Raw genomic sequence first — 72089 nt, 5'->3', positions numbered from 1 at the left:
ATTGTTCTAAACTTCCAGTCAGTGATAAGACAACAGGTCGTAAAATGTTTGTGGAAAAATATTTGTGGTTATTAATTTCCAATTCTCACGTTTTTAAAACGTCATTTTCATCTTTTTAAAATATTTTGGTGATTAGCTTAAAAGAATTATGCTCAAAAGAAGCTTATAGAATTTATATTAGCCCTGTTTCCTATTTTGTTGCGTGACCAATTTTTTTTTTGGTGACCCTTTCAATTTTTCGTCCTCAAAAACGGAATAAACAGGTGAAGCCCTGGAATTAAGTTCCCTCAGAGCTTCTTTCCTCAATAGTCTCTAAGCAATGTGCCAAATTATTTTGGTATTCGATTCATTTAATAGAGCAGTTTTGATTTACTTCGTCAAACACGTTTTTTTCCCATCTGAATAGTTTTGCTGTTTTTTTCGATAGTTTGCGTGATATCTTTTTGATTTCTGACGGATAGTTTCAGTTTGTTTATAATTTGCTCAAAATGTTTTTGTACAACAGTTGCTCAGCAATGCATTCTAAAACATTGTGCGCTAGTATTGACAAAGGAAAACAAAAAAGAAGCGGAATAAAAATATTTCCAGTTTTAGTATTTTGGTGTTTAGCTTATGTTGTAATGAATTTGAATGGAGGTTTATCAATTTTATTTTTAATGATACTAATCCCTGTATCTTTCCTCTTAAAGGCAGGATTGCCCAACTATAAAACTGACTTGAGACTCTGTACAGCTCTATCATTTTTGGAAGAAATAATTTTGTTTCTATTCTAGTCCCAGTCCAAATCGTGATCATAGAGAGCAGTGGCTATTTTTTTCGGGAAATCTGTCATGTACTGTCTAAAACATTTGGCTTTGTGATCTCTGTACTCATTGATACTCTCAATCTGGGTAAGGTTATTGAACCATCTTTATTGCATTAGTTATTTTTATTTTACCAGTTTATGTTTTTAACATTTTGTAGGGTCAATATTTTAAATTTTGGGCGGAAAGCTCTGAAAAATTCGTTTGCTCCCTCGATCCATTCAGTGTTTTTCGTGGTCTGAGGAAACGGAAAAAACCTGTAAACTATTGGTAATTATTTGTTTGAGCCGCTCTAATAGAGCTGTACTAAAGTCTAAGTTTCAGTAGAACTGTTGGAGAACGTTTGAAAAAACTGAATTTCGTGGTTTAAGTGGACTCTCTACTCAATTTTACTCAGTTCCAATTTGTGACAAAACAAACGTGTTGTATAATTTTTTTGCAATGTTTATCAATTTTTCATTTCTTATGATTTTTATCTTTTTAATATGTCATCGTTGCTATTAAATTAGCCCTGTTGCCTTTTTTGTTGCGAGACCAAATTTTTGGCTGACCCTTTTAAATATCGTATTCATTCTACGTCTTTCAGCACTCACAATTAAATCCCCCATCGCTTGAACCCGCCACCCCACACTCCGGTTACCCGCTTTGCTTAACGATAGCATCCCTAGGTCTCAGCTCACTACTGCCGAGGGCAACCACTTGAGACCTTTTGGGAATATTTTGCCCAACTTTAGTCAATTATCTTTCATTAATTCATTTTCTTTTGCGAGCAACTGACTGAGGCATAAATTGTTAAGTTCTTATTCGAGTCAAATATATGAGGTGTTCTGTCTTACTTCGTTTTACATAGTTGTTTTACCTAGTTTTGCCCTGATTTTTCTATATTTTGCGTGAGATCTTTTTGAATTCTGTGGGACATTTGCGATTAATCCATATTCTGCTTAAAATGCTCATATACAGCAGTTGCTCAGCAAATCATTCTAAAAGGTTCGGAATTAAACTATCAACTCCAGTTTTAGTAATCGGGTATTTAATGTATGGTGTAATGAAATTGAATGACGGGGTTTTGCTAATGATACTAATCCATGTATCCTCTCGTTTGAAAACAGGATTGCCGCCGACTACAAAACGAAATCGCGATTCTGCTCAATTTTGTCGTCTTTCGGAAAAGTCAATTTGTTTGCGTTCTTCTCTCAGTCCTAAACGGGATCATATGGAGCCTTGGCAATTTTTTCCGGAAATCTGTTGGTAACTTTTTTCAGTTCAAGAAAGATATTGTTTTGTTGACTGGTGTCTGCGGTGCAAGTAATCTGTATATGGGTACCTCCGCAACATAGAGCCGCGATACGGTACCCATATACACATAACTCTAATTCCCTTTATATATCCACTACTCTATATTCACTTCTTTTATATTTTAAATCTATCATTTCTTGTCTCACTTAGTGCAAGCCACCAGTACAAAGTTAAGCTGGTAATTAACCTTTATCAGACGGATCCGTGAAGCGGTTTCACCGATAGTTCGGGTTCTATCCTCACTGACTCCAGTGAACGTATCCCAGATACTAGAATAAAACTAGTGAGACCGTGTAAAAAGCACGTAAAATCAACTTGCGAAAAAACTTGAGCAAAACTTGAAAGAAATATTAAAATAATAAAATTTCTCATATATCCCCTAATCAATATTTAATCAATTTAAAAATAAAACTTTCTGTCTCACTTGGTGTAGTGGTTAAATCATCGAGTCTAGTTATGTTGCTTTAGCAAACGGAAGGTTTGGGTTTCCTTCCTCACTGACTCCAGTGAACGTCCCCCGACTCTGATGAAATACTATAAAATTAAGTGAGATAAAAAACCAAATTCACAGTTCTTAAAAAGGATGATCCCTGCTGTGAGACTGTATATGGGACACATTGTGATGGGTATACAGTCAAAAACACTGAGATCGGTGGAAACACAGTGATTAGTGTTTTTCAGTATAACTAATCAGTGAAGCAGCTTCGCAGATGATACCGTGTAACAAGCACGTAAAACCAACGTGGGAAAATTGTTGTAACCACTTCGTGGATAACTTGAATAAAAAACCAGCTTAACTCTTTTATAAATTTTAACTTTTGCTATTATTTTATAAAAATTCATTATCTGCGAAGCAGCTTCACTTTTAAAACCTAAATTCACCATTACTATCTCTAATGCCCTTATCATCAAATGGATCTATAGCTATTTTATATTGTTCTTTAGTTTCTAAATGATGTTTATTACTATCAATAGTATAATTAGTTACATATTTAGTTTTACCTTCATATATAGCATTTCTATAATCTTCCAAATTAATCTGTTTTTTAATAGTAGCTTTAGTTATACCTTTTAACTTTTTCTCTTCTTCTCTTTTAATAGTATTGTAACAATATGCTTTAGCTTGAAGGAAACATGCTTCTATAATAGTATCATTAGGTAATTCATCCTTCATCTTACTTAACTCATTATTATGTAAAATATCTTTATCTTATCCATTTCCTTTTCTATAGTACTATCTAATGGAATATTTATGTTTATAAATATACTATCTGTATCTGTGTAATGATAACTACAATCTAACTCTTTCTCAAAGTAATCATATATAGCTTTATACATGAATAGTTTATTTTTTTCTAATATAGCAAATCCAATATAATTAAACTTATCTAATTTAACATTACCTCTCGTTTTATGTACGGCTATCAAACCATCATCAAACTCTACAGAATATTTGAAACCAATATTTTCTACTAATTTAATATATCTATCTACATCAATAACTAACTCTACATCTTGTCTATTATATACCTTCTCTATTGTTTTTCCATAGAAGGCATTATTCATTAACTTAAAGAATACATTCCCAAATTTATCACACTTAGCTTTAGCTTCTTTTCTTTTCTGAATATTAAACTCAATATAAGGCTTTAACCACTCACTCTTACTCTATTCTAACTTTTGCTTAATTGTAATATCTTCTAATTTCAAACCACTAACTAAATACCAATCTAGCATCTCACCATCAATTACATAATCGTTTCTATCCGTTAACTTCAACATTAACTTCTCATTTGGTTTGTATCCTTTCTTTTTATTTTCATTTTGATAGTCTGTAAACTGATTAATGTTAGCTTTTGTCTTTTCAGGAAAGAATGGATATTTCTTTGTTTTCTGTTTCAACTCATCATTATACTTTATATCAATGGTATAGATATATCCAGTATTAGAGCTAGATCTAGTATATACTGTATCTGCTAAGCCAGTTTCTGGATCTTCACATACTTTGATCTCACCAGTAGGTAAAGCTTGAACCATAGCAGAAGCATATAATGAGTTGAAGTCTAAATACTTTAAATAATTCTCTTTACCAGCATGCTCAGGATCTATCTGTTTATTCATACACTTTACATGACAATCACCTAATGCTGAAGCTAACCCACCTCTAATACCATGTTGTATTGTATCATAAATATTAACTGTATTTTCTTTATAATAATTAAGTCTAACATTAGTATATTTCAACCCACACAACCAGGATAGCCCAGGAGTAGAATATGTGTAACATGGATCTATTTCATAATATTCTAAACACATAGCTCTAAATTTCTCAAATACATCAACTGATAACAATACATCTGTTTTAAGATACAACATCATATAATCCTTTTTTGTCTCACATTTAGTATATTTCCAACAATCAATTGCTTGCTTATATTCTTTATCTGTAATACCACTTTGTTTCAACTTAGAATAGAATGCTTCCTTGGGTGGTAAAGTTGTTTCATGCAGTTTATCTATACTATCAAACCATTCATATGAGAATATACCTTTACATCTTTCTAAGCCACAATTATTTAATGTTATACATTCTTCATTACTCAATGTTTTACTCGTTTTATGTACGGCTATCAAACCATCATCAAACTCTACAGAATATTTGAAACCAATATTTTCTACTAATTTAATATATCTATCTACATCATTAACTAACTCTATATCTTGTCTATTATATACATTCTCTATTGTTTTTCCATAGAAGGCATTATTCATTAACTTAAAGAATACATCCCCAAATTTATCACACTTAGCTTTAGCTTCTTTTCTTTTCTGAATATTAAACTCAATATAAGGCTTTAACCACTCACTCTTACTATATTCTAACTTTTGCTTAATTGTAATATCTTCTAAATTCAAACCACTAACTAAATACCAATCTAGCATCTCACCATCAATTACATAATCGTTTCTATCCGTTAACTTCAACATTAACTTCTCATTTGGTTTGTATCCTTTCTTTTTATTTTCATTTTGATAGTCTGTAAACTGATTAATGTTAGCTTTTGTCTTTTCAGAAAAAAATGGATATTTCTTTGTTTTCTGTTTCAACTCATCATTATACTTTATATCAATGGTATAGATATATCCAGTATTAGAGCTAGATCTAGTATATACTGTATCTGCTAAGCCAGTTTCTGGATCTTCACATACTTTGATCTCACCAGTAGGTAAAGCTTGAACCATAGCAGAAGCATATAATGAGTTGAAGTCTAAATACTTTAAATAATTCTCTTTACCAGCATGCTCAGGATCTATCTGTTTATTCATACACTTTACATGACAATCACCTAATACTGAAGCTAACCCACCTCTAATACCATGTTGTATTGTATCATAAATATTAACTGTATTTTCTTTATAATAATTAAGTCTAACATTAGTATATTTCAACCCACACAACCAGGTTAACCCAGGAGTAGAATATGTGTAACATTGATCTATTTCATAATATTCTAAACACATAGCTCTAAATTTCTCAAATACATCAACTGATAACAATACATCTGTTTTAAGATACAACATCATATAATCCTTTATTGTCTCACATTTAGTATTTTTCCAACAATCAATTGCTTGCTTATATTCTTTATCTGTAATACCACTTTGTTTCAACTTAGAATAGAATGCTTCCTTGGGTGGTAAAGTTGTTTCATGCAGTTTATCTATACTATCAAACCATTCATATGAGATTATACCTTTACGTCTTTCTAAGCCACATTTATTTAATGTTATACATTCTTCATTACTCAATGTTTTACTTATAGCATCTAAGCTAAATGGAAGAACCTAAACATATCTAATGCTTTAGCATAACCCATATCAATACTAATATAATTCTCATCAGTTTTAGTTAATACTTTTAGTCTAACTTTCTTTGCTAGTTTAGTTATAAATAGATGATTATCATAATTAGAAGAATTAAATGCATACATTGGTACAAATGTGTTTTTAGCTTGGAGGTTACATTTGTTGTGAGCATAACCTCTGAGTTTACCATTTAGATGATCATGATCTCTAACGATGTCTTCACCCAAGTTCTCATTACAATAATAACATCTACTATATAACGGAGTAATAGTCTCTTCTTTCAATGGAATCTTTATACTAAATATATCTTTAAATAATTTATTATAATAATCTACTCTTTCAACAAACCAATCAACTACTTTATCACCACAGTTACATTCATACTTATCTTCTAACATATCAGGATAGTCTTTTTTTATATATAAACCACAAGCAATAGGTAAGTGTTTACCATCTTTTATTATACATTCAAAATCATAATACATAGCAAATGGTACTCTGTTTTTATAATGGAACTTATCAAATTTTAGGTAATCATCTTTATGGAATGTTCTTCTTCCTACATGTTTCTGTGTATTACATAATTCTAAATGTTTATTTAATGCATCTTCTGTTCTAAATGATACACAACATTTTAGACATGGATACCATATATGTTTAGATGATTTTCTTAATAAGAATGATACATCTTTACATAGGAAGTAATGATTATCCCAGTATAATATATTACATCCTTTAGGATCATTATGATTAATTAATACAGGATTAATAGTTTTAATTTTATTTAGATTAAACACATTGAATAATATTTTATCTTTTTTTAGTTCTTGTATTTTCTTTAAGTGATAATAATCATACGGGGATGTAACTCCTATTGGTAATTTTATCTCATTAATATATTCTGTTTTATTATAATTACTAACTCTACTGGGATTATGTAGCGCAGAATGTAGATAAGCAATTAGACACCATAGCAAACACTTATTATCAGTATTATGTATATTAAGTATATATCTAGATGTGAATGGTAACTCAGTATCACATCCACCACTAAGATAAAACCTATGTATATACATTGTTCTTTTGATAAATCGTTGCATGCTCCATCCAGATTGATTCATTTCCTGTTCCTGCATTCTTGTCTCTAGTTCCCCATTCAATAAATCTAAGTCATGTGCACCATTATACTGCCTAGTCATTAACCTAAAAGTGAATTCGTTTTCTTCTAGTTTATCATCCGTAGGTTTTGTATACTTAACTACATCAAAGGTGTTAAACTTAATATGGGGATGTATGTTATGGAATGACTCCAGTATATTTAAGAATTTAGGATCTTCATAACTACTACTTGTTATAATCAATTGATTATACTTCATGTTATGATCCAAGCCTAATTCATTAACTTTATCTCGCCACTTCCCATCAACAAGTTTTTTCTGATTAACATTTTCCTTATGTTCATCTGATTCATTGTGTTCATTTTTATTGTTATATCTAATATTACATATATTGCGATATCCTTCAGTTATATCAGTGAAGCTGCTTGGTTGATCTTTAGATACATTATCTTTACTCTTACCTGTAACATTATCTAGATGCATCTTTGTTTTTAAATGTTGATCAACACTATATTGACTCAGATTTGTCCTACATATCACACAATCAAACTTACTTCCATTCCTTACTATTTCCCCAGTAACCAATCTTACATTATTCCTATGTTTTAATGTTGTTAAATGTTTATTATAAGCAGTATTATTATCAAGATACATATCACAACTATCACAAAACTTTATTCCTTCTTCTATATTGGTGTAGCCATTTTGTGTAAACTGCTCATCCAATTTTTGTTCTATATACTCATTAGTAACTTTTATTCCATCCTCATTAGCACTCTCAATAATTTTATTTCTATTATACATTCGCTCATTCTTTTTATGTTTAAGTGATTGAATGTGTCTGTTATAATTCTTTCAAGTCATCTCCTCATCACATTCTTCACATCTAATCCTATTTGTTTTAAGCTTTTGAACATAGGCAAAATCATCAAATGAGTCTAAATCTGAGTCCTTATCTTTATCAGAATCTACATCTTTATCAGAATCTACATCTTTATCTTTATCCTTATCCTTATCATAACCACTTCGTGGATCTAAATCTGGATAATATTTTGCTTCTGCCTTTCGCAATGACTCACGCATATCTTCTTCACTTTGTTTTAATTTTGCATTGTGTTTATCATATGTTTCTTTTATTTCTTCATTTATTTGATTAAACCTTCTGATTGATTCTAAAGATTTTTCTTATTCTATCTTTTGTCTTTCCTTATCAGTGAAACTGCTTCGCAGATCAGTGAAACTGCTTCGCAGATCTACTGGTTTATTTTTATTTTTTAACATTTGGACCGCCATACTAGAAGCACTAGATTGGACTTGTCCATGAGATTGGACTTGTCCATGAGATTGGACTTGTCCACTTCCAAATTGAGCTCACTCACTTCCAGATTGGACTTGTCCATGAGATTGAGCTTGTTAACTCGTGGAATGAATGTAACCTGTATAATCTTGTTGATTCATTTTTATATGCAAATTTTGAAATAATATTATATATAGCTTTTCAATACTATAAAAAAGATTAGTACCAAATGCAATAAATGTAAAAATAAAGCTTGGTGTTGGAGTTGTGATGAGTGTCAAAGTAAACCATTCCAATGTTTTGTATGTAATAAGATTATAACATATAGGGACAGACATAATCATTTGCAAGTGCACTTTAAAAATCCCAATCAATATTTTCTATGCAGAATGTGTAAAGTAAATAAACACATCTCTCAGTATAGATTTAAACACTTCTATTGTAGGTTATGCATATATCTCCATAGATATAGGTTTCATCATACAAAAGAAAGATTCTTAGAACATGCAAAGAAATATAATATCTACGAATTGGTTTCACCAATCAGCGAAGCTGGTTTCCAGATCCACAAAGTGGTTTCACCAATCAGCGAAGCTGGTTCCCAGATTGAAGTAAAGCTATAACTAATTATAATATGTTTTTCATCCCAAATAAAATGTTGCTGATGTTTCCGCTTTTTATTATGTTGACACTTATTATTATAATTGTTTATTGGAATTATGATAAATATTCTGATTTAAGGAAGAGATTCAAAGGATATAGGAATATTGTACCCGAACCATTTAAAACTAAAAAACATAACTTTATTATTTATGGTCCATCTAATTCTGGTAAAACAACTTTCATAAAAGATTATTGTGGTTTGTATGAGACTGTTAATGTATTCTGTATTGATGGTAGTGAGTGGAAAGGATATAATGTATATGGCATTGATGATTTAAAATTATTAGATAATTTAGATAGTTTTGCTAATAGTCTTATTATATTTGATGATATGGAAGAAAACATTAGATTACCAGCTATAGACTCATTGTATTCTAAAGGTAGACATCACAATAGTAATATAATATTTGTAGGTCATACTGTAACAGATTTAAATACAAAAGCAAGAGATAATACCCCAGCTATATATATTACTTTAAATAGTTCACAACAATTCTTTGAAAGAGTACAAGAGAAGTTTAAAATTGATTCTAATCTATAAAGATTTAAACATTATAACTATGGTGTAATAAATTATAATACTATTAGCGACTATTATATTGTATTAGATAAAGATAAAAATGTTGTATATGATTCTAGGATAGGTGATCTTGATATTGAGAATTATGTTGATTATACAGAGTCTAAGGAAAAGGAATATAATATACTAAGTAGTTATTTAACAGATAGAATGATAGAACCAACACATATTAAACCAAAAGAGTTAATGTTCTATTTTGAAGAATATTTGGAATTTGAGGGAATACATAAATCAATTAATTTATATAAAATATATACAACTATAAAAAATGTACTTAGTGAGATACATAGTGGATATTATGCTATAGCAGGCATAGTTACTATGGTTGGATTTGGTTATTCTTACTTTCAAAAACATAGTAATAATAATAATGATAATAATTTTAATGGTATAGATATAATGAATATAGATAAAGCAAAATCTAAATTAAAAAATGGTAAGAATATGACAATTGGTTATGGTTTGATTGATAAATTCAATTATGATCTCAATCATCCATTTAAAATAGTATGTGTGTTAGCTAGTTGCCTTGTAGGTATTTATGCAACCCATAATCATATTAATTTTATATATAAAAATGAGAGTAATATGTAGAGAATGTAATAATGAAATTGATACTAGTAGTGGTTATCCAGAACATGAACTAATGGATCATTATAATATTTTTCATAAAAATTTAATTGTAAGATGCACGAAAAGTATGCAAAGAATATATAGTGGTTATCATTTTACGGATAGATGTATAGATAATCGTACAGGCCTTATATCATCAGTACATAGTTATTTTGACTATATCAATATTTATGATAATGATAGTAATGATAATATTGATATCAATAAAGATGATAAAGATGATAAAAATTATGATTTAAATAATGTTTTAAAAGAACTGAAAGATAATATTAAAGAAGATTTAAAAGAATATATTAGGACCAATTTAAAACAAGAGATCATTAATGAATTAAAACTAGAGATTAAAAATGAAATAAAAAAGAAGTTAAAGATGTTATTCTGTGTTATTCTGTGTAATTTTGTAATTAACAAACTAAAAGGTATAATTGAGAGAATTATCTCATAAATATATGGCTTATAATTAATTTTTCATTAAAAATTATGTTTCTATTTATATGTGGTCTCTTCATATGTTTTCTAAGGGAAGACCTATTTTGAAAAAAGTTACACAATTGACATTGAACCTTTTCAGAGGAACACTCTTTACATAAACCTCCAGTCTTATAAAAACAATCTTTATTTTTTTCAATTTTGCAAAAACAACAAGTCCTAGTTGATTTAATTTCTTTAGATGGATTCTTTATATTAACATTAGTCTTTAAATTATTTATAGCACCTTCTTTTATTTCATTTTTAACTTCTTTTTTATTTCATTATTAATCTCTAGTTTTACTTCATTAATGATCTCTTGTTTTAAATTGGTCCGAATATATTCTTTTAAATCTTCTTTAATATTATCTTTCAGTTCATTTAAAACATTATTTAAATCATAATTTTTATCATCTTTATCATCTTTATTGATATCAATGTTATCATTACTATCATTATCAAAAATATTTATATAGTCAATATAACTATGTACTGATGATATAAGGCCTGTACGATTATCTCTACATCTATCCTTAAAATGATAACCAGTATATAATTTTTGCATACATTTCGTGCATCTTACCATTAAATTTTTATGAAAAATATAATGATCCATTACTTCATGTTCTGGATAACCACTACTAGTCTCAATTTCTTTATTACATTCTCTACGTATTACTCTCATTTTTAGATATAGAATTAATATGATTATGAGTTGCATAAATACTTACAAGGCAACTAGCTTACACACATACTATATTAAATGGATGATTCAAATCATAATTGCTTTTATCAATCAAACCATAACCAATTGTCATATTCTTACCATTTTTTAATTTAATTTTTGCTTTATCTATATTCATTATATCTATACCATTAAAATTATTATCATTAATATTACCATGTTTTTGAAAGTAAGAATAACCAAATCCAACCATAGTAACTATGCCTGCTATAGCATAATAGCCACTTTGTATCTCACTAAGTACATTTTTTATAGTTGTATATATTTTATATAAAATAATTGATTTATGTATTCCCTCAAATTCCAAATATTCTTCAAAATAGAACATTACCTCTTTTGGTTTAATATGTGTTGGTTCTATCATTCTATCTGTTAAATAATTACTTAGTATATTATATTCCTTTTCCTTAAACTCTGTATAATCAACATAATTCTCAATATCAAGATCACCTATTCTAGAATCATATACAATATTTTTATCTTTATCTAATACAATATAATAGTCGCTTATAGTATTATAATTTATTACACCATAGTTATAATGTTTAAATCTATATAGATTAGAATCAATTTTAAACTTCTCTTGTACTCTTTCAAAGAATTGTTGTGAACTATTTAAAGTAATATATATAGCTGGGGTATTATCTCTTGCTTTTGTATTTAAGTCTGTTACAGTATGACCTACACATATTATATTACTATTGTGATGTCTACCTTTAGAATACAATGAGTCTATAGCTGGTAATCTAATGTTTTCTCCCATATCATCAAATATAATAAGACTATTAGCAAAACTATATAAATTATCTAATAATTTTAATTCATCAATGCCATATACATTATATCCTTTCCACTCACTACCATCAATACAGAATACATTAACAGTCTCATACAAACCACAATAATCTTTTATAAAAGTTGTTTTACCAGAACTAGATGGACCATAAATAATAAAGTTATGTTTTTTTAGTTTCAAATGGTTCGGGTACAATATTCCTATATCCTTTGAATCTCTTCCTTCAATCAGAATATTTATCATAATTCCAATAAACAATTATAATAATAAGTGTCAACATAATAAAAAGCGGAAACATCAGCAACATTTTATTTGGGGTGAAAAACTTATTATAATTAGTTATAGCTTTATTTCAATCTGGGAACCAGCTTCGCTGATTGGTGAAACCACTTTGTGGATCTGGAAACCAGCTTCGCTGATTGGTGAAACCACTTCGTAGATATTATATTTCTTTGCATGTTCTAAGAATCTTTCTTTTGTATGATGAAACCTATATCTATGGAGATATATGCATAACCTACAATAGAAGTGTTTAAATCTGTACTGAGAGATGTGTTTATTTACTTTACACATTCTGCATACTAAATATTGATTGGGATTTTGAAAGTGCACTTGCAAATGATTATGTCTGTCCCTATATGTTATAATCTTATTACATACAAAACATTGGAATGGTTTACTTTGACACTCATCACAACTCCAACACCAAGCCTTATTTTTACATTTATTGCATTTGGTACTAATCTTTTTTATAGTATTGAAAAGCTATATATAATATTATTTCAAAATTTGCATATAAAAATGAATCAACAAGATTATACCGGTTACATTCATTCAAGTCCAATCTAGTGCTTCTAGTATGGCGGTCCAAATGTTAAAAAATAAAAATAAACCAGTAGATCTGCGAAGCAGTTTCACTGATCTGCGAAGCAGTTTCACTGATAAGGAAAGACAAAAGATAGAATAAGAAAAATCTTTAGAATCAATCAGAAGGTTTAATCAAATAAATGAAGAAATAAAAGAAACATATGATAAACACAATGCAAAATTAAAACAAAGTGAAGAAGATATGCGTGAGTCATTGCGAAAGGCAGAAGCAAAATATTATCCAGATTTAGATCCACGAAGTGGTTATGATAAGGATAAGGATAAAGATAAAGATGTAGATTCTGATAAAGATGTAGATTCTGATAAAGATAAGGACTCAGACTTAGACTCGTTTGATGATTTTGCCTATGTTCAAAAGCTTAAAACAAATAGGATTAGATGTGAAGAATGTGATGAGGAGATGACTCGAAAGAATTATAACAGACACATTCAATCACTTAAACATAAAAAGAATGAGCGAATGTATAATAGAAATAAAATTATTGAGAGTGCTAATGAGGATGGAATAAAAGTTACTAATGAGTATATAGAACAAAAATTGGATGAGCAGTTTACACAAAGTGGTTACACCAATATAGAAGAAGGATTAAAGTTTTGTGATAGTTGTGGTATGTATCTTGATAATAATGCTGCTTATAATAAACAGGTAACAACATTAAAACATAGGAATAATGTAAGATTGGTTACTGGGGAAATAGTAAGGAATGGAAGTAAGTTTGATTGTGTGATATGTAAGACAAGTCTGAGTCAATATATTGCTGATCAACATTTAAAAACAAAGATGCATCTAGATAATGTTACAGGTAAGAGTAAAGATAATATATCTAAAGATCAACCAAGCAGCTTCACTGATATAACTGAAGGATATTGCAATATATGTAATAATAGATATAACAATAAAAATGAAAACAATGAATCAGATGAACATAAGGACAATGTTAATCAGAAAAAACTTGTTGATGGGAAGTGGCGGGATAAAGTTATTGAATTAGGCTTGGATCATAACCTGAAGTATAATCAATTGATTATAACAAGTAGTAGTTATGAAGATCCTAAATTCTTAAATATACTGGAGTCATTACATAACATACATCCCCATATTAAGTTTAACACCTTTGATGTAGTTAAGTATACAAAACCTACGGATGATAAACTAGAAGAAAACGAATTCACCTTTAGGTTAATGACTAGGCAATATAATGGTGCACATGACTTAGATTTATTGAATGGGGAACTAGAGACAAGAACGCAGGAACAGGAAATGAATCAATCTGGATGGAGCATGCAACGATTTATCAAAAGAACAATGTATATACATAGGTTTTATCTTAGTGGTGGATGTGATACTGAGTTACCATTCACATCTAGATATATACTTAATATACATAATACTGATAATAAGTGTTTGCTATGGTGTCTAATTGCTTATCTACATTCTGCGCCACATAATCCCACTAGAGTTAGTAATTATAATAAACCAGAATATATTAATGAGATAAAATTACCAATAGGAGTTACAACCCCATATGATTATTATCACTTAAAGAAAATACAAGAACTAAATAGAGATAAAATATTATTCAATGTGTTTAATCTAAATAAAAATAAAACTATTAATCCTGTATTACTTAATCATAATGATCCTAAAGGATGTAATATATTATACTGGGATAATCATTACTTCCTATGTAAAGATGTATCATTCTTATTAAGAAAATCATCTAAACATATATGTTATCCATGTCTAAAATGTTGTGTATCATTTAAAACAGAAGATGCATTAAATAAACATTTAGAATTATGTAATACACAGAAACATGTAGGAAGAAGAACATTCCACAAAGATGATTACCTAAAGTTTGATAAGTTCCATTATAAAAACAGAGTACCATTTGCTATGTATTATGATTTTGAATGTATAATAAAAGATGGTAAACACTTACCTATTGCTTGTGGTTTATATATAGAAAGTGACTATCCTGATATATTAGAAGATAAGTATGAATGTAACTGTGGTGATAAAGAAGTTGATTGGTTTGTAGAAAGAGTAGATTATTATAATAATTTATTTAAAGATATATTTAGTATAAATATTCCATTGAAAGAAGAGACTATTACTCCGTTATATAGTAGATGTTATTATTGTAATGAGAACTTGGGTGAAGACATCGTTAGAGATCATGGTCATCTAAATGGTAAATTCAGAGGTTATGCTCACAACAAATGTAACCTCCAAGCTAAAAACACATTTGTACCAATGTATGCATTTAATTCTTCTAATTATGATAATCATCTATTTATAACTAAACTAGCAAAGAAAGTTAGACTAGAAGTATTAATTAAAACTGATGAGAATTATATTAGTATTGATATGGGTTATGCTAAAGCATTAGATATGTTTAGGTTCTTCCATCCACTTAGCTTAGATGCTATAAGTAAAACATTGAGTAATGAAGAATGTATGACATTAAATAAATGTGGCTTAGAAAGTCGTAAAGGTATATTCTCATATGAATGGTTTGATAGTATAGATAAACTGCATGAAACAACATTACCACCCAAGGAAGCATTCTATTCTAAGTTGAAACAAAGTGGTATTACAGATAAAGAATATAAGCAAGCAATTGATTGTTGGAAAAATACTAAATGTGAGATAATAAAGGATTATATGATGTTGTATCTTAAAACAGATGTATTGTTATCAGTTGATGTATTTGAGAAATTTAGAGCTATGTGTTTAGAATATTATGAAATAGATCCATGTTACACATATTCTACTCCTGGGCTATCCTGGTTGTGTGGGTTGAAATATACTAATGTTAGACTTAAGTATTATGAAGAAAATACAGTTAATATTTATGATACAATACAACATGGTATTAGAGGTGGGTTAGCTTCAGTATTAGGTGATTGTCATGTAAAGTGTATGAATAAACAGATAGATCCTGAGCATGCTGGTAAAGAGAATTATTTAAAGTATTTAGACTTCAACTCATTATATGCTTCTGCTATGGTTCAAGCTTTACCTACTGGTGAGATCAAAGTATGTGAAGATCCAGAAACTGGCTTAGCAGATACAGTATATACTAGATCTAGCTCTAATACTGGATATATCTATACCATTGATATAAAGTATAATGATGAGTTGAAACAGAAAACAAAGAAATATCCATTCTTTCCTGAAAAGACAAAAGCTAACATTAATCAGTTTACAGACTATCAAAATGAAAATAAAAAGAAAGGACACAAACCAAATGAGAAGTTAATGTTGAAGTTAACGGATAAAAACGATTATGTAACTGATGGTGAGATGTTAGATTGGTATTTAGTTAGTAGTTTGAAATTAGAAGGTATTACAGTTAAGCAAAAGTTAGAATATAGTAAGAGTGAGTGCTTAAAGCCTTATATTGGGTTTAATATTCAGAAAAGAAAAGAAGCTAAAGCTAAGTGTGATAAATTTGGGAATGTATTCTTTAAGTTAATGAATAATGCCTTCTATGGAAAAACAATAGAGGATGTATATAATAGACAAGATGTAGAGTTAGTTATTGATGTAGATAGATATATTAAATTAGTAGAAAATATTGGTTTCAAATTTTCTGTAGAGTTTGATGATGATTTAGTAGCCGTACATAAAACGAGTGGTAATGTTAAATTAGATAAGTTTAATTATATTGGATTTGTTATATTAGAAAAAGCTAAACTATTCATGTATAAAGCTATATATGATTACTTTGAGAAAGAGTTAGATTGTAGTTATCATTACACAGATACAGATAGTATATTTATAAACATAAATATTCCATTAGATAGTACTATAGAAAAGGAAATGGATAAGATAAAAGATATTTTACAAAATAATGAGTTAAGTAAGACGAAGGATGAATTACCTAATGATACTTTTATAGAAGCATGTTTCCTTCAAGCTAAAGCATATTGTTACAATACTATTAAAAGAGAAGAAGAGAAAAAGTTAAAAGGTATAACTAAAGCTACTATTAAAAAACAGATTAATTTGGAAGATTATAGAAATGCTATATATGAAAGTAAAACTAAATATGTAACTAATTATACTATTGATAGTAATAAACATCATTTAGAAACTAAAGAACAATATAAAATAGCTATAGATCCATTTGATGATAAGGGCATTAGAGATAGTAATGGTGAATTTAGGTTTTACCAGTGAAGCTGCTTCGCAGATAATTAATTTTTATAAAATAATAGCAAAAGTTAAAATTCATAAAAGAGTTAAGCTGATTTTTTTTTTCAAGTTATCCACGAAGTGGTTACAACATTTTTCGCACGTTGGTTTTACGTGCTTGTTACACGGTCTCATCTGCGGAGCAACTTCACTGATTAGTTATACTGAAAAACACTAATCACTGTGTTTCCACCGATCTCAGTGTTTTTGACTGTATACCCATCACAATGTGTCCCATATACAGTCTCACAGCAGGGATCATCCTTTTTAAGAACTGTGAATTTGGTTTTTTATCTCACTTAATTTTATAGTATTTCATCAGAGTCGGGGGACGTTCACTGGAGTCAGTGAGGAAGGAAACCCAAACCTTCCGTTTGCTAAAGCAACTTAACTAGACCCGATGATTTAACCACTACACCAAGTGAGACAGAAAGTTTTATTTTTAAATTGATTAAATATTGATTAGGGGATATATGAGAAATTTTATTATTTTAATATTTCTTTCAGTTTTTGCTCAAGTTTTTTCGCAAGTTGATTTTACGTGCTTTTTACACGGTCTCACTAGTTTTATTCTAGTACCTGGGATACGTTCACTGGAGTCAGTGAGGATAGAACCCGAACTATCGGTGAAACCGCTTCACGGATCCGTCTGATAAAGGTTAATTACCAGCTTAACTTTGTACTGGTGGCTTGCACTAAGTGAGACAAGAAATGATAGATTTAAAATATAAAAGAAGTGAATATAGAGTAGTGGATATATAAAGGGAATTAGAGTAATGTGTATATGGGTACCGTATCGCGGCTCTATGTTGCGGAGGTACCCATATACACGTTACTGGTGCAGATGAGGTTTATTTTTCTTAGTTTTTTATGACCTGAGTATTCGTTTTGAGTTCCTTTGGTTTTTAAAAAGCTTGGTTTAATCAGGTGTTGGTTTTAAAATGATAACGTGCTAAAATTCAATTGTACAGTAACGGAGAGCTCGCGAACTCATGTTGATTGCTTTTATGTGGTTTTCATTATCACTTTTTGTTGATTTTTGCTTTAAGAAAATTGAGTTTTGCAGAAAAAACCCGTCAAGTTTTGGAGGGCTGTCCGGCCTCAACATTTTTTTCTTCGCGCACAAATTTCTAGGACAAGCAATAGGTTTTCATCTGCTGGCCTCTATCTTTTTCAGTGCTCTAAAGACTTCTTTTTGAATTGGTTGCCACTGGCAGGCTAAGCTGATACAGCTTTGGCACCATGATCAGCCCTTTTTGCAAACCTGCACATGTGGTCTGAAAATGCATCTTTTTCGTTTTGGCCCCCCAGTACGTTATGCGCCCCACAGTTACAGCACGTGTCTTTTTATGCAGTAAATCTTAATGTAAAAATGGCCCGTGCGTCGGGGTTTGCAAATAATTTGCACCCACTCCGCTGAAGGGGGCACAAAGGGCAAAAGATCCCAGAAAATATATCCAGATTTTGCCTTAGGTTTGGATTGTTTTCATAGACTTCGACCTATGGTGATAATTTTTCCAGTCTTTGGCTTAAATGCAGACTCCTTTTTCAGTAAAATTCTGTGAGAGTGGATCCTGGTGTGGACTGAGAACAGAAAACTAATGATAAGAAGTACATGTAGAACATATATCGTAAAAAGTAACGCGTAGCAAAAGAAACGTTGTATTGCAGGAATTGATCATTTTAGAATTCAAATTTGAAATTCGAAATTTAAAATTAAGAGTTCAAAAAACTGGGTAGAGTTTGTATCTCTTTGAAGTCCACATTTTATCTGTTCATTTCAACCATCGGCAGAATTTTCTGGTCAATTCTGTTTTTGCCTGTGAACTTGATTAGATGGTGAAGAAGACTTGAGGACAGATCGGAAGAGAGGAATATGATCTCAGTGGCTGTCACTAAACTGGCTCCAATGAACAGGCCTCCAAGTCCTCCGAATGCACTGATTGTGTCTATGAAGTTGTACTTCAGTTGCACTAAACACACGGTAAATAAAATACGGTAAATATGCCAGAAAAATATAAAAACTAGATCGAGTTAAGATCAAATTAAGCTAAGATGTACTTTATCTTTGCCCACATTCCCATCTTTACCAGCTAAAGCAAAATTTCACTTCCAATCGATTAGTGTAAATATTCAATCTAATCAATTAAATGTGAAATCAAGAGTTATTAACAAGACATTGGATGGAAAAAATAAAATCTTGCGACAACGAGTGGGCACAAACATTAGACAGACACTAAGTCAAACATTAAAACATAGCAGGACAAGTTCTCGATTACAATCCAAAGAATTGAACTAATTAATGATCTGAACAGCAACGTTTTTCCAGCAACATCAAACTTTGCAAGTCAACAAAGCACATTAACCTAAACGCGCAGAAATCAACAAAAAAATTAATAAGAATTCACAAAAATAGATTCGCAAAAACCAGAATTGTAAAAATCTTCCAAAATAACTACACTTTATATAACAATTAAAACTGCGTATCGTTAGAATGAGTGCACTATACAACAACCTTGTCGAAATCAAGGAGAGACAAAGTAAACAAGTGACAAAAAAACAGAAAACTGACCAAAATCAGAACATTTTGAAAAATGGTGGCCTCAAAGAGAGGAACAAAACGAGTAACTATAAACTACAATCCTTAAACAATATACCAGACAACTTGAAAGTCCAAACCTTAATAAAACCACTGGGTGGAAAAGGGAACAAAAACGCAAAATAAGTCATTAAGATTATAGCTAAAGGCTTCGGGTCATCTCTCGACCAAATTGAAGCTGCACTAAATGGTTTGGTAGAAAAAATTCACTAAAACATTTGAAAACAAATAATGTCTTAGCCATATAAACCACTCCTAAAAAACCCAGTCATTTTTTCAAATTATTAATGCTTCATATTTAAGGAATGAAACGTGTCATTGATGGTATAAATTGATAAGATGTGATAATGACAGTCAAAGCTTAAAAACTGGCAAATCTTATATGACAACAGCTTCAATGTCACAAATGCACTAGCCATGAACTTGAGTTTGAATTAACCCTTAATTTGGTTAATTTATTCGTACTAGCAACTGATGCGACCTAACCTTAATGAGTCTAATTCAAGTGAAAATAAAATGAACAACACATACAGGAGAATCCATCAATTAGCAAACTTTTTTAAAAAGACACCAGGAATAATAAAATCAACAAAACCATGAGTTGTTATCCGCAACAATGATTTTGATTAACTTTTGCTTCATTAGCAACGGATTATATCCTTGTTAATAGCCGCACAGCGATAGCTGGGGCTATTATTCGCCTTCTCTTGTTTTTTTTATTTCGTCGTCGCGATTTTTGTTACGACCAAATGACGTCAGAGCCACTTCAAATCTGCTTTTTATTCATTCGTTTTTGCAATTTCAACTAAAGTGCGTGTGTGTGTCGTCATTTTTTGCTCTTAGAAAAGCGAATTTTTTTGTTCATTCGCTTGATTAACATTTGGTCACACTTGACTTACCTCACTCTCAAAAATGATTTCCTCACTTTGAAATTGAATTTTATTTACTTTAATTCAAAGAGATAAGGTCATAGAGTTGTGTCAATCTAAAGGAAGGTTATTTGAGAGCAGCTAATAGAGGCAGCAATAATATACAGATTCGTAAGGATATTTTTAGATAGACGCTTCAATGAAAAGACTATTTTTTTGGTCTGTCTTTTTTTAACTGTTTTTTAGAGTGCATTTCTACAAAGCTATTGCGGCTATTTTCTGGCAATATGCCAGCTATATTTAATTAGGCTAAGTGATTAGACAATAGACGGATCAACCTCAAAAAATAGCATTTTTGACAACAATTGGTGCCAATATCCTTAAAAAACATTAACTGGCCATTGAGAGCAATAGCAAATGAAAACTATCAGAACGCATGTGTAGAGCACAAAAACTTTTATTATCCGCTTTATGAACAGGGATTAATATTCTATGAACAAAAACGCTTCTATTCAAAAAGACAAGCAACGCTTCTTGTTCCAATAAAACTTATTTATGCTTAAGGAATGAAACGTGTCATTGATGGTATAAAATGATAAGATGCGAGAATGACAGTCAAAGCTTAAAAATTGGCTTATCTTATATGACAACTGCTTCAATGTCACAAATGCACTAGCCATGAACTTGAACCTTTATTTTGGGTCATTTATTTGTACTATCAACTGATGAGACCTAATCTTACTTAGTCTAATTCAAGTGAAAATAAAATGAACAAAACATACAGGAGAATCCATCAATTAGCAAAATTTTTTAAAAAGATGCCAAGAATAATGAAATCAACAAAACCATCAGTTGTTATCCGCAACAATGATTTTGATTAACTTTTGCTTCATTAGCAACGGATCATGTCCTTGTTAATAGCCGCAATGCGATAGCTGGGGCTATTTTTCGCCTTCTCTTGGTTTTTTTTATTTCGTCGTCGCGATCTTTGTTACGACCAAATGACGTCACAGCCACTTCAAATCTTTTTTTTTCATTTGTTCTTGCAATTTTAACTGAAGTGCGTATGTGTCGTCATTTTTTGCTCTTAGTAGAGCGAATTTTTTTGTTCATTCGCTTGATTAAATGTTTGGTCACACTTGACTTACTTCACTCTCAAAAACGATTTCTTCACTTTGAAATTGACTTTTATTTACTTTAATTCAAAGAGATAAGGTCATAGAGTTGTGTCAATCTAAATGAAGGTTATTTGAGAGCAGCTAATAGAGGCAGCAATAAATTATTAATGCTTCATATTTAAGGAATGAAACGTGTCATTGATGGTATAAATTGATAAGATGTGATAATGACAGTCAAAGCTTAAAAATTGGCAAATCTTATATGACAACAGCTTCCATGTCACAAATGCACTAGCCATGAACTTGAACCGTTATTTTGGTTTATTTATTCGTACTAGCAACTGATGAGACCTAACCCCTATTATTCTAATTCAAGTGAAAATAAAATGAAAAACACAAACAGGAGAATCCATCAATTAGCAAACTTTTTTAAAAAGATGCCAAGAATAATAAAATCAACAAAACCATGAGTTGTTATCCGCAACAATGATTTTGATTAACTTTTGCTTCATTAGCAACCGATTATATCCTTGTTAATAGCCTCAGAGCGATAGCTGAGAGTAGTAAGAAACCAGAACACCCTGACTCACTTTTTGACTGATTTTACCCAAACATGTTTGATCATGCGCGCGGATGAAAAGTTCTTGGCAATTATTCCCTGTATTTTGGGATTGTTGCCTGAAAATGTAAAAGACTTACCTTAAATCCATTTTGAACGTGGCAGTGTGGAAGTGTATACGGAGAATTAACACACTGGGGAGAATAATGTTTGTATATCCGAAAAATGCCTAAGGGCTATAAATCCAGTCTATATTTGTCAAGGACACTTTTGAGCAGAAATCTGGGCGTCTAAAGTAAATAAACTATATATTGGTACTGCGAATGCAGGCTTATTTCCTGCTTACGCAATTTTGAAGAGCACAGGTCTATAAGTTTATAATCAATCGTTTACACTGTGGAGAACATTGTTTCTATACAAATGTCTGAGGGCTATAAATCCAGTGAACACTTTTGCGCAGTACCAGAAATCTGGGCGCCTAATGCGAATAAACTATATATTGGTATTGCATATGCAGACTCACGTTGAAGATAATATTTTTTAACTATTTGTGAAACGTTTGGGTTTGAGGCGTTCTACATTCTGATGAAATTATTACCTAAGGGCTATTCTTAGAACACAAACTCAAACTCAAACTCGAACTCGTCTCGTTTAGACTGTTAATAGACTTCCCTTTCATTTATAACACAACAAGCCATATGATTCAGACGTAATACGTTTTGACAAAATTCGTATCCGAAAACAACAAATTTGAACACGATAAAAGGAAGTTAATGATTCTGTAATAGAGTATATGTCAAAAAGGAACAAAAAAACATCCTGGAAGATAATAATCTACTGAAACTTTGACCTCATTAATTGTTATTTTGTCCAGCAAAGAGAGGTGGTTTTTGACAGGGAAGACAATCGTCGATCAGAAAGAACACAAGTTGAGAGTAACTTCTAACCCAGCATTTTAAATTAAGTTAATTCATCATTTGAAAAAAATTCATCGTTTGAAGTGATACTAAGAAGTCAATCAAAGTCCTTGAGGAGTCCGAAAAGTATAAAAACATCTTTTTTTAGTTTTGAAGGATCAGAAAAACGAGTGGTGTCAAGAAGAACAGTTGGGTGGAACAACATCTTGTCACTTTGGTTGCAGAGAGCATAAGGACACAAAAAAAGGCAAAAAAATGTTGTTTGAATTCCGAGCGGTTCAAAAACAAATTGGCATCAGGAAGCAAAAAAAAGGAAAACATCTGGAAACCAGAAGAACAACATTTTCTTTGTCTATCATCAGAGCGCTTCAACAATCCCTAGGCAAATGGAGTGGTCCAATAAAGAAAACTGGTGGAAAAGTAAGTTAAAAATTTCTTTTATCTCCAAGTAGCTCTTCCATCATTTCAACCCATATAACTCATCCTTGGATCAAAACAAGGTAGCCGGAACATAAAAATAGTTAAAAATTGGCAACCCCTAATCATTAGCAAGCATTTTTTCTCTCTTTTTTAAAAGCGAAGAGCTGAGATTTGTCAATTAACAAATAATTAAGACACAAATTTATTTGTTTAGATTGCATCACATAAACTTGTCATATGTGAAATGTGAAATTACTTTAAAAAAACAAACACAAAACTACTTTTTAAAACATCAGTTCTGCTCACATATCATAAATATGAGTCATCAAAGGTCAATTGTACATAATTTTTTTCCTCTTAATGTACAAGCTCTAGAGAAAAGTTTCTTAAGGAAATGTTGTTCCATTAGTGAAAACTAACACAAAACTACTTCAAAAAACATCAATTTTTCTCACATAACATATATATGAGTCATCAAAGGTCAATTAAACATCATTTTCTTTCTTCTTAATGTACAAGTCCTAGACAACAATGTCTTAATGAAAAGTTATTCCATTAGTAAAAACTAAGACAAAACTACTTTAAGAAACATCAATTTTGCTAACAAAACATCTCTATGAGTCATCAAAGGTCAATATTGTACATCTTTTTACCTCTTAATGTACAAGTCCTAGAGAAAAGTTTCTTAAGGGAAAGTTGTTCCATTAGAGAAAACTAACACAAAAGTACTTTAAAAAACATCAATTTTGCTCACATAACATATATATGAGTCATCAAAGGTCAATTGTACATCATTTTTTTCCTCTTAATGTACAAGTCCAAGACAAAAATTTCTTAAGGAAAAGTTGTTCCATTAGTAAAAACTAACATAAAACTACTTGAAAAACATCAATTTTGCCCACACAACATACATATGAATCATCAAAGGCCAATTGTACATCTTTTTTTCCCTCTTAATGTACAAGTCCTAGAGAACAGTTTCTTAAGGAAAAGTTGTTCCATTAGTAAAAACTAACATAAAACTACTTTAAAAAACATCAATTTTGCCCACACAACATACATATGAATCATCAAAGGCCAATTGTACATCTTTTTTTCCTCTTAATGTACAAGTCCTAGAGAACAGTTTCTTAAGGAAAAGTTATTCCATTAGTAAAAACTAACACAAAACTACTTTAAGAAACATCAAATTTTCTATCAAAACATCTATATGAGTCATCAAAGGTCAATATTGTACATCTTTTTACCTCTTAATGTACAAGTCCTAGAGAAAAGTTTCTTAAGGGAAAGTTGTTCCATTAGTGAAAACTAACACAAAAGTACTTTAAAAAACATGAATTTTGCTCACATAACATATATATGAGTCATCAAAGGTCAATTGTACCTCACTTTTTTCCTCTTAATATACAAGTCCAAGACAAAAATTTCTTAAGGAAAAGTTGTTCCATTAGTAAAAACTAACACAAAACTGCTTTAAAAAACATCAATTTCGCTCAGATAACACATGTATGAGTCATCAAAGGTCAATTGTACATCGTTTTTTCCTCTTAATGTACAAGTTCAATAGAAAAAAGTCCGAAGGAAAATTTGTTCCATTAGCAGAACTAACATAAAACTACTTTAAAAAACATCAATTTTGCTCACATAACAAATATGAGTAATCAAAAGTCAATTGTACATCATTTTTCGCCTCTTAATGTACAAGTCCTAGAGAAAAATTTCTTCAGGAAAGTTGTTCCCTTAGTGAAAACTAAGACAAAACTACCTTAAAAAACATTAATCTTGCTCACATAACATATATATGAGTCATCAAAGGTCAACCGTACATCATTTTTCTCCTCTTAATGTACCAGTCCTAGAGAAAAAATTCTTCAGGAAAGTTGTTCCCTTAGTGAAAACTAAGACAAAACTACCTTAAAAAACATTAGTCTTGCTCACATAACATATATATGAGTCATCAAAGGTCAACCGTACATCATTTTTCTCCTCTTAATGTACAAGTCCTAGAGAAAAATTTCCATTCAGGAAAGTTGTTCCATTAGTGAAAACAAACACAAAATTACTTTACAAAACATCAATTTTAATCACATAACCTCTATTTGAGTCATCAAAGGTCAATTGTACATCATTTTTCCCCCTCCTAACGTACATATATATGAGTAATCAAAAGTCAACTGAAAGTTCTAACGGAAATTTCCTTAGGTAAAAAATTAAGCAGTTTCAAATATAACTTTAAAAAATTAAGTCTCCAAAAATTCTCCAAAAGCTTTTTTGTTTCAATTTAAAGTCATATGTCTCAAATATGGACTAACACCAAAACCTTCTTGCATGAGATATACAAAGAAAATATCGAAACAAATCTGAATCATTTAATCAAAGTTCTTCGATCATAGCAAAATTTTCTCGCTTAAACTTAATTTAGAGGCTATATGTAATCCTACTTGATCAAAACAAGGCTTCAAAAAGCACTAAAAACTCACTAATAGTCCTATTTATGCATAATTGAAGGTTTACAAATCTTAATTGCATTAAAAATTTTTGACTAAATTCCGTTAGTGCTTTAAAAATAACTAATATGGTCCAGAAATATTTCAAAAATTGCCCTTGAGTCATCAGAGGTTGAAGGTTCATATAAAAAACATATTGTTAGATGAAAAATATAATAAATAAACTGGGAAATTTATTTAAAAAAATGTCCAAAATTCAGTAAAACCACTATGCGAATTTCTAGAGACTTTCACTTATATTGAAACAAAACGAAATTTCGTCCTGGCGGCTGTTCAATTGTTAAATTCATAGAACAAAAACGTACAAACGAGTTCATCTATATGTCATCTAAAATAAAAAAAATTGAGATAAAAATTTGTGACAATTAGCAAAAGTTTCTTGTCGTTATGAAACTACTTATTAATGTTTGTTGAGATTGTTCTTAAAAATAATCCTAAAATTTGTAATAAACGTTTCCAGCAGTCAGTAGATGCAAATTAGGCCTTAGTAGATGTCATAAACTAAGACATAGTTTCTCTAACTTTGTTTTTGAATGAAAAAATTAAGTTAAAAACGTTCAGACCATTTTGTTTAAAATGCATTTACTTTAGAGTGCTGATTCGTTTGGCAGCACCGAAAAAGAAATTCAACGTCAAAAATTTTTTTCAAAACTACCGTATGAACTATGAACGTTATGTACTACATTTGTATCTGTAGTAACATTAATTTTCAACCAATTTATAGAACCGAAAAAAAACTGTAGTAAGATAAAAGATCAACGGCAAATTTTAGCATCTGTTTTAAATTATTTCGTTCTGAGTGCGGGGATCTGCAACGTTATAGCTTTGTTAAACTGACAAAATAAACTGAAGAAAAACAGATTGTTGATTGATATGACAAAGATCAGCAAGGCAAAATATGCTATGCGTCACCCAAAAAAGCCAGTTTTTTCCCATGCTATGAAAAGCGGCGATTAAAAATCACAAAACTCCAACCCAGAAATCAATTGGGTAGACTCTTTCTCCTTCAGGAAACTATACAGCTCATTTACAATCTACTCGAATTTTATAAAATTACCAGATGAAGCAAAACTGAAAAACATTTGTTTTTTTTTTGGAAAAAAATTAAAACAACCATATGTATTTTGACATTTTTTTAAAAATTTTTTGGTTTTTGTCAACTTCAGCTAAAATTCGTGATCCTGTTTTTTGCAAGGTACGATAATAAATCAGTGTTATGAGATAATGAAAAACTTGATTTGCTCTTCAGTCTTAACTTTTTGATTGACTGTTGAATTAATTGTGTTTGTCAACCACAAAATTGTTCTCAGTTGACTTGTGAGAAAATTCGTTTTGAACACCGAGGTAACAATCATCAATTTTGAAAATTGGGTCAATTTTTTTGTCATATTGCATCCAAAAATTGCTTTTTATCAAATCTTTTTTTGAACTTCAAAAGCATTAAAATTTCTACTGCAACTCAAATTACCAACGATTTCATTCTGTCACTCTTTATTGATAACATATTTGTCTGTAAGTAAAAAATTTGTCTGACGGTTTTTGAAGCAATCCAAAAACCATCAAGGAGCAAAAGTCAGTTGGAAACTTTCCGCAACTGTAGACCGAGTTTCTAATCAGATATAAAATTTGTTAATATTAAAACAAATTGCAAGTCAGTAATAAAAAACATTAGGGCCTTATCTTGATTTTAGCCTGGTCCACTGGGTTCACACAAAGAAAAGTCAATTCAACACACAACAATTCAAACAGATTTTAGAGAGACAAGAGTACTATAAAAACAATCCTTGCTTTAAAAATATTCAATTTGAAACTTTCAACAACTACAGATCAGCCGTTCTTTTTCTTTCCCAATGAATTAGTTTTGATTTATAAAAACTTAATAACAAAATTCTTATGAAAGTTAGTTTAACCTTATATACTTGAATCTAGTTGTTGCATGTGGTTGCAAAATAGTGAGTTCGCAACTTTTTTCTCCTAAACTAAAGCAAACCCACTAATTTCGGAAAACAAAACGGAGGACTACCCATGTTTTTGTGGTTCAATCTTCAATTTTCTCATCAGTTCCAGCCAAGTATTTTGAAAGTATTTTTTTTCGCCATATAAAATTGCATTCCTATTCAGTATTTGCCGGAATTTGGGATCACCTGAAAGAAACGATAAATTTTCCCCTTCATTGAAGAGGTTTAAGCGTAACCAAACAGAAAACAATTTGATAAATGTAAATATTTGATGAAAAAATTAAAAAACAAACGAAAACTATAAAAGCAAGTTATTTAGTTAGACAAATCATTTTAAAGCATTCAACAACTGCAAACCAATCGCTTGGATTGGAGTCAAGCAAATTGTGTTCCAAACTAATTTTTTGCAGGCACAATATTTCAAACAAAATACAAGTGTAAGTTTCTATTTTTCTCATAAAAACCAAAATTTTCAAGAGCAGTTTAGAGATAAAAAAATACAAAGCAAAACGTCTCAATATTTTCGCTTTTCCTTAAATTACTGATTCTTCTCCAAAAAAACACTGGCTATTTTTTTCGGAATTTTTTAAATCAAGTGTGCACTTATTGTTTCCATGATTAATTGTGTCAGCGTGAATTTCAATCAGGTCATTCCTTGTGAGCTCACAATATTTAAAAAACCACAAAAGCTTATACAAGGTCAAAATCAATAAAACACTGATTTCATAGATAGTATCTCTTAGGAATTTTAAGCGAATAGGTTAAGTGATTAAATTCCTTGTATTCCTTGTATGGTTTAAGTTATTATATATGATCTGTGGATGAGTCTTTTTAGAAGTTTTTTTCAAAGTGTTCATCAGTATTCAAATATTAATAAACATTTTTCTTTTTTAGATGAAAGCTTTCAACTGTGGCGAGTGCTCGAAGAAGTACAACAAGAAGTAGAAACTATTCCAACATATGGAGAAAGAGCAAATATGAAAAAAAACAGCAGACTATGAATGCGGACAATGTAATAAGAAGTTCACTCAGAGCAGAAACTTGATTCAGCATTTCAAAAACAGTTCATAGATGTCAGACGTTTGCGAAGTGCAAGCAATGTACACAAATTTATGGCGATACTTCATCGTGTGCTAGAAGTGAGGAAGACGCTCATGGTACTCACACAGAGGTTTCCGAGAAGATTGAATGCAGTTTGGAGCTGCAAGAGAAAAAAGCTATTGGAAAGTTTTTTCAGTCATTCAGGATACAAGCAGACAACCAAATTGATGTGTTCACCTTTGTTACGGAGCATCTCGAAGACCTTAAATTATTCGTGAGACACAAAATAGCAGAGCTTGGACCTTTGAAAAATCAGCTCTCTGTTTTTGTACAGATGTTGAAACCAACAGATGATACCAAAGTCGGCTGTCATGCAAACACAAAGTCGAAAACTTTAACAACAGAACTATCAGATGATGAAAATTTTGAAATGATTGACCAAATGAACAACTCAATCCAGATTTTTGCAACCGGTGGAAATGGATTTGTTGATCAGAAAAGCGATCGTTTGGATATCAACATTAACAAATTTAAACCCATCAGAGGTAGCAGTTATATTGCTACACCAGCTGCCCTAGTCGGAAACAAATTTCTCCTAAAAATTCGAACCAATGATAACAAATGTTTTGCATACTCAGTCCTTGCAGCATTTCATCCTGAGAACAAGAAACGAGAGAGGCAAAACAAATACAAGCCAAAGTTGCACAACCTGAATTTTGATAATAACGAGTTCCCGATGTCCTTAACGAATGTTCCAAAATTTGACGAACTAAACAATATTGGAATAAATGTTTTTGGTTTTGACAAAAACAAATTTCTACCACTTTACTTGTCTGGAGAAAGAATACACATAAAGTTATTCTTTTGTTGTTGCTGACTGATGGATTGCTCAGCCACTAATGCTTGATAACAAATTTTCACGCTTTCATGGCCCGCCAATTCAGTGGTAAGGAACATCACCGATACAAAATTTGCGAGCGTTGCCTTCATGGGTTTTAAAACACCATATTACTAGAAAAACATTTGGAACTTTGCGGGGAAGACAAAGCTGTCAATATTACTATGCCAACGGAAGAATCAAAAATTGAATTTACAAACTGGTATAAAACGTTTTGAGTTCCTTTAGTTATTTACGCCGACACTGAGGCTGTCAGCCTTAAGCATGACACCTGCCGCCAGAATCCTGATACTAGCTACACCTTGAACAAGGACACTCAGAAACCTTGCGCTATAGGTTTCTGTGCTGTTGATAAAAAAGGTGGAAGTTATTATTATGGCTTTGAAGGTGAGAAATGCATCCAAGAGTTTTTTCGGTGGCTCCGAGAGAACGCTAAATCTATTTCTGAGAGAAAACAAAAGCATAGACGTCTCATAATATCTGATGAAGAACGGATGAGATTGATTGATCTGAGTACGAGATGCGTTATTTGTCAGATGTGTTTGAACGACGAAAAAGTGATCCATCATGATCACTTTACTGGTGAAATCTACGGAGTTGCACACAGCAGCTGCAATCTGAAGCTTCGTACGCAGACTGTTACGCCTATTTTCTTCCACAACCTAAGTACATATGACGCACATCATCTACTGAAATACATTGAAATCTAATCGGAAGAAAATATGGCAGTAATTCCTTGCAACAGTGAGACATACATCTCCTTCTCGTTCTTTGTTCCTGTTGGTAGAACAAAAGATGACAAGCTACTTTACAAAAAATTTCGTTTCCTGGACAGTTTTCGTTTTCTATCGGCGAGTCTTGACAGGCTGGCTACAACACTCGAAACGAAGGACTACATTCGATTATCTAAACATTTCCCAAAACATGTCGACATTTTGCAAAAGAAAGGAGTTTTCCCATATTCGTATCTCGAAAGCTTTGAGAAACTCTCTGAAAAGTCGTTGCCTCATTATGGTGATCAGTGGATAAATTCAGTGTCTGGTCAAATTGGTGTTTCTGAGGAGGATATTCAGCATGCCAACAAAGTTTGGAATTTGCTTGAATGCAAGAATCTTGGTGATTATCTCCTGTTATATCTCAAAACTGATGTCATTCTTCTGGCTGACGTGTTTAAAAAATAAAGAAGACTGCTTGATCAGGTATATGGATTAGACCCCTGTCATTACTATAGTGCACCCGATATGTCATGGGATGTAATGCTGAAAACAACTGAAGTGAAACTGGACTTGCTTTCTGATATAGATATGCTGTTATTCTGTGAGAGAGCAATCCGTGGAGGTTTGAATGGAATTGGGGAAAAGCGGTATATAAAAGCTAACAACAAATACTTGGATGACTTTGATGAAGAAAAACCGAGTACTTATGGACTTTTTCTGGACGTCGTTAACATTTACGGTGGAACAATGATGAAAAAACTGCCAACCGGAGGATTTGAATGGTCAGACATCAGTTTGGACAAGATCATGCAAACATCTCACGAAAATGATGTTGGGTACTTTGTAATGGTTGATCTGAAATATCCTAGCAAATTACATGACAATCACAATGATTTTCCTTTGGCTGCTGAGAAGTTAAAAATAGATACTGAGATGCTTTCTCAGTATCAATTAGAATTGGGGAACGCGGCTAGTCATATCCCAAAGCTTCTCGAAACGTTTCAGTCAAAGCCAAATTATGCATGTCATTGTTCAGTTCTAAAGTTTTATTGTCAACAGAGGCTCCAAGTAACCAAACTACACAAAACTCTGAAGTTCAATCAGAGTGACTTTATGAGGTGCTATATTGAACAGAATACAAAGTTGCGACAGCAACCCGGTATTAGCAATTCCGAAAAGAACTTTTTCGAATTGTTGCGCAATTCATGCTTCGGAAAGACTAGGGAAAATTTGAGATCTCGATACAAAATGGTATTTGTTGAAAACGACGAGAAAGCAAAATTCTAGTGCAACAAGTACAACTTTGAGAAATTTACCATTTTTCGAGTGCTCCTAGTCGGGATCACTCTTAGCCAGAAAGAGATCAGGTGGAATAAACCAACTTATCTGGGTGCTGCTATCTTAGATCTGTCAAAACTACATCTCTACAGGTTTTATTATACGGAAATGAGCCCTTTGCTTGACAAAAAAGCTCGTGTAATGTACCGTGACACTGATTCTCTATTTTACGAGATTGAGACGGATGACATATACGAAGATCTTGCACAGCTGAAACATGTACTTTATTTGAGTGATTATCCCAGGGATCATTACTTACACAGTGAATTGAACAAACAAGTGCCACTAAAACTATCAGATGAGCTGAATGGCGACATTGTGATGGAAGCAGTTTTTCTGAAACCCAAAGCTTACTCTGTAAAAACTTTGCAGAAAGTCAAACAAAGTGCCAAGGGTGAGAGCAAACATGTGAAAAAGACACTTCATCATGAGAAGTTCAAACATGTGCTCAATTCAAAATCACCATGGAGAAAACTAGTAACATCTATAACTAATGACAAACACACACTCAACATAACACAGTCTAACAAAATTGATTTGAGTGCATTTGACGATAAACTTTATTATCTGAGTGATGGCATTCGCTCATATGCTTATGGACACTACAAAATTGGTCAAGAACAAAAAAAACATCAAGAAAGAACTCTTATGTCCAATGTTGAGATGAATGAACGTGAAATCATTGGAGATTTAGCTGAACAACTGGATAGCGACATTGAAGAAACATATTCTCCACCTGATCCTGGGTTCTGGAAAACTTCTCAAATTGAGTCCGATGATTAAGAAATAATGGATTTTGACGCAGCTCCCAAGTAAAAGCCAATCTCAAGATGTCCGTATATCGATTTTGAAGCAGAGGAAGAGCCGCTTGCAAAGAAACAACGCTTGTCCAGAAAGCGCTAAAAATTGATGATGCTGCCCAACTCCACCCCTGTTGGGAGTCTCAAGAAGCATTGATGAGGCGATACAAAAACCTGCGACTGCTCCTCGCAGGAGCTTCTTGTGACAATAACAGCTCTAAAAGGGGATAGCTGTCCAACTCCACCACGGTTGGGAGTCTCAAGAAGTATTGACGAGGAGATACAAAAAACCTGCGACTGCTCCGCGCAGGAGAAATTTTCCTCTAGGACTTGTACATTTAGAGGAAAATGATGTACAATTGACCTTTGATGACTCATATATATGTTATGTGAGCAAAATTGATGTTTTTTAAAAGTAGTTTTGTGTTAGTTTTTACTCATGGAACAACTTTTCCTTCAGAAGTTTTTCTCCAGGACTTGTACCTTAAGAGGAAAAAATAATGTACAATTGACCTTTGATTACTCATATATATGTTATAAGAGCAGACCTGATGTTTTAAAAAGTAGTTTTGTGTTCGTTTTTTAAAGTACTTTCACATTTCACATATGACAGGTCATAAATTTTATGTGATGCAATCTAAACAATAAATATGTGTCTTAATTATTTGCTAATTGACTAATCTCAGCTCTTCGCCTTTAAAACATAGAGAAAAAAATGCTTGCTGATGATTAAGGGATGCTAATTTTTAACTATTTTTATGTTCCGGCTGCCTTGTTCTGATCCGTGGATGAGTTATATAGGTTGAAATGATGGAAGAGCTACATGGAGATAAAAGAAATTTTTAACTTACTTTCCAACAGTTTTCTTTTTTGAACCACTCCACAAGCCTAGGGATTCATGATGCGCTCTGACGATAGAGAAACAAAATGCTGTTCCTCTAGTTTCCAGATGTTCTCCTTTTTTTGCTTCCTGATGCCAATTTGTTTTTGAAGCGCTCGGAATTCAAACAAGATGTTTTTTTTCCGATTTTTGTGTCCTTATGCTCTCTGCAACCAAAGTGATAAGATGTTGTTCCACCCAACTGTTGTTCTTGACACCACTCGTTTTTCTGATAGATCATTCAAAACTAAAAAAGATGTTTCTATACTTTTCGGACTCCTCAAGGACTTTGATTTGACCTCTTATTATCACTTCAAACGATGATTTTTTTCAAATGATGAATTAACTTGATTTAAAATGCTGGGTTAGAAGTTACTCTCAACTTGTGTTCTTTCTGATTGACGATTGTCTTCCCTGTCAAAAACCACTGATCTTTGCTGGACAAAATAACAATTAATGAGGTCAAGGTTTCAGTAGATTATTATTTTTCAGGATGTTTTTTTGTTCCTTTTTGACATAAAATCTATTACAGAATCATTACTTCCTTTTATTGTGTTCAAAGTTATTGTTTTCGGATACGAATTTTGTCAAAACGCAATACGTCTGAATCATATGGTTTGTTGTGTTATAAATGAAAGGGAAGTCTATTAACAGTCTGAACGAGACGAGTTCGAGTTTGAGTTTGAGTTTTTGTTCTAAATATAGCCCATAGGTAATACTTTCATCAGAATGTGGAATGCTTCCTACCCAGACGTTTCACATGTAGTTAAAAAACAAAATCTTCAACGTGAGTCTGCATATGCAATACCAACATATAGTTTATTCGCATTAGACGCCCAGATTTTTGGTACTGCGCAAAAGTTTTCCCTGGATTTATAGCCCTCAGACATTTGTATACAAACAATTTTCTACAGAGTGTAAACACTTGATTATAAAGTTAAAACATGTGCTCTTCAAAATTGCGTAAGCAGAAATTAAGCCTGCATTCGCAATACCAATATATAGTTTATTCACATTAGACGCCCAGATTTCTGCTCAAAAGTGTCCTTGACAAATATAGACTGGATTTATAGCCCTTAGGCATTTTTCGGATATACAAACATTATTCTCCCCAGTGTGTTAATTCTCCGTATACACTTCCACACTGCCACGTTCAAAATGGATTTAAGGTAAGTCTTTTACATTTTCAGGCAACAATCCTAAAATACAGGGAATAATTGCCAAGAACTTTTCATCCGCGCGCATGATCGAACATGTTTGGGTAAAATCAGTCAAAAAGTGAGTCAGGGTGTACTGGTTTCTTACTACTGCTGGGGCTATTATTGGCCTTCTCTTGGTTTTTTTTATTTTGTCATCGCGATTTTTGTTAAGACCAAATGACGTCACAACCACTTCAAATCTGTTTTTTTTTTCATTCCTTCATGCAATTTCAACTGAATTGCGCGTGTGACTTCACTTTTTGCTCTTAGTAGTAGAGCGAGTTTTTTGTTCATTCGCTTGATTAAATTTTTGGTCACACTTGACTTACCTCACTCTCAAAAATGATTTCCTCACTTTGAAATTGACTTTTAAACACTTTAATCCAGAGATAAGGTCATAGAGTTGTGTCACTGTAAATGAAATTATGTGAGAGCAGCTAATAGAGGCAGCAATAAAATACAGATTCGTAATCAAAATATAACATCTCAGCCTTCAATGAAAACACTATTTTTTGGTCTTTCTTTTTTAAACTGTTTTTTAGAGTGCATATCTACAGCTATTGCGGCTATTTTCTGGCAATCTGCCAGCTATATTTTAATTAGGCTAAGTGATTAGACAATAGACGGATCAACCTCAAAAATAGCATTTTTGACAACAAATGGTGCCAAAATCCCTGAAAAACGTTAACTGGCCATTGAGAGCAATAGCAAATAAGAACAATCAGAACGCATGTGTAGAGCACAAAAACTTTAACTATCCGCTTTACGAACAGGGATTAATATTCTATGCTTCGTGTTCCAATAATTTTGTTGAGCCCCAATAGGTGATTTGCTTTTTTATCTGGGACAGAATGGCTCTTGTACCGAACTCCAAGTCTACATCAATACTAACCTTGACGAGCCGCAAGCTTTATATTGTAGCAAGCCCTGGATATAACTTGCAACTTTACCCCAAAAGTCAAAACCAATTTATCAAAAATATTAAATTTTCAAAACATCTATGGCTTGGCACGTTTTTGTGATAAATTTAGGCTCACTTTCCCTGGGTGCTTCATATTTTCCTGTCGGTTACCGAACGTTTTTTTTCGCCCAATTTTTTCATTTTACCGAATTGTTTTTCGATAATTTCTGTACAGTTTTTTTGACAGTTTTTTTTGGCTTTTTTGACGATTTTTTGACTTTTTGCTGAAATTTTTTGTATAATTTTTCTGTAAACTTTCTTACCGTTTGACCTATTGCCAAAGCAAGACTTGAATTTGGACTTGCAAGGTTTTCTTTAAGACTTGGGTGCTTAAATTGCTAACTCTTGGCAAAACGAGCACATTTGGACTTAGGTTTTCTTTAAGACTTGGGTGCTTAAATTGCTAACTCTTGGCAAAACGAGCACAAAATTGACATCTGTAAAACTTGACATTTCTGTTTAAAATGATGCTTTTTTCATTAAGTTTCTTTGAATTTGATGGATTAAAACTGCGCTCTTTTTTTCTTAGAAAACAGAAAATTTGGCAGTCTGGTTTTGATTACTCTCAGCTCCATGAAAAAATCTCTATCAATAGTTTTTGGTGAACTGTCAGGCTTTAAGCAAGCTTCAATATATAACCAGCAAGTTCATCAGCTGATATGAGTAATGTGTTCGAAAAACCCTTTAGTTCAAATGCAATCGAGAAATGAAAAAAAATCAGGCTATGCGATTATCAGTTAACAGTGGCAAGCTTGCAGAAAAAAAATGCCTCGGCATTATGGCAATAATTTTATTATGAACTTATGTCTGATAAAACTTTTTGTAGGACGATTGAATCCAATTTTCCAAATTTTGAATACTACCTTCACCACAGAAATTGAAGGCTAATGATTTTTCCAAAGGGTTTTTTTGCTTGTAATTTTTAAAACAATATTTACTCATTTCCTTAATCTGTTTGCCCTTGTAGCAAACGCTTTTCCTCGAGGAAAGCGGATTTTTTTTACATATTATAAGTCATTTTCGTCGTTGTCTCTTCCGATCAACTGCACAGTGATGATTTCCAATGTCTATATTGCCACCCAAAGGATTTTTAAGACCCACAGTTGCAAATTGCGGTTGTTGTAGCGAGATGGAGGATGGTGATGATAAAGAAAAAACCGTTGGAAATCGCGATGGAGAGTTGTATCATTAAATTCCAACATCCAACTGCGATTAACTTTTTGAACAAACTAACCATTAATCTTCGTTTCAGTTAGGGTCTTGAATCCAACACGCACAGACATCGAGTTCTCCCTCCAGTAGTTGAAATCTAGGCTTCGATCAAAATTTGCGGATGATATTCTGTTGAACAGTTTGTAATTGTTGGTGGGGAAATTTGTGGAGGATTTTGTAGTTTTGTAGGAAAAGAAATCACATTGAGGCTTGCACTGTTTGTTGCACTGACCTGTAAATACTTAGAGTATTGAATTCACTGATAAGGAATTTTCATGAAATTCTATAAACTACTTTTAATTGATCTCAAAAAGTTTGTCGCAATTATATTAGTTTTGTGGGTTTTTTTACAAGTTACTGAATATGCATCTGACCCTTTTGCCTTTTGTTCTCAAAAACAGTATAAACAGGTGACACCCGGAGGTCATTAAGTTCTCTTAGAATCATTTCGCCTTACTAGATTCTAAGTATGCGATTCAGTTAAACTGTTTTGGAAACAATATCTTGGTGTGATGGGTGGTTCTTAGAGTTTGATTCCTCCGGGGCTTTGATCCCCCTCCCCCCGTGCGCCCCTACCGCCGCGCTCGCCCACGCCCCTTCAATTAAACGTAAGCTAGTATCCCTATACCGTAGCTAGCTAATAACCAAGCCAGGTGATTGCCAGTCGTTTGGGAGCAATTCACCCGACTTTAGTCGGTTATGTTTTTATAGGCTAGACCCGAAAAGAAGGTGTCTAAGAAGGTGACAATTCATATGATTCGAATCACGTAGTACAATTAGAGCATTTCTTAGAATAATTCATATTTGGCTGTTCGTTTTTATACGTAAAAGTATTGCATATAAATAGTCACGACTCTCTCTCTCTCTCTCTCTCTCTCTCTCTCTCTCTCTCTCTCTCTCTCTCTCTCTCTCTCTCTCTCTCTCTCTCTCTCTCTCTGTGTGTCTATCTCTCTCTCTCTCTCTCTCTCTCTCTCTCTCTTCAATAAAATATTTTCATTCTTCTTTCTCATAAATTTTGTTCTAAAAAGCCCTATCATTGTAATTTGTCATTGAATTGGTTTTCATTTTTGATCCTGCATTTTTTAAATTACTGAAGGTTTGAAAGAGAAATATTATTGAGGATATTAGGTTTAAGTCTTTAAAAGAATATTGCCAAATTATGCTCATGTTTTTTCTTATAAATTTTTGGAAAGTTTCAAATTAAAATTTATTACCAATTATGTGAATTTGTTTTATATGAAACCGTTTTCTTTTTTTTCCTAGTAGTTATATTGCTATATTTTTCGATTGTTTTCAGTGGTATTGCTTCCTTTCTCCAGCCTTGCTTTTTCCGCCTATGTTTTTTAAGACCTGATCTTAAATTTTGATGATTTAAAACAATGAAAATTAAAAAAAAATGAGCGATGATTCTGTTCACACCGGGTGAGTGAACAGGAGAAGAAAGCGGTTATTTTTTAGACGTGACCATTTCTTCGTACTGATATTAGGAAGGAGAGAGAAACAGGTTCCAAGTGCAGCAAATCCATTTCTGCTTTCAGTAATCGAATGTGTTCTGCAATTGTTTTCAAAATAAAAACGTCGTAACATCAGGTCAGGATCTACTTTTGTAGATTTCTCAAAAAGGTCAGATTCTAATCATGATTTGCCAGGTGTTTTTTTGAGCAACATTTATCATTTTTTGTTGATTTCTGAATTCAAGTTTCGGTCAGGTTGAAGAAATAACTGGAGCAAAAGAAAGACGGCTAGATTAAAAGCATGATTTTCTTGACTTCGTTCAAAAGAAGAGAGATCGTTTTTTCGAAAGAGCTCTTTTTAATTCCATTGTGGCAAGTTGAGTTCTATTGTCACCTTTTATTTCGAGCTTTCTAGTTGTCACCACTCTATCATTTCACTCGCAAATAGCTGTCGACATTAAAAGCAAGTTTTGTAATTACTTAACGGATAGTTCCACGGTCCGCTGAGGCATGGCCATGGCCCGCGACTCATGGAAAATTATTATTTTACTAAATTATTACCATAAACGTACCAATTACATAAAAGATTTAAACTGGGGTGAAATAATACAGGGGTGAAATGAATGTAGGATTGAACAAATAGTGGTGAAAAAGCGGGACAACTTTAAACATAGCTGGCTGATTGTGTACTCAGGCTGAGGTCCGGTAGCCCGAAAATTGATATGCCGAGACCACAATGAACGCACTAGCGGGCGTCGTGCGTTCAAAAGAACACAGATCGGTAAAAAAATTAAAGCAGGAAAGCCTGGACATACGTGTTTTTGAACGAACGATAGGCTGGACATAGGTTCTTTCTGTCTGGAACAGTCTGGACATAGACATATTTCGTCTGGGACAGTCTGGACATATATCGACTTTAGGTCTGGGACCTCAACCTGGGGAATCTGAATGTAAAATTAGCACATGTGCGCTGGAAGAGTCGTAAACAATAAAATAAAAAGGCTCTGAAAGTGTAGGAAGAAAGAGTAAGTAAAAAATCAGGTTACCCAATTCACTAACCCAGTTCAACCCCATCATCCATGGGACAGATGAGTAGATCAAACGCCCCACATTGTTTCATGTCTTGGGTGAGTTCCGAATACCTGGGAGTGTTACAGCCACACAACTCTGTCTCTTTCACACCCATACACTCCTCCACACACTTGGCCTGAAGGTATCCCTCTCTGGGGTCGGACAGATGACCCTTAGTGCCAGTCCACACACAGTCAATCTTTCCAGAATAATCTTCATACTGGAAGCGAGACCGATCCAATACTTTTTACTAGGGAGTATTTATGTTTAGGTATGACTATTAATGCTCATTTAGCTACTCGTTCGAAAGTATGAAATGTTGGCGTTTTTTTAAAAAATAGTATAAAATGTGAATTGAGGATATTCCTGTATCATATTAAGCAAATCCGGCTAATTTGGCATTAACGAAACCAGGAGGTAAGTAAACAATATTTTTCTGATTTCCGATATAATTCAATTAGCCGATTCGATCCTGGTAACGTTACGTATTGATACACTTCAAAATATATTTTTAAGAGAATGAAACTTTTCAAATCGAAATTTTCAAATTCTATAATGTAATTGATTAATGCTCTGTCGAGATATGTTGACCCCCCTCTGTGTGAGAATGTTTATTAATTGACACAAATGAGTGTGAGTTGAATCGGTCCTTAAACATTTCCAGCTGAATATCGTGATGATATCCGACTGCTAGTTTCATCACTTTCTGGTTCTGGATTGAAAAGGGAACTCCTGGCTGGACAAAATAGATCTCCACGTGCATGTCATTGTGTCCAGCTGCATTTGCATTGGATCCATTGAGAAGCATAGTCACGTGTAAATTGGTCCAGGGTCCCCTCACTCTGGAGGAATTGTTGATTGGTGAGAATTGATAACATAGAAGACCAGAAGTGGTCACAATTGTCCAAAATGTGCCATACTCGTAGCAATCAGATCCTAACACAATAACCGTTTTTTTGGGATCTATTCTGTTTGCCCCCCCCCCCCCCCCCAGTGTTTTTTACGCCCTGATTTACAAATCATATGTTATATAGCACGTAACTATGTACAAAAATAGCGCCGGGGGGGGGGGGGGGGCGTAAAAGAGGGGGCTGACTTATCGGGGGGGGGGGGGCAGAATAGATCCCGTGTTTGTTTATCAATGTTTCCCCTCCAATCTTCGTTTTCCTATTCAAATAAAAATTTTGTGCGGTTAATTAGGGCGTTATGTGGGTCGTGATCCCCCTCTTTGGGTCGCAAATAATATAAAGTGCCCTCTCATTGCGCGTGACGGCTACCTTGCAGTTGTTATGAAGATCAATTGATCAAGAAAATGTGCAGTAATTTTTCTTACATTATGATGGCAACAATCCCATCTCGTTTTTTTGAAATTTTTAATTGAAGAGTGATACTGGAGTTCAATGGTCATCAAAACTGTGTGTTCAACAAGTATAAAAACTATCCCCAAATATCATCGCCAAAATCTTTTCCCCATGCCTTTCCCTGATATGAGTTTTTTCTCTATGTTCTGTCCGTCTTTAAACAAAATGACGCGAAACAAGAATAGAAAAGAGTAAGAATTAAGAGTATGAATTGATATTGATCTAGATAACACGATATCCTCCCAGAAAACAGCAAAGAAGCCATTAGGATTTTGTTGCTGACTCAACAATAAAAAAATTGGCAGTGCAAAATTCTCGTTGACACGTTACTTTTTTTTACCTTCTTAAAACTGACAATTTATACCAGATATCAGTTGTAAGGTTCATGAAACTCATATTGGCAATCAGTAATATGGGTATTTTGAGTTGCGTTAAATTTCGGTCAATTTGAAATTATTTTTTTTGAATAATAGGCTATCGTTTCGAAGGCGCAGGAGTGGGGAGTTAAGAATCGTCAAAAAAGAAAGTACTAAAAAAACATATTGAAATGTCAATGTATTTCAATTTTCAGCGAAGTATATGCGCATAAGGCCAAATCCAAATGAGAGATCAGACTAAGCTAACTTTAGACACCGCTATGAAGGAAACGTCAATTTGAAAGTGCACTTGGTATTCTGAAAAGAAATTGACTTTGAGTTTAGTGTGGAAAATAATGTGGGGAAAATAGGGAAAATAATGTGGGGAAGTTTAGTGAGGAAAATAATTTCACCAGAGAATAACTAATCTACTGGTTCTATGAAAATAGGCCGGAGCCAAATAATCACTTTAGATGATCCATTCAAGACTTTGTTCATATAATTCTTCAAGTGAGTCATTACTTAGACACTTATGAAGGCTTTTCAGTTGCATAAGTGCTGCAAAGTAGTAGTTTTAAATTTTCAGTGGCTTCTTCCAAGGTAATCCAATTTCGTACCTTTAACCCTTGTGCTGATTGCCCTCTCCAGGGTGTCAAGATCTGTTCTGTTGTTAGCAAATTTTTGAGGTAGAAACATGAGTGGTATTATAAGAAAAACGGTCAAGCGTAGAAAGTTTTCGTTCGGGGTTTTTTGAATTTCGACTTTTTGAAAAGTTATCAAGATTTAAAGTTTTGTGATCATTTTGGTGATTTTCACTATTTAAAAAAGTTGATGATTGCGTTTTTTGTTCCCAAAAGTTCTAAGTTTAGAGGCCATTGAAGAGTGCGAGGGATCGATGCGAGTGTGAGACTACTTTTTGTTCCGAACTTTAATTCTTAATTTGTGCCAATTAGCTTGATCTTTTTCAAATTCTACTTTTAGCACTTTCCTAAATGGTAAATACCGAAGTTAATTAATAGTTGAAGCTATCGTTTGAGGCTGTAAAAACAATCGCAAGTGCAAAATTGGGCGACAGTTTGTTTGTTCATGTAAATTAAAACCAAAATTTTGGTTCACGGGGAAAGAGGAAACCGTTTTTGTGGAGTTCTTCTTCTGAACAGCGTTAATTGTAATATGTTAATCCGCATTCACTGACAGCGATGAATTTTTTTTATATTTGTTTTTTGTCTATTGTCTCTATTTTATATGGTGGATCCCTTAAAATTAAGATATGACATCCATGAAATGTTTTTCATGAGGTTCCCTAAAACATTGTTTCATGAACATTGTTGAAAAATTCTTATTCATTTCAAACTTTGCGCTTTTTTGAAAGAACACAAAAATGACTGTTGTTTTAATTGTTTACGAAATTTTCCCTCTGCTTTGACTCACATTTTCCAAGCTTAAATCCTGCAAGCAAGACTTACAAGTTCATAATATGAATTAGATTTTGATAGATTCAGAATATTTTAGGACGGAATTTCAGGAACAGAATTTGCTCAAAGTAAAATCTGCTTTAAATAGATGTTTCCTGACTCTGTAAGTCTATCTTCAATGAATTCAATTTGATTAGGTCATGTTTTGATGTTAAAGCACCCAAAAACAATAAAGACTTTAAGTCTGTCATATTATTTTTTGGTCCAATTGTGAGAAATTACCTGAGTAAATAATGTCAAAGCTCTCTCAAAATTTTGAGAACGAATGCCGAGTACCTTTCTCAAAACGATATAGATTTTTATTTTTTTTTGTAAAGCGTTTCGTTTCTTGGAAGTAATTTGTTTGTTGTAAATTTGTATAGCTCGTTTCTAATCTCTTGGTGCAATTCTGTTGGTCTAATCTTTCTCCCAAAAACTGACCTTCTTCTCACCCTAAAGTTAACAAACATTTTCCTTCTATTTTTTGCTCTGATACGCTTCTTATCTCATAATGAGTGAAAAGTCTTTACTGTATGCTAAATTTCCACTCAGCCTCCTATTTTAGCAGTGACCATTTTCAGCATCGTTAAACTTTTATATTTCTTGTTCTTTAATAAAAATGGCAACTGCCAAATTAGGCCCAGTTAGAATCCTTTAGGATTAAAAGAAACGATCTTAATGTTGAAGATGAATGAAAGAATGAAAATGTTCATTGATGTTTTGCATTTAGAGCTCTTATCTGACTTCTCAAAGACGAATAACCAACAGGGCTTAAATGAAATTCGAAAAGGTTAAAATGATTCATGTGTTACCTTTCCATGAGCAGAGAATGAAAGTGTGATCAAATTTGGGAAGCAGTAGAGTCATCAATCCACTCAAGTCCATTGAGAAAGATCCACCCGCCACCATGGCTGCTACAGTCTCTTGAAGACTCGGAAGCACACCTGATAAAAAAGGGTAGTCCCATTATAGCCACATGAAATTACAGCCCCCATGTGGTTAATATTCAGGGTAATGGGGGATATAGGTTATATGACCTCTAAACTGGGGCCCATTAATTTTGCAGATCTTTTCGTTTGTAATGGGAAATAGTTCTCGGGGTGAGTTCTCGAAATTATTTAAGTAGTGGCAGTTTGAATTTAAAATGTTAGTGAGCATTACAGTAGTAGAGATTGTTGAAGTTGTTCAATTTTGGTTAAACAGGTATATCTGATTAGAAACGTTCTCACGATTATTGAATTGAAGCAAAATCATTCGAGTTAGTTGAAAGCTCATGCGGGTTCTAAAATGCAGAAAGTAGCCAGCTCGAGAAACTAAAATGCCAGAAGTTCCTATTTACGAAGCCAGAAATTGGCTTTCGAATTAAATAAATTAAAAGCTTTTTAGTTTGAAGTTGACTGTAAAATTATTTAATACAGATACACTAAAGAACACTTATTAGGAACTTCAGTTTGAGACATTGTTTAATCACTTTGAATCCATTTGTTGAATCCATTTTTTCTTATACAATTTGGCTCGTTGCCAACAGTACCTCCTATACTTTTCCTCAATAAAATCCTCCCGAAGAACTGTCGCGGGGCCTCTTTAGCTGAACACAAAAGGAATCGAGTTGTCTTCCTCGTCAACAGTTAGTTTTAGGAGAGACTTTTCTGGGATCTTTTCAACAATTGCCCCCCTTTTGCAAAAGTGGGGCTATTCTTGAATAGAATTCAAGCGAGTGATTTATTAACCAATCAGAAACGAGTAATAAGTATCCGTGTATGCTCATACTGTGTTAAACTGGATAGAATAAAATGCGCCATGCTAGGGCAATTAGCCGAATTGGAATACAAAGCGAAAAGAATTTCCGACTGGCGGGTCGGTGGGCGCGCTTCGCGCGCGTCGCGGCTTCGCCGCGATAACCGACCCGCGATTTCCGGATTACATCCTACAGTGCGGCATGGCCGTGAACAGCGGTCCGCAATTGCGCTGAAACCATTTCTCGGCTATCTAAACTGTAGGCCAACTAATATTGTGGTAAAGTATAGCACAGAAGGGGAGGCGATTCTCTACTAGGTACCAAAGGGGGGGGGGGCAATTGTTGAAAAGATCCCTTTTCTGTAAATGACCAACAATTAAGTTTTCTTGAACTTCGGTCTAAATGACATCTTGATAACTATCGCGGTCATTCGAAAATGTAATTGTGCACAGCAGTGACATTGAGTGCGAACGGCAGCGGCGCTAGTGAAAATGGCAGACGTACCAAAATATAGAAATTTTACTGCTGGCCAATCACAATTGAGAAAATAGGAAAATTGTTCTCTGATTGACTGATTGCTCAACACATTCTCCATGTTTTAAAATGAGATATGCGTGTTTATGTAAAATTGCTTAGAAATCGCAATAAGCCGAAATAAAAATTATACTTTTTTGGGGGAAACTGGTCTCACGTTCGGTTGTGATAGATTCATATCAAGTCCCACGGGCCGCTGAGGCATGGCCATGGCCCGCGAGGAATGGCCAAATGCAGTAAAAATTATAATCTAGCGATAGGTTTTTGTCCAATTTAGGCTAATTGAACGCATAAAGGTACAGTGTCTTAAATTTCTCAACCAATCACATTCGTTGAAATTTCTAAATTTTGGCACGTCTATTTGTTAAGACGTCACCAGCTAAAAATACGTAATTGTTGCAAATAATTGCTCAGAAATATGCATTGTCAACATATGTGATGAATAATTCCAAAATTGACGAAACTCAGAGCTAATTTTGTTTTCTCTTACTGTTTTGCGCACACGCCCATAATTTTAATCTTTAAACGGGGTCTGGATTCCGCTGAAATTTTTGAGTAATTTCATTTGATTAACTGTACTATTTGCTACGCAATAAACATATTATTAACAAAAAAATTATAAAAAGTAATTCTGATAAAAAACAAAGAAAGAGACAGATTTTGATAAAACAGCCTAAATGTTCTCTTAGAGAGTCTGGATAAAAATGCATCTTTAAGACTTAATTTTTTTCCAATTGTCTCCCGACATTTACCATAGGACTATGCAAATTCAATTTGAAATAAAATTGGCATGGTATATGTGTTTGTGAGCTTAGGGACTCCAAAAAATGTCCACCGAGCGGGTTTTCAAAAAAGATGAGAAATTGGGAATATACAAAAGCGCTCTAATATTAAATGTGCGTTCTTGAAATTTAATTTAAACAGAAAAGCCAGACACTAAGATTCTGGTTTTGTTCTACTATAATTGTTTTAGAGACTGTTCAAAAACAGTTGCTCTAGCGCAAAAGTCCGTTTGTCCAACTACCAAATCAAATATTTCTTTACTTACACTAGACCTTGTTTCAATGTTATTAAAATAATTCACCATCAACACACCAACGCCAAGCAATCATTTTCTTAATTAGATCGGCAGAATATCAGCAATCAGAAATAAGTGTCAAGCACAAAATCAATTTAATTTTTTTAAAGCTGGAAAACTGCAATCAAAACAAACTTATTTTTTAAGGACAAGTAAATATGGACCACACGTACTTTGTTGATTGTTGCTACGAGCACGTTTTTTTTTCGTAGCTTACTACAATCAAGAAATTTTTCTTTTCTTACCAAATTTTTCTTCCAGGAACATTCTAGAGGTTTTTGTGGCTAACAGTGTCGAAAGCGTCAAATAGTCTAAAGTTCAATTCCCAAATTTTGGCGTTATTAGTTACTTCAGATACGATTTAGTAATCAAATTTTCTCAAGCGCCATCTTATCGACCAAAGCTAGTTCGTTATCCGAAACAAGGAGGCTCGGTAATGTGCGTTCGCACATTAAGTTCCGACCCTGCTCATCTAAATTTTTCACTTAATTGTCTACCAAATGAGGAAAAGATAAAAAAAATTAACATATCGTTCAACAAGCTACTAAAAGAATAAAAACAATCTACTCTAGAGGGCCTATGAGACCTGTGGCTACGATAATATGACTACTAGAAAAGACGGCAATAAAAATCAAATAGTTACAAATTTTAATTACGACCATAACTCCTTGTCCATTTTTTGAAAACCACTAATAACCAAATCAAAATGGCATCAGATAAAATTTATACTTCGAAGATTAACCGGCACTTTTTTGGAACAAAATATGGGAATTTTCCTCAATGCAACCTGGCAACAAGTCGCTTAGAAATGAGCAAAAGGGTCAAAGTTTATTAAAACATTGCTTAAAAAAAAGAATTAAATTCTAAATGATAAGAAAAATTATGCATCAAATGAAATCATTGAGAGAGTCTTTTATACCACAATAGAGAGCAACTGAGGCCTTTCATTATCCAGGATATGTCATACGACTACAAAAACACAACAAGTACAGGCAAAATTTAAAAAGTCGCACAAAAAATTATGCACGAAAACGATGTCCCCCAATCAATTAAATATTAAGCTCATCACTAAAAAATTAAAAATCTTTGTTTAAATTTTTTGAAGGTAACAAAATTTGTAAATCAAATGACGCCCCCATTATTGTGATACTGCGAAAAGCGAACAAAAATCTACAAAAAAGGGATGAATATGCGAAAATCACGAAAATTGGTTTCTTAAAAACTGGTTGTTCCAAGAGGAAAGACCATTTGAGGAATATCAAACCGTTATGAAGAGCAAATTGTATTTCAATAGATAAATGATGTGAATTGTATATAGAGATGCTTAGCTACAAATTAGCAGAACTAAAATTGGCAGATCTCAAAAATCCATCTCTTTTTTTTATTAAAAACAATTTTTTTTCAAAATTCATAGCCAACAAAAGTTTTCGACTAAAGAGTAGACAGTTTGTCTTGCATTAACTCGGAAAACTAATTGCGACTGTTATTAATGAGACTAAATCAGAAGACTATAAAAAATATTAAATTAATAAGATATTAGAAAATAACATCTTCATTTGCGTCTCCTTTGACCATCACAACGTCTTTTTGTAAAACGCCTATCACAAAATGACAACAAAAAGAACCACAAAACCTGAAAAGTATCTAAACTTCACAAAATTCTTCTGAAACAAAAAAATTCTCTAAGCCATGAAGACATCATTTAAAACGTTTAAACAACAGAAAAATTGTTGTTTGATTCAACAAAACACTAAAAAAGCTCTAAATAAAAAAGCTAATTTACGAAAATGATACAACATTGCATAAAACGAAAAAAAAACGCAAACCAGAGCAAAAATGGATAGGTTGAAGAATACTATTACTTTTTTTTTTAGAAATTTAATTCAAAAGCCAAAAGAACCATTAGGTATTTAACAAAATCAGTTATTAAATCCATTTTTCAAATCTATAGTTGGCCGTTGAGACCTTTAATTACAACATATTTGGCATATGACAACAAAAATTAACAAATAAAGGCAAAAATAAAAAACTCTACCATTTTCTGCAAGAGAACGGTGTCGCAGCCCTTCAAACCATATATTATGAAAACCAAAAAGTATGTTCAGTTTCATATATTGTAAATCTTTTTTCAGTTATTTTGTTCATTAATGTTACAATTTAAAAAAAGAAACAAAAACAACAACAAAATGGGAAATTATGCACAAAAAACAGAAAATTTTGTATGAAAACTCGTAGTACCAAAAGCAAGAAAACCTTCTGTTAAAACAATCGGCCGTAAAATTAGTTTGTATTCTATACAAAGATTGTCCTGTACTTAGTCAGCATATACAAAATGTTAACAAAAAAAAATAAAAGAAAATTGACAAGTTCAAAAAATCACAGAAATTTCCTTAAAACAAACACATTCAATAACATAAGAGACATTAGGTCACCACTGAATGAATAGAAAAAGTTCACTGGCACCTCTTGTTGAAGAAATTTAGATCTTTGAGTGGTGAAATTAAAAATCAGACTGCAAAAAGAACAACAATTGAAGGCAGAAAACAAGAATTCAGTTAAATTTTACTAAAACTCTTCCTCAAAGCCATAAAAACCCTTTGGTTCTCTGGAAACAAACTGTATCTACATTTGGCCTCAAATTTAAGTAAATTGGAGCTGTCATTAAGGGAGCCGTGACTGAAAAATTCTGTCAGTAATTAACATTAAAAAAACAAAAGCAAAATATTTTGAAAACAGGCAGCATCAAAATAAAAACCAAAAAGTCTCTGATTCTAAGAATCCATGATATTAACGAACCTCTCCCTGATTTTGTCCTGCGCCCATCAAGCCGACGAAGTGTTCCAAGTGTTTGAGAATCAGACCAATTGTTGCGTGGAATTCTTCAAATATTAAAAAAAAAGAACGATGTATTTTGTATAATTATCGAGTTAAATCTGCAAAAAACGGCAAAGTTTTAATTCCAGAAGACTTTCATTTGGCACCTATTTGCAATTAGCACTTTTTTGAGATTAGGGAGTCTGTTTTAAGGTTTCTAGGTCACTAAGTCTGGCAAACTTTAACAAAGTGGACCTAAAAAGTATATTTTGTGCCATTTTTGATGAAAAAAAGTTCGAATTTTTTGAATATTTTATAAAAAATTTTAGCTAAAAAACTTCAATCAAACAAATCAACAACGTTCTTCTATCTCTAACTCTAACGGCAACGTTCGGCCGATAAAGATTTTAAACTTATTTTGAACTATATTAGCGAAATTGTGCCAAATTTCAGCAAAAATTACTGAAAATGTGAACAAAAACAGTCGAATGTTCACAAAACTTTAATCCTCGATTGCTCCCTGTAAAAAACGAAAATCGAAAAAATCTTTTTAATTTCGTATTTTACGCTGGACGGGCTTTTCAATGATACCACTCACAATTCTCTACGATGAATATATCGATAGGCCAAAATTGACTGAACAAAAAAACACCCAGTTGAGTACATAGTTCCTCCTCCCCACTAAAGTGGGGGTCGGAACAATTAGTAAGGCAGGGAATTTTACGCAGCTGCTGATAAATTTGAATGTTTTTATTGTACTCCAATTTTCGCGCCTCTTTTCATTTCATCCCGATTTTTTCACCCCTCTTTCATCTGTGCTTTACTTCAATCCTTCATATAATTGTGTTATTAACATTGGTAGTATCATCTTTGACCATGTCTCAGTGGCCAGGGGGACTTGATATGAAAGTGTCACAACCGAACATGAGATCAATTTATCCGCGTAAAGTAGGACAAATCATGTTTGACATGCTAATTTGTAATACGGAGTTGGACATTATAAACGAATTTTAGTACTCATTCTAAGTCATGAATTGTTTCATGGAACCTTAGCAAACGTGCAAAGATCTTGAATGGTTCATATTTAACACAAAAAGATCATAGATTTTATCAGGAACATGAAAATGTCAAAAAACTTTTTTGTGTTCAAATGAAAAAAATCTGAATTTTTCACTTCTTATTAGTCATTGTCGTGCAACAATCAAGTAAGAAGTGAAACTTGAAAAACATTGACTTTTGTCCTTATCGCAACAAAAACGAGTTGGTTTTTCCCGCAACTTAAAACTGATATAAAAACTTTGTAAACTGTCTAGAACAATGTAATCGAATCCTTATCTACATTCTCTTACATTTTATGGTTTACCCCTCGTTCAAAGAACAACACCTTTCCCCAAAACATTTTTGAGGACAAAAGTCTCCCCTGTTACTGGCAAAAAGTTTCATACGACACAGAAGAGACACAGAAAAGACACCGAAAAGACACAGAAAAGACACCGAAAAAACACAGAAGAGACACAAAAGAAAAGACAAGCGATTTTTTCAGCGACGAAGCCAAGATTGGGTTACAAACGTCACCCCGACGAGAGGATTTAGTTTTTTAACTGGTTTCAGACGTCACCAGCAGAAGTCTGCCCGAGTTCTCAGACGTTAACTCTGATGTCCTGTTCCCCGGTTAGATCCATCCAAAACCTCTATTTTTTTTCTACAAAAAGCCTCCAAAAAATTGAAATTTTTTCCTCAAAATACCATTTTTGTAACTATAGCAGCTCAATTTATAAAACTTGACAGGTTTTATTATTTTCAAAGCGAGGAAAGGCAGTTTTCTGACTTTTAAAAAAAATCTGCGAAAAAAACAAAAATCAGAGAAATGTTCCTTAAATCAGAAAATTCAAAAAACACAAATTAGTTTTCTGACTACATATCCGTTCGGCGCCCTCCTCGGTGTTAACGCATTCGCATTCACCTACCCTACACATGTTATACCTGGCAATCAAAATCAACCGTTTGATGTGAAAACTAAACTTCGTTGGACCCTCGCTGGTGAATATGAGAATTGTATCTCAGCCACCACTCAGTAGCCCGCAAGCCAGCAGAGGAAATTTATTTTCCATGTGTCAAGAAACGGAACAGATTAAACGGGACTTGACGAACTTTTTCAACAGTTCTGGAGTATTGAAGCAGATGGCATTCAGAAGGACCGTGAACAAGTTTACACAAAACAAGAAGAACAGTTTCTTGATATTTTGCAGAACTCTATTAATCACAATGGTGAGAGATATGAGATCAAACTGCACTGGAAATCAGAGACAAAGTTGGAAAACAACTTCTATTCTGCATGGAATCAAGTCAAAAGCCTCAACACACGCCTTCAGCGTAAACTTTTGTTGCAAGAAAAATACAATAACACTCTCTTGACAGACCTCGAGAAAAATAATGTGTCAAACCGGTGGAAATGCAAGATCCTCAACCAGACAGAATTTGGTACCTGCCACACCATCCTATAGAAAATATCAATAAGCCCGGAAAATTCCGCCGAGTTAAAAATGCCGCTCGAAAATTCCGCTGCCAATCGCTTTATTCAAACCTTCTTACGGGACCAGATCTCCTTAATAATCTTTTAGGTGTCCTGATGAGATTTCGAGAACATCCCGTTGCATTCCTTGCGGACATCGAAGGCATGTTTATGCAAATCGCCCTCCATCAGATTGATCAATCTGCTCTTCGATTTCTCTGGTTAGCAGACAATCAGATACAACAATATCAATTTACCGGATTCATCTCACCTTTGGAGCAAATTGCTCGCTTTCGTGCGCAATATACGTTCTTAACCATTGTGCCAAAGATAACAGTCAACAACTCCCAGAATCCCTCAAAGCCGTCAGAAAGCACTTTTACATGGATGACTACATCCAATCACATGAAACAGAAGAAAACGCTTGTAAGGCAGTTCTTAAAACAAAACATTGTCTGCAAACAGGTGGGTTTCAAATCACAAAGTTTGTTTCAAACAGCTCTCTAGTCTTAAACTAAATCCCTCCAGAAGACAAAGACAACCAGACAGATATTGTTAGAGTTCTTGGTGTTAAATGAAATCTTGAGAAAGACTGCTTTTTTATGAAACCTCTGACTGATTTCCCAACAGATGCCTCAACGTACACTCAACGTAAGATCTTTAGTCTTGTCTCCTCAATCTTCGACCCTATAGGGATAATATCGCCGTCAACGATCCGTTTCAAAATAGTTCTTCAAGAACTGTGGAAACTTGGGAAAAATGGGACGAACAAATTGCCACTCAAGTAGTTAAAACACTTCAAAAGAATTTGGACTTATACTTTTCTTTACCAGAAGTGACATTGAACAGAACTCTCAATAAGAGTTGCCATACACCAGAAATTGAAAATGAAATCCATGTATTTCAAGACACCTCAGCTGTAGCAGTTGCAGCCGTTGCATACTTGAAAACAGTTTCTAACTTAGCCACTGATGCGCAAACTTGTTACTTAATAGGCAAATGCAAAGTTGCTCCAATTAAACAAATCAGCATACCCAAAATAGAGTTGGAAGCCGCAGTCATCGGAGTGCGCCTTCTTTCAACCATCATCAAAGAGTCATCGTTTCAAGTTACTCGTTCAACACTCTGGAGAGATAGTCAATTAGTACTTGACTGGTTATCCACTAACAAGAAGCAACCTGTTTTTGTTGCGAATCGCCTCAAAGAATTCCTTGCATCAACTGATGCTTACCAATGGAAACACGTTACCACCAAAAAAAATCCAGCTGATCACGGGACCCGTGTTCTCAATCCAGACGAAATTCCAGCCAAGTGGCTAACAGCGCCAGCATTTCTTTCCACACGACAGCTCAGCGCTCCTGAAAACTCCTTCACAGCATATGTTAGCAACGCATGAAGTTTCACGCAATTTGTCGGAGCCAATAATTGACCCGACACGGTTCTCAACTTGGAACAATTGCTCCTGACTTTAGCAACAGTCTTCAATTTGGTCTTCCGGACCAAAAAGGAAAGGCCTTAAGATCATTATTATATAACAGAAGACGTCATTCTTGCAAGAAGTCGGCTGATCAAAATGTCGCAGCAAAATCTCTTCTTCTCAACAATCCAAGCCCTGAAACGTGGTTCCAGGGTAGATTCAAAGTGCAAAATCCGTTCGCTCAACCCAATGTTGGAAAACAATGGAATCCTTCGGTCATGCGGAAGATTGCAATTTGCGCCAGATAACCTCAAAGTCGAGAAATTTCCGATTATACTGCACGCAAGAGACAAGATAGTGAGACTCTATATAGAGCATGCACACAACATTTGCGTTCACCAAGGAACAGATCCAGTGAAAATTTTTGTGCAGCAAAGATACCCCATCATTGAACTCAGAAAAACACTTTTGAGTATAAAGTACAGATGTTATCTCTGCAGACGATTTGCCGCCCAAAACATTCAACCTGTCATGGCTCCCCTTCCTGCCTGCCGTTTCCCGACAGACTCTACCCAGTATCTTTTCGCGAACAGCGGAGTCGATTTTTTGGACCCTTTTATATAGAAGATGCCAAAGGACAGATTGAAAAACACTACGGCCTCATCTTCATTTGCCTGGTTACTAGGTGTGTCCTTCTAGAAGCTTGTCCCGATCTCAACACTGACACTTTTCTAAACGCTTATCGACGTTTTGTAAGCCGCAGATGTCAGCTAACAACAATGCTTAGTGACAATGGCAAGACATTTATTGGTGCATCTGAGGAACTAAAAAGATGTGTGAAACGTCTGGAGAACGACAAAATCTACAAAGCAATGACAACAACGAATGCAACCTGGAAGTTCAATCTTCCCAATGGACCTCATTTTGGCGGTATTTGGGAGCGCTTGATCCAGACCACAAAACGCACTCTATTAATCATTCTAGGATCCAAACGATTATCGCTTGATGTGTTCAGGACAATTTTGGTGGAGACCGCAGCTATATTGGACTCCAGATCACTAACGATTGTCGCTGACCTTCCGGAAACTGAAATGCGCCTCACGCCAAACCATTTTCTGACCAAGAGACCGTTCAACTCTCTCCCACCAGAAAAGTTCGACAGCCAAGATCCCGCCAGCTTCAAGTCTTGGAAGAATGTGCAGCAAATGGTCAACCATTTCTGGAAACGACTCATCAGGGAGTATCTTCCGACACTGTTAAAGAGGTCCAAATGGAGCGAAAGTGACCAAATGCCACTCAGAGTCAATGACATCGTTTGGATTCTGAAAGATATGACTCCACGTGGAATTTGGCCCTTTGGACGTGTTCTCGAAGTCTACCCTGACCGAGATGGTCAACAACGTGTAGTGAAGGTGAAAAAAGCTTACGGCACGTACGTTCGCCCGGTCTCCGCTCTCGCACGCGTTTTGGCTGATTAGCCAAGTTTTTTTCTTGACCTTTTTTCGAAACGGTTCTCTAGGCAACTTGGGTTACACCCTCTTCGACGATCTGGTCAACCGTCTGTGATGTGTTAGTTGACCTCCTCTTTCCCCTGGAGCATGTCGAGCAACAATCAAGTCAGAAGTGAAACTTGAAAAAACATTGACTTTTGTCCTTATCGCAACCAAAACGAGTTGGTTGTTCCCGCAACTTAAAACTGATATAAAAACTTTGTAAACTGTGTAGAACAATGTAACTGAATCCTTATCTACATTCTCTTACAGTCATATTTGGAAAATTTACGTTCACAAAAATTCATAACACTCTGTACCATAATGCAGTGAGGCCATTCGGAAACTTTTTTGGTCTGAGAAAAGCGGGGAAGATAAATAATAAATAAAAGAAGCGATAAATAATAAATTAAAAAACGCATATTCTTCGTTCTACATTAGATCTATCTGGGATCATCGGATTCTGGACCGAAAAGATCTAAGGGAAGGAATTGGGTATTTTGGCGGATTGAGTTTATATTATGTATTTTATATGTAAATAAATAAATATTTTGAGAATTACCATAGAGTGTATGTATTGTGGGATCGTAATCACTTTCCTCGAGTAATTTCCTCCACTGTAATTCCAAACCAGAGTACTTCTCATAAACGTCTCCAGAATTGTTCAACAGTTCGTGTCTGATTCCCGCAAATAAAGGATTTTCAGCAAAATTTATAATAAAAGTAAAAACTGATTTCAAACCCGGAGGGAAAAACTGTTCAATTCCTGTCTGGTTCGGCATCGTCGGGCAAATAAGTACATTCGGAAATTTTACGACGTCATGTGTTACGTAACTTACACTTGTAATAGTTGGTTGTTTCATAACATGCTCTCGGAAAACGGAAATTACGTAATAAGTGCAAACGCCTAGTGACAAAAAGAAGATAAGAATCCACATCAGACGAATTAGCCATTTTCTGTGACTGAAAAAGTTGTTCACTCCATGAATTGAGCTGTCGAGGGAAAAATTTTTAAGGACTTCGGCTGTTTTGAGGGACATATTTTTTGACTTTGTATTTTTTATTCTCAATTTATACGATTGCTAGTTTCTGTTTTGGTAAGTTATGAATTTTTGAGTAAGTTTTGTGCTCTCGAATTTGATTGAGGGAAATATTGAAAAAAGGAAAAGTTAACTGATAAAAGTTATATGTATATAAACAAACTAAATGCTGAAGAGTAACTATGAAGGATTCTTGTCAGTTCGTAATAAACATTTCCGCAATCCCGATTCTTATCAAAAATAAACAATTCGGTCTTAATTTTTCTTAAATGAAAAGAAAATTATGAATGAATTACTACAATATTATTTGCAGGAGGTACAAAATGCGAGGCTGTCATTGAAACTGCAGATTATTTCGTGTTCCGATTAGAAATGTTCTAAATTGAATTTTATGGTTTAATAATTGCAGTCTGAATTCCTGTGTCTGAAATTTCGCATTTCAGTCTTTGCCAATTTGTCGTCAAAATGTAATTTCAAGTCAAAAAGTCGCTCGTTCGATTCAATTTTGACTGCTGCAATTTCCGGGTAGAATTCTGAATTTCAAATAAGGGCATTATTTTTAAAGCATGAAAAATTTAAAGTTGCATTTAGCAACAGGAACAGCTAAATACAGTGCTAATTTGCACTGAATGGCTATCAGTCAATGCTATCATTTAAAAATTAGCATTCATCTGAATTTAGTTTCAGTCTCTGTGCATTATTTTTGCAACAAACTATATCGTCAGCTTTTATGAATAAAGTTTTTTTATCAAAGTAATTTTGACAAACTGTAAAATGTAATTTTAACAAAATGTGTTTTTTTAACTGATGCCATTAGAATTTTTAGTTGACATTGAAAAACTGATTTTAAAAGGAATGTTTGGAATAGTTTGAAATTGATAGAACTCAGAATTTCATTCCCGTAGTTAAGTTAAAAAGAAGACAGTTTTGTTTGTTTGTTGATGCTTGATAAATTATTGACATCAGCATTGTTTTTAAGTTCTTGTGTCACAGTCTTGAAAACTCTCTTAACATTTCTGTGGTTCCAGTTATTCAAGTGGTTTAAATATGGGTCTCTTTGGCGTGTTTTATCAGTACTACAATATTTTGAAATATTCATCCGCCGCTACCCACACAAATCCCGAAACAAAAAAGAATAGAATGAGCACTGATATTGTAACGAAGAAGTTGAATATATTGCTCTGTATTAAGATGACTTGAGACAATTCAAATAGTTTCCAGTCTGTCTGAAGAACAGCCGCACCTCACAAATCTCGGTAATGTAGCCAATTTAACAACGGGAACTTAGAAGGCGTGTTGTATGTGATTTTTATGATGCAGTAGTTGAGCTAATTTTCTAAATGTGTCCAGCTGGAGCTCATATTATTTGATTTAGACTGCTCAGTTTTAGCAAAATTTATTGTAGATAAAATGTTTGATGCGAAAAAAAGAACCGTCTTATTTTCAGTTTTTTTTAAAAAATAAATTAACGTTTTCAAACTAGTCGCTTTCTGTTTGCTTTTAATAAACTGTTTGTTTCATTGTATTTGATAGTTGGTGCTATTTTGAGACCTGAAGTCACTGGTTGAAGGGTCTCTTCAATAACAGAACATTTATTGCTAATGGACATCAATGTTCTGACTGATTGGAACAAACTCAGGTGTTACAATTTTTGGTAGTGGACCAATCGGTTTAGCAGTTTTCAACACTCCTTTGTCTTTGTGTTTTTAAAAAGTAGATCTAGATCATATAATAATTACTTGGTTTTTTCCGGTAGCTGCAATCAGTTCAATTACAGTTTTGCTGCTGAAATATTCTAAAATATTTTGTTATCTGTAATGTTCAATACTTCAAATTTCAGTAACGTATGATTAATGCAACTCAGACGTCGCATATCGATGTTGAAAAAAAAACTCAAGAAAAGAACCTCCCCCTAGCCAATTTTAGATAGATGACAACCCTGACGAAAAAAATCACCAAGGAAAACCCAAGAAAATAAACCACTACTTACCTGCCGAAGGGATGCTGCATCATTCAAAACAATGAATTGGATTACAGAGATAACGAAAGAATCTGATCTTTGCAGTAATCTCTTAAACATAATTTAATGAAAGGGACTATTTCCTATTGTGCAATTGTGTCGCGATTTTCATTTTTTAACAACTTGCCTCTCCACTCTTTGTTTTGTATTGGAAAATTTTTTGAGGTCTTTTCTGCGTATTGAGCGCTTGTCCACAAAATTCCAGACGGCGTCCTTACTAATTTAAAACAACAATTTAAGACTTGGGTGGAAACCTTCTATTGCATATTTGGTTCTCCATTGGTGCTCAATCTGTCAATAACATACATACCACATTGCAGGAACGAAACATGGCTTTGACTTACTAATTGACGTTGAGGTGGCCGCGCAATGATTCTCCAATTTTTCAAGGAAATCTCAATCTTTACAAGATGCCTGAAAAATTTTGAATCAAGAGCCAGTATGCTCGCGCAGAAGTGCATATACTGTATACGCACGCTTAAATAAACCGAATCTTTTCCGCTTCCAATTTTGAAAAGAAAAGTCGACTCGACTACTTTTTCTAATTTAGGATTGATGACAATGTAAGAGAGATGTAAAAGACGTTAATGTAGAAGATTGACTGGAATAAAAATAATCCAGCTTTGGATTAAAACCTAATAAATTAAATTATGAACTTCAGGTCAAACTTCTCTCGATACTATTTGAAGCTAAACGAATTAGGATAACATAAAGAAAAATGTTGATTGAAAAAAGACAATTTTCATACAAAATATGTCTATGTCTGTTTTTAAAGTCAGTTGAGATGAATTTTTTGTCTGTTCAGTTTGCGTACCAAAAAAAACTTCTGATTGATCTAATGGTATTTGGTCTCCCCTCCAAGTGCAACACAGCGCAGCATGACTATCTACAGGTATCAAATGTTACTTAGGATAGGTTAATAACACTTTAAGCACCGTCTCCTAATGACTGTCCGTCGGAAGAAAACCTATAATGTTCCTCAGTTTTTATTTGGAGAGTAGAATTTGTAGTGATTTTTTAAAATCTCTATAGTATGTTACCGCAGGCCCCGCATCGTTTACCTCAAAGTGTTCCTACCTATCATCTTTAACAGAAGCTTCGGAATTGGAATTTTGAAAAATGAATCTTATCGCACCCATTTCACTGAAACGCGGCAATTAAAACGTAAAAGCATGTATACGTAAAACAGAACGTAACAACTTTAGATAATTTCAAATAAAATTTTTGTGTATATGCCTGCTTAAGGTTTTTTGAATGCTTTTAAATATATCCCAGAAGCCTTGATTACATGGGTTTTTTTTTCTGAAGCAATTTATTCCCTATTCTAATTAGATTGTGCTTCTCCATTGAAATTTTTTCCCTATACTCGTTTCATAGAGATTTTTCAATTGATTAACTTGTACAACATATTTTTCCTTTAATGAGTTGCAGTTTTCCCGATTTGATTATAAGCCGGCTACTAAAAAACGAAAGAGAAAAACATCCAAGCTTGAGGATAGTTCATTACGATGCAGAGGTATACCCCAAAATTTCTACCTTAGTAAAATTGACTCGAAAATTAGTTAGATACAATGAGCGAAATTAGGTGACATCCTTTGTATCTTACTTTTCGCAAAAAGGGTTCTGCCAATTATGCGAAATAAAAAAACATTCGGTGCAAAAAGTAGGTAAAAAGTCTTGTAGTACGTTTCCGCTCAATTTAGGTAATTATTCGCATTCAAAGTATCTCTAATCCGCAATCGATCCAAAATCAATGGATAGACAAAATAAAATTTATTGAAAGGGGTTGTGATACGTATGGATACCTATTATATATCGAAACCTCTATGTGTACTAAATTATTTACCCTCTATATCTATAATTATATCATGTGTTCTATAACTAAAAGTTATGACTTCTATTTATTCACCTATATTAATATTCCCGTTAGTCTACTAAATTATTTCATATTTTGTTCATACTAGTTTATCATAAGTAATCATAATTTCATTTAGTCAATCTGAATTCAAGTTACTCTGCAAACGCTCTTCATAATCTTACGCTAAACTTAGCAACGGATTCGCACCGCGTTTCCAATAATCAGAATTCGTAATACACAAGTAGTTGTGTATTCGCCTAGCAATTCCTATCATATTCTTGAAACAAGTATTCGCAACGCGAATCCTAAAGTATTCAATACGATTAAGTGTAACATGGCGCAGTCAGCGACAAAGGACAGCGGCAAATCCCCACTTGGAATTCAACCCTTTTGGGAAAAGGCAACACTAGAACCCCCAATTCGCTGGGAGTTTTGGAGAATACAATTGAAACTCGCAATTCTCGCCCGAGAAGGAATTGAAGTGGACCTCCTCTTATTGGACCCTCCAGACCATGTCATCTTACCTCCTGAACCAGCATATGAAGATGCAGTTGACAACCCGACGGCACAATCAGAGCGAGACCGACGTACCCGCAATGAACAAGCAAAAACAGCGTGGAAGAATCAATGTCAACGTGTTACAGCAGTTGGCATACTTTGCGGTGATAAACCGTGGAAGTTATGTGATCGGAAAGCATATTCTTTGATGTACTTGAGCTTAGGCATGGAAGGTCGGCGCGTATTCAACTCAAAGAATTCGACCGTCAATCTTGAAACAATTTCAACGAAGGAACTTTGGGATATTCTCAATACAACCTTCATTCGGATCCACAATATAACCTTCGATAGCTACCTCTTCCTCACCCGAAAACAGCAAAAGGGAGAACCTATTGAGAAGTTCTATGGACATCTCAAAGAACTTTCGGAAAACTCTGACCTTGGAGATAAAGGAGACACGATCATCCGGGATGTCTTTATCGCGAACATGCAAAATGAAGACATTCAAAAGGAGCTTCTTAAAGAAACAGTAGACCCGGAAAAAGCATTGGCAATAGCGATTAATATCGAGATGGGTACGCTCAATCAACTAAAAATGAATGCAAGTAAAACCGAGTCACATTCAACTGTTAACCAAGTACAACGGATGCGCATCGCAAATGCTACCCCTTTCTCCAATATGAATACAACAGCACGGAAAAAGCCAACAACCTGTCATTTCTGTGGATCTAATTGGACCTCTGACCACCGGAACAAATGTCCCGCTCGGGGAAAAAGATGCAATAACTGTGGTATTGAAAACCACTTCGCAAAGGTTTGCCGCAAACCTAAAGATCCCAATTCCTACCCAAAACCTAAACCGCGGGTCAATAACGTAGAAAAAGACGATCAAAATGAAGATGTCAATCAAATTTCGGCTAATTTTGATCCTGATTTGGAGTCAAACTATTCTTCAGATGAAGATAATTGTGTAGCAGCAGTATCTTCAACAGATTCCACAACTTCAGTGGATGCAATCAATCTTCCCGTAATTTTCGGTAAAACATCAACAAATGTTTTGGTGGATTCGGGCAGCGTATGCACAATAATAAACGAATCCTTGGCAAACTCCATCATTTCCCATGACTCAAAATCGAAGTGGATACGCGAAGCGAATCCTAAACAATTGAAAACATTTTCAAACGAACCTATTCATACGGTGGGCATTCTTCAAACTTCAATTCAAAGCAGCGATTGGTACGCAAATCCAATAGAAATTCAAGTAGTGGCAGACGGACATCGTTCTCTATTGGGTAGAGATTTGTTTCCAGCTCTTGGACTCTCAATACATCAATCAAGTAACCATGTAACAATCAATCAGGTAGATCAACAATATTGCCCAATCAAAAAACAGATTGCTATTGATTATCCCGATCTAATCTCCAGAATTGGTAAGTCCAAAGTACATACAGTTCGTTCAAAATTCCACAAACATTATACTCCATCCCACCAAAAAGGCCGTCGTGTTCCTATAAACTTACTAGACAAAGTATCTGCTGAGCTAAGGAAACTTTCCGAACAAGGACACATCGAAAAACTACAAGAATGTTCGGATAAAAACTACATTTCTCCCATTGTAATTACGGTCAAAAAGGACAAATCTGTAAAGTTAGCTCTTGATTCGAAAATATTAAATAAAGCGATCCACAAAAACAAGTACCAAATGCCAAATATAGATAGTCTTATCGATTCAATCTCACAACATATTAATAATTCAAACCTAGGAGATAATGTCTACTTTTCAACGATTGTTCTAAAATATGCCTATAGTCAATTAAAACTGCATCCGGATACCGCACGTCATTGTAATTTTAATATCATTTGCGGCGATGCAACTGGTACATATCGTTTTAAAACGGGATTTTATGGCCTTACGGATATGCCGGCCGAGTTTCAAAAGGCAATGGATTACACATTGGTTGGGCTGACTAACACATACTGTTTTCTGGATGACATAATTGTAGTTAGCAAAGGCACCAAGGAATCGCACCTCAAATACGTGTACAATTGTCTCCAAAAACTCGAATCAGATAACCTTCGAATTAATTTAAGCAAATGTCATTTCGCAAAACATCAAATAAATTGGCTTGGTTTCACATTCTCACAAAGTGGTGTTAAACCTATAGAATCTAAAACAGCGGCAATTGCGGAAATCAAAGCTCCAAAAACATTGAAACAATTACGGTCATTCTTAGGTAGTGTTCATCATTTAAGCAAATTTATACCCAATCTTGCCAAAATATGCCATCCTCTTCGGCCATTATTAAAGAAAAACGAAAAATTTATTTGGAATGAAACTCATCAATTACATTTTGAACACATCAAAACTGTTATTGCAAATGCTACGGAAAACACTCATTTTAATCCAACACTGGAAACGCGAATCAAATGCGATGCATCTCGACAAGGTTTAGGCGCTGCGCATGAACAATTAGATTGTGAAGGGTGGAAAACAGTAGCTTTTGCATCTCGTTTTCTTAATAGCAATGAAGAACGCTATAGTATAAATGAACTCGAATTACTTGGGGTGGTGTGGGCCATTGAATATTTTAAATATTATCTATTTGGGAAGACTTTCACAGTTTTAACAGACCACAGAGCACTTCTTTCAGTCCTAAAATCACACCGTTCTAATAAATCCTGCAACAGTAGATTAACACGATGGATTGATCGTTTGTTACCATTTGATTTTAACATCGAACATATTCCTGGCACTAGAATGGGCTTAGTTGATTATATTTCGCGTCAACCAAATCAAAACGCTAAAATTGTCAATCAATACGACGAGGAATTCATGGTAGCAACAATTTCCCGTTTTCGCGACGCAATTACATCTTTATTTAGTCACGCGAATAAAATTCCTTTCCAAAAGCGGCACATAACCAGTAATTATAACCAACAAGTAAACAAGACGCGCGTCCACGGTTGCAAACCTGCTAAGATTAGCACGAATAACTCAAATGCCTCAATTAATCCACTCATTCCTCGAGCACAAGTAAACAATTACAATTCTGAATTCATTTCCAACTTTAATTGCCTTGCAAATCAATTGATTCAAAACACTACCGCATCCGCATCACGAATCCAGTCAAACGATTTTAATTGTAATTCAGCCGCAAAAGCAGAAAATAAAGTGAACCACATAACAATGTCCGCAAAAGAAGTGCATCAATCTAACCCCCCAACTCCTACTACTGCTCCCAAAGTAGCTTTCCGCATCCAGTCAACCCCTATAGCGACAACTAGTACGAGCCCTAACATTCACACCCCAATTTCATCATCACCCGAAATCCAAGACATTGAATTGTCCAAAGAGGAAATTTTTGAAAGTAACTTAAACCAACTATTTACAAAATCCTTCTTAGCCGTCTTAACAAGTAAGGACGCAGTATTAAAAAAAATTAGAGATTGTGTCCTCCAAGATGACGAGAACCGCTGTAAGGAAGTTAGCCCCGATATATATTCGTTCTGGAAGGACCTTCACGTGAGGTCCGGTTGCTTGTGTGTGGATGAGCGCGTCGCTATACCCAATTCGATAAAGGAAGTGGTACTGGAATCCATACACATGGCCCACCCTGGTAGATGGGGCATGATTTCATTATCTCAGTATGCATGGTGGCCATATATGCATAGAGAGATTCTAGCCAAAGCATCAAATTGCGGTCCGTGTACAGATATTGGTAAGAATTTGAAACCTATTATACCAAAATCTAAATGGTATCCTCACAAGGCTTGTCAAGAACCAAATGAAGAAATTCAAATTGACTTTGGGGGCCCGATAACAAATGATAAAGATAAAGATATTTACTTTTTGGCATGTATAGATAGTTTTTCAAAGTATCCAACAGCTCGAATTAATTTTTGAACATGCAAATGGGACAAATGTGGTAAAATTTATCCGCGATTATGCTTATACTCATGGAATCCCGTGAACAATCCGTCTAGATCAAGCCACTTGTTTAGTAGATAAACAAGTTACAAACTACTGTACTGAAAATAATATTAACATTCTCGACGCGCCAGTCGGAGACCATAGAGCAATTGGATTAGTGGAGCGAATGATACAGACAATTAAACGGCGGTTATCCTGAATGAAAACTGAAAATAAAGATTCATTTTCTACATCTAAAGCAATTAAACAGATAATTTTTGACTTACGAATAACAAGACAGAAAACAACACAGATAACTCCGTTCGAAGCTCATTCTGGTCGTCTGGTGAATACTCCTTTGCGCAATATTAGCACATGTCCATCAAGTTTAAATTTAACAAATGAAAAAATTATTAATCACTATTTAGATGCTGATACAGTTCCTGTAGCCAAATACCTCGATGATGCTGGATGGGTCAACCCGGAGAGAAGCGATCTGGAAATTGAGACGGCAATGAATAAGGCACAACAAGACGCAGGCCTCCGATACCGAGACTCAGACGATAAGGAATCGCGGTTCATAATCCACCCCAAGCTCACGAACCCCATTCCAAGAACAGAAAAATCATTAAGTGTGAAGCTAGCCAGAAAACTGCCAAAGAAAAAGAGGGCGAAACGACAGCTTGCTGGGCTTTACGAAGTTTTAAAACCCGGCTCATTCGTCACTAAATCCTCCCCCACGACAACCATAATTAACGAACCGGGGCGAACGCCAGTCAAAGTCAGAGATAGTGATCTGGCAAAGTTTGGCAAAAAGGCTGAAAGATCTACAAATCTCTGGACGTACGCACAAAAGCGTCCTGCGCCTTATGAACAGACAACTGAAATAAAGATTGCCAAGCACAGCAACGACATTAAAAAACAAAAGCGAGGGGAAATCAAAATTCGACATCGGCATCGAGACACCCCTTCAGTTGTTTCCTCAGTCAATTCAAACGTTTCTAGAGCCCTCACTGTACGTAAACCTACAAAACCACAGCCCAAACGTCGTCGAAATGCAGCTCCAATCAACGACAATGATAACGCGACAGTTCAGGAACAACAATTGATATCAATAGTACCCTCTCCGCAAATGTCTTCCTCTCAAAACCAGCAGACTCAAGACACACATCCCGACCCACAAAAACAACAAGGAACCCGAAAACGAAATCGGCCCCAATTTTACGGTTTCACAGACGCGGATATTTCGCCTACCAGTTCCCTGACCTCTACCAGTTCCGGCAAACAGAAAAAACGCAAATCGAAAAAAGAGAAGCAAGATGCAGCAACCGCGAATACAGTAGTAGCCATGATTCAAAGTGCGGAACATTCAAGAATCCCATCTCCCCCAAGACCGGAAATTCAAATTGGCCAAGTTTGGCCACCAGATTCAAGAGTTCGATACCATGAATATGAACAAGAGAGAGAACTATCTGTTTGGGATGCAGAAAATGAAATGTAAGTTAAAAACTCAACAAAACTGTCATAAACTCCATTCATTTATTTAATCTTGTTTCCACTTCTTTAATCTAAAATTAATGTTAACCTTGTTTCAATTTATAACATTTGCTCTCCTATTGTCAGTTTTACAATTATTCAAGTATTCGCCCTGCGAATCCATTCATTACTGTGTGTGCGCTAAATTTATTTCGTTTAATGTACGCAGTTTCCATGTTGAGAATTTTGAATTGTATTCGCTTTGCGATTCCAAAATTATTAAACATTGAGAATTTTATGTGCTGTAATCATCCGTCAAGTGGTGATAATTTACATTCATTAACACACACAACCCATGTGCAATTGAAAGTTCTCAGATGTATATGCCTCGCATATGCTAAAATTTTCATCGTTAATTATTCTTAAATTTCACATTCGTAGTACTTCTACAACTGTGAGTTAAGTTATGTTCATCCCACTCGGTTACATGTTTTGTGTTGATTTAAAAATTGTAAATACATTAAAATTTTTTTTGTCACGAGGGAAATGTGATACGTATGGATACCTATTATATATCGAAACCTCTCTGTATACTAAATTATTTACCCTCTATATCTATAATTATATCATGTGTTCTATAACTAAAAGTTATGACTTCTATTTATTCACCTATATTAATATTCCCGTTAGTCTACTAAATTATTTCATATTTTGTTCATACTAGTTTATCATAAGTAATCATAATTTCATTTAGTCAATCTGAATTCAAGTTACTCTGCAAACGCTCTTCATAATCTTAAGCTAAACTTAGCAACGGATTCGCACCGCGTTTCCAATAATCAGAATTCGTAATACACAAGTAGTTGTGTATTCGCCTAGCAATTCCTATCATATTCTTGAAACAAGTATTCGCAACGCGAATCCTAAAGTATTCAATACGATTAAGTATAACAAGGGTTTCGATACTATAAACAATTAATCTTTCTAACTTATTTGTGTTTGTCAATATTCTTGGCACAACATTTTTATAATTTAAGGAAAGGCGGAGGTCAAACATTTAAGCCATACAGCAGTCATCCAAAGACCCGATTAATATTTTTGGAGGATCAAATTGGTTATTCAATTAAAGAAAATTTGTCCTAAAAAGGGGTACTACATTAACTGTTATATTATTGAAAATTAGTTTCCTTTGTGAAACAGATATGATTCAGAATTCTGGCGAATCTGGGTTCAAATAAATTTTTTAATACAATGTAGGTTCAAACATAAAAGGAAATTTATTATTAAAAATTGATAAGGTTTTCGTTGTATTTGGTTATTCGGTTGTTAATCAGTTATTCCAGAAGGTTTGGATAATGCTTAAGCACTCGATGAATAAATTCTTTTTAAGGAGCTGAAAATGATGAGAGGCTCTAAATACTATAAAACAAAAGTAATTTTTGTTTAACAATTGATTCTCGAGTTCTATGGGAGAATGTTCAACCAAATATTTGAGATTATAATAAATAAACTAAGTAATATTCTTGTTTGATCGAATTCATTGAATTTTTGGCCCATTAACTGGCTCTGATAATAATAATGAGCAACCAATTAATTTCACTTTTCAAGCTTGCACAAAACATGAACTCTTAGGGTAACCAAAAAACTGTTCACAATAAGTTGCACGAATCAACTTTTGGGATAAAGACACTGCTTCACGTATACGAAACAAACTAACAAATAGCAATTTTTAGGGACATGATTTAAATCGCTAGTTATTTAGGGTAAAACTTAGATGGTTATCATTCATATGGGGGTGCCTTACCAAAAAAATTAACACAAAATAGGGTGCCTTCTCAAATGCGTTAATGAAATAATGTACTATTCAAAATTTAGAATCGATCCTTATAAATTACATGATAATCATGAAAAAGTGAACTGGTTATTTGAAGCTATTGAAAGTACGATTTTAAAATTTTTTGGCTGATTTTAATATTTTTTGGCACACACACGCATTTAACTTAAGAGTCTTATGAGGTCGTTAAAGATGACCCATCGTCTTGTGCAAGGTACCAGACAAAGTTAGTTTTTCCTATTTTCTAAGACTTTTTTTACTTTTGAACATCTGCTGGAATACAACTGATGCAAAGAAAGCACTAAGAAGTAAACAGCAAAAATCAATTCTCACAAAAATGGTTTACAACGGTATTGAAGAAAACGACCGTAAACTTAACTTCATGAAATTCAAGTTTAAAAAATTTTTCCAGAGGAACTACCCTGATCAGGATGATATCTATTGAGCAAAAAACATTTTTTATTGAAAAGTCGGCTCAATTGAAAACCTCGGTATGACGTTTTTTTTCGGACAACTTCTCACGGGATGATCAAATTGTTTAAATTCTGAAATATATGAATCCAAATTTTGGCCATATTTGACGGGTTCTGCCTTCCAAATTAAAATCCGCGTCAATTATATGATGTTTTGTAAATTAAAAGGTTCACTCTGGTCCAAACGTATGGTGAAGTGTCTAAATATCAAGATTACAAGTCATACAAAAACTACGGAGACCATACGTTGCAAATGAGGTTCTGAATACATTTGTAATCTAACAAAAGAATTTTTAACCAACTGCATAGAATCTGGCTCTTTCAAATATCATTCTTCAAAAAAATAATCTAAAAAAATGCCGAATTCTTTTGATTTCCTCTTCGGCATTTTTGATCATAGTCAGCTTTGATGATTCAAAGGCACACTCAGTCGTAAATCGTTACTGGGTGCTAGGGCAAGAAAGTCAGGGCGATTCGCTGTAAATCTTTGTGACCGTTTAGCCAAATACAGAAATGTTATTTTTGTACTTTTTCCCAAGGTACTCACTATCAAATCCAATGCGCTTTATAAGGGAGTTGAAAATAATCAAAAATGATAAGGAGAGTCAAAAATGATAAGGGATTTGACATGTCTGTGCTTTTTCTCGGGTTGCGAACAGGTTTTGGTTTAATTCCATAAATGTTAATATTATTATTGTTAAAATTATTATTGTTAGAGAATGTAGATGATAAGGATTCAATTACATAGTTCTGGACAGTTTGTTAAGTTTTTTTACACCAGTTTTAAGTTGCGGGAACAACCAACTCGTTTTGGTTGCGATAAGGACAAAAGTCAGTGTTTTTTCAAGATTCACTTCTGACTTGATTGTTGCACAACATGCTCCAGGGGAAAGAGGGGCCAACTAAAACATTGAAAACGTTGGACCGGATCGTCAAAGAGGATGTCACTCAAGTTGCCTAGAGAACGGCTTCAAAAAATGTCAAGAAAATATAGGCTAATCAGCCAAAACGTGTGCGAGGGAGGAGACCAGGCGAACGTAGGTGCAGTAAGCCGTTTTCAGCTTCACCACACGGTGTTGTCCATGTCGTCCAGGGTAGACTTCGAGAACACGTCCAAAGGCCAAATTCCACGTGGAGTCATATCTTTCAGAACCCAAACGATGTCATTGTCTCTGAGTGGTGTTTGGTCACTATCGCTCCATTTGGACGTCTTTAATAGTGTCGGAAGATACTCCTTGACAAGTCGTTTTTAGAAATGGTTGACCATTTGCTGCATATTCTTCCAAGACTTGACGCTGGCAGGATCCTGGCTGTCGAAATTTCATGGTTGGTGAGAATTGAACGGTTTGTTGATCAGAAAATGGTTCCGCGTGATTAGCATGTCATTTTCTGGAAGGTCAGCGACAATCGTTAGTAGTCTGGAGTTCAATATAGCTTCGGTCTCGACAAAAAATGTCCTGAGCACAGGAAGCCCGGAGTGATCAATAGAGTGTGTTTCGCGGTCTGAGTCAAGCGCTCCCAAATACCGCCAAAATGAGTTCCATAAGGAGGATTGAACTTCCAGGTTGTGTTCGTTGCTGCCGTTGCTTTGTAGATTTTGTCGTTGTTGAGGCGGTTCACATATCTTTTTAGTTCCTCAGAAGCACCAATAAATGTCTTGCCAGTGTCGCGGAGCATTGTTGTTGGCTGGCAACTGCGGCTTACAAAACGTCGATAGGCGTTTAAAAAAGTGTCAGTGTTGAGATCGGGACAAGCTTTTAGATGGACACACCTAGTAACCAGGCCAGTGAAGATGAGGCCGTATTGTTTTTCAATCTGTCCTTTGGCATCTTCTATGTAAAAGGGTCCAAAAAAGTCGACTCCGCTGATCGCGAAAAGATACTGAGTAGAGTATGTCGGGAAACGACAGATAGGGAGGGGAATGTTGACAGGTTGAATTATTTGAGCGGCAAATCGTCTGCAGAGAAAATATCTGAATTCTATACTCAAAAGTGTTTTTCTGAATCCAATGATGTGGTGTCTTTGCTGCACAAAAATGTTCACTGGCACTGTTCCTTGATGAACGCAAATGTTGTGTGCATGCTCTATATAGAGTCTCGTTATCTTGTCTTTTGATTGCAGTATAATCGGAAATTTCTCGACTTCGGAGTTATCTGTCGCAAAATGCAATCTTCCGCATTATCGAAGGATTCCATTGTTGTTCAACACGGATTTTGCACTTTGAATCTATCGTGGAACCACGTATCAGGGTTTGTATTGTTGAGAAGAAACAATTCTGCTGCGACATTTTGATCAGCCGATTTCCTGCAAGAATGAAGTCTTCTTTTATGTACTGTTGATCTTTAGGCCTTTGCTTTTGGATTCTAAAGACCAAATTGAAGACTGTTGCTAAAGTCAGGAGCAACTTGTTCCGATTTAAAAACCGTGTTGAGTCGATTATTTGCTCCGACAAATTGCGTGAATTTTGATGCGTTGGTAACACATGCCTTTAAGAGTTATCAGGAACGCTGAGTTGTCTCGTGGAAAGAAATGCTGGCGCTGTTAGCAATTTGGCTGGAATTTTATCTGGATTGAGGTCCCGTGATTGGCTTGATTTTCTTGGGTGTTAACGTGTTCCCATTGATAAAAATCAGTTCAAGCAAGGATTTCTTTGAGCCGATTCGCAACAAAAACAGGTTGTTTCTTTGTTGTGGATAACCAGTCAAGTACTATTTAACAATCTGTCCAGAGTGTAGAGCGAGGAATGTGAAACGATGACTCTTTCATGATGGTTGAAAGAAGGCGCACTCCGATATCTGCGGCTTCCAACTCTAACTTGGGTATGCTGATTTGTTTAATTGGGACAACTTTGCATTTGCCTATTAGGAAACAAGTTTCAACATAATTTGCTAAGTTAGGAACTGTTTTCAACTATGCAACAGCCACAGCTGAGGCGTCAGTAAATATATGGACTTCATTTTCACTTTCTGGTGAAAGGCATTTCTTATTGAGAGTTCTGTTCATTGTTAATTCTGGTGAAGAAAAGTATAAGTGCAAATTTTTGCCAAGGTTTAACTACTTGAGGGGCAATTGGTTAGTCCCATTTTTTCCAAATTTCCACAGTTCTTGAAGAAATATTTTGAAACGGATCGTTGATGTCGACATTATCCCTATTGGGTTGAAGATCGAGGAGACAAGACTGAAGATCTTACGTTGAGTGTACGCTGAGGCATCTTTTGGGAAATCAGTGATAGGTTTCATAAGAAAGCAGTGTTTCTCAAGATTTCATTTAACACCATGAGATCTAACAATATCTGTCTGGTTATCTTTGTCTTCTGGAGGGATTTGGTTTAGGACTAGAGAGCTGTGTGAAAAAAAAATTTGTGGGTCGAAACTCACCTGTTTGCAGACAATGTTTTTTTTCAAGATTTGCCCTACAAGCGTCTTCTTCTGTTGCATGCGGTTGAAGTCATCATTGTAAAAGTGCTTTCTGACGGCTTTGAGATTTTCTTGGAGTTGCTGACTGTTCTCTTTAGCACAATGGTTAAGAACGTATATTGCGCACGAAGGCGAGCAATTTGCTCCGAAGATGATTCTGGTAAATTGGTACCGTTGTATCTGATTGTCTGCTAATGAGAGAAATCGAAGAGCAGATTGATCAATCTGATGGATGGCGATTTGCATAAACATGCCTTCGATGTCCGCGAAGACCGCAACGGGATCTTCTCGAAATCTCATCAGGACACCTAAAAGGTTATTATGGAGATCTGGTCCTGTAAGGAGGTTTGAATTAAGCGATCGGCCGCGGAATTTTGAAGCTGCATTTGCAACTCGGTGGACTTTTCCGGGCTTATTGATATTTTCCACAGGATGGTGTAGCAGGTACCAAATTCTGTCTGGTTTTGGATCTTGCGTTTCCACCGGTTTGACATAGTTTTTATCGTGGTCTGTCAAGAGAGTCTTATTGTATTTTTGTTGCAACAAAGATATACGCTGAAGGCGTGTGTTTAGACTTTTGATTTCGTTTAGTGCAGAATAGAAGTTATTTTTTAACTTTTTTCTTATTTCCAGGGCAGTTTAATTTCATATCTCTCTCCATTGTGATTGATGAAGTTCTTCAAAATATCAAAAAACTGATATTCTTGTTTTGTATAAACTTGCTCAGGGTCCTTCTGAATGCCATTTGCTTCAAAACTCCCGAACTGTTGAACGAATTCGTCAAGTCCGGATTCATCTGTACTGTTACTTGACACATGGAAAATAAATGTCTTCTGCTGTTTATTTGCGGGCTGCTGAGAGGTGGCTGAGATACAATTCTCATATTCACCAGCGAGGGTTCAACCAAGTTTAGTTTGCATACCGAACGGTTGAT

General features: G+C 34.0%; 1 protein-coding gene across 1 annotated transcript; it reads right to left on the bottom strand.

Annotated features, from left to right (window-relative positions):
• Positions 1-19004: 19004 nt before the first annotated feature.
• On the bottom strand, positions 19005-55939 carry LOC142352920 (degenerin del-1-like). Its single transcript, XM_075405077.1, has 6 exons — positions 55192-55939; positions 43859-43990; positions 40501-40811; positions 39864-40095; positions 37373-37582; positions 19005-19331 (listed from the first exon to the last, which is right to left on the bottom strand). The coding sequence occupies exons 1-6, from the start codon at positions 55667-55669 to the stop codon at positions 19126-19128; spliced, it is 1569 nt and encodes a 522-aa protein (XP_075261192.1). The 5' UTR covers positions 55670-55939; the 3' UTR covers positions 19005-19125.
• Positions 55940-72089: the final 16150 nt, after the last annotated feature.

The sequence above is a fragment of the Convolutriloba macropyga genome, chromosome 14 (assembly GCF_964194025.1).
Source record: "Convolutriloba macropyga chromosome 14, txConMacr16.3, whole genome shotgun sequence".
NCBI lineage: Eukaryota > Metazoa > Xenacoelomorpha > Acoela > Convolutidae > Convolutriloba > Convolutriloba macropyga.
Note: the sequence above shows the minus strand (reverse complement) of the source record. Positions and strands in the feature narration are given on the sequence as shown.

Coding starts and splice junctions, on each gene's coding strand:
- LOC142352920 (XM_075405077.1), bottom strand. CDS start 55,669: ATGTCCCTCAAAACAGCCGAAGTCCTTAAAAATTTTTCCCTCGACAGC. Junction 40,812..43,858: donor CATTCTCTGCTCATGGAAAG/GTAACACATGAA, acceptor TTATTGTGTTAG/GATCTGATTGCTACGAGTAT. Junction 19,332..37,372: donor AACTGAAACGAAGATTAATG/GTTAGTTTGTTC, acceptor CCGTGTGTTTAG/TGCAACTGAAGTACAACTTC.